Source organism: Dermochelys coriacea, chromosome 2 (assembly GCF_009764565.3).
Source record: "Dermochelys coriacea isolate rDerCor1 chromosome 2, rDerCor1.pri.v4, whole genome shotgun sequence".
In the NCBI taxonomy this organism is placed as follows: Eukaryota; Metazoa; Chordata; order Testudines; family Dermochelyidae; genus Dermochelys; species Dermochelys coriacea.
The window spans coordinates 156659657-156731468 of NC_050069.1; the positions used below are offsets into that span (position 1 = coordinate 156659657).

Here is a 71812-nt window from a genome sequence, read left to right on the forward strand (position 1 = left end):
CGTATCATTTTTGTATTTGAAGTTATGAATATTGGCTATGTACTTGTATCTCAATGTGTTTGATCCTAAGTAGCCTTGTTTGGTCAGCTTCTTGAGAAAGAACTATTCTCAGTAAGCACCCAGTCAAGAAACACTTAACTGACAATGGACTTTGGGAGACGCCAATCCACATCTGTGCTTTCCTGGGAACATTCAAACTAACATGTAAACAATGGCGTCGGCCTGCAAAAAGCTGAATCATTCATGGACATGTGACTTGCCCAGGTGGCTACAAACTCCATCTTGTTGCTGTGACTTTGCACAGAAGACCAAAAGGGTTTCTGCCCACAAGAGAGAGAATATAAAAGGTCCTGGAAGCCTCTCCATTTTGTCTTCAGCTGGCTTAAAAGATGGCCTCTCCACCCCAAAGAGATGCCTGAAAGAAACCTCAACAAAGGACAGTAACTATGGGGGTGTGAGTGATTGCTGGACCCAGACTAGGAAGGAGTCCAGTCTGTGAAAGAAGCTTATGGGAACATCTCTAAAGGTGAGATTTACCTGTATGCAGTTCCTAAATTTATTAGGCTTAGACTTGCGTGTTTTGTTTCATTTTGCTTGCTAACTTTGTTCCATCTGTTATTACTTGGAACCACTTAAATCCTACTTGTTATACTTAATAAAAATCACTTTTGCTTATTGACCCAGAGTAAGTAATTAATGCCTGGGGGAGCAAACAGCTGTGCATATCTCTATCAGTGTTATAGAGGGCAAACAATTTATGAGTTTACCCTGTATAAGCTTTACACAGAGTAAAACGGATTTATTTGGGGTCTGGACCCCACTGGGACCTGGGTATCTGTGGGCTGGAGACAGGAGTACCTGCTAAGTGGTTTTCAGTTAAAGCCTGCAGCTTTTGGGGGATGTGGTTCAGATCTGGGTCTGTGTTTGCAGCAGGCTGGTGTGTCTGGCTCAACAAGGCAGGGTTCTGAACTCCCACGCTGGCAGGGGAAACAGGCTCAGAGGTAGTCTCAGCACATCAGGTGGCAGTTCCACGAGGGTCTCTGTGACCCAACTCGTCACAGTGGTTGTGATCCAGCAGGGGGTTGGGGTGCAGGGTCTGGGAGGGAGTTAGGGTGTGAGAGGGGATTCTGACCTGAGCCAGGGGGTTCAGGCTCCAGCTGGGAGGTGGTTACCGGCACAGTGGGTCTAATGCAGGCTCCCTACCTGCCCTTGCTCCATGCTGCTCCCAGAAGCAGCTGCCATGTCCGGCCCTTAGATGGAGGGGCCAGGGGGCTCTGCGCGGTGCGCACTGCCCACAGGCATCACTCCCACAGGCCACAGTTCCTGGCCATGGAAGCTGCGGAGTCGGCACTGGAGATGGAGGTAGTGCATGGCACTTCCGGAGTCGCAGGAAAATGCTGGTCGCTTCCGGGAGCTGCACAGAGCCGACCAGGCTTTTAACGGCCTTGCAACCCTCTCCCCTGAGTGGGCAAGCCAGCACTCGCAGCTCCAGTGCTGCAGGGGTGCCGAGGCTCAGGGCTTCTGGCCCATGGCGTGGAGACTTGCCGCGGGCCAGATGAAATGAAGCAGCGGACCAGAGGTTCCCCACCCCTGATTTAGATGAATATATAAATGCAAGTGTTTAATCCCAGATTTAAAACATATTCCACTGTCTAAACAATACACATTCCCAAATATTTTAGAAAATACTCAATGTTCCTCATAATTTAGTTACCAGAAACTGGAAATAATGTAAGGATGAGATACTGTATTTCATATCCTCTGTGATTTTGAATTAGACTCTTTACCAACAATTCGAGGAGACTAATGAGAAACGGAGATTGGCACATAGGGCAACAGTCCTATCCTTTCCTCTCCCTATTTTGATGGAGGTGATCAAAACACTGTAGAGCCCTAAACAAGGGCACTACCTCCATGGCATTTCTCTGCTCCTGCCATTACTCTGTTCCATGAAACCGCACCATGTGAGCAACACAGGGTTTGGGTTGCATGGTAACATGGGGCAAGTAGAAGAAGAGCGGGGTGGACCAGCTGCTATCTCCTCCCCCGAAACCACACAGGCCCTTTACAGGTCCCTTGACGCTGCTCACATTCATTTACCTAAGTTCTTCCTCCATAGATAGAACTCGTCCCCACATCCCAAGCTGTCTGATGCTATAAAGGGAATTTGAAATAAGGACATACGCCTTCTTTGCTGGGCTGCTAGTCTTTTTTACCTGGAGACCTGATCTTTCCAACTGAAGGTAGCAGAGAAAATAATTTACATAAAACTGAAAAAATATAGCACCCCTTGATAGAGCTCTCTAAAACCCTACTGAAATGTGGGCAATAAAAACATTAAGGAAAGCGGCCCAGTACAGCTAAGCTGACATCTTACAGACCTTAGCCTGTGAGCTTTGCATTTCCATCCTTCTTACTTAGATATCTAATACATACTTATCCCTTCTAAATACTAATAAAACTTGTACGTAGAGCCCTACCAAATTCACAGCTGTGAAAAATGCGTCACAGACCATGAAATCTGGTCTCCCCCCGTGAAACTGTCTTGTGTGTGGTTTTCCCCCATACTATACAGATTTCACAGGGGAGACCAACATTTCTCACATTGAGGGTCCTGACCCATAAAGGAGTTGCAGAGGGGGTCACAAGGTTATTTTAGAGATGTTACAATATTGCCACCCTTATTCCTGTGCTGCCTTCCGAGCTGGACGGCCGGAAAGCAGCGGCTGTTGGGCAGGGGCCCAGCTCTGAAGGCAGCACCATGTCAGCAGCAGCACAGAAGTAAGGGTGGCAATACCAGACCATGCCACCCTTACTTCTGCCTACTATCTTTAGAGCTGGGCAGCAGAGTGGCGGCTGCTTACTGAGGGCCCACTTCTGCAGGCAGCAGCGCAGACATAAGGGTGGCTATACCATACCATGCCACCCTTACGTCTGCACTGCTGCTGTTCTCCAGCTGCCCAGCTCTGAAGGCAGCACCGCCACCAACAGCAGTGCTTAAGTAAAGGCAGCAGTACCACAACTCCCCCCACCACTCACATTCCTTTTTGGGTCAGGATCCCTAAAGTTACTACCCCTGAAATTTCAGATTTTAATAGCTGAAATCATGAAATTTATTATTTTTAAAATCCTATGATGGTGAAACTGACTAAATGGACCATGAATTTGGTAGGGCCCTAATTATACTCCTACAACTTACATCTATTTAGCATACAAAGATTATATATGACATGTTAATCATAACATCACACTAAATAAATGAATGAATGATAAAATGAACCAATTAACTACACATTCCGAAAGAGGCGAGAACAAACTGACGGTTGGGGACAGATATCTAATGTTGGAGCAAATGAACATGGAATTGGTTCACCAAATGCATTAGTACAAGGATGTTGTATTTCAGGAAAGTAAATACTGGGGAATCAAGAATGCAGTATGTAAAGTGCAGTGGAAATGCTTGATATAACTGACCAAAGACTGACCCTATGCCACAAAATTACAGGAACAGATGTACCAATGGGGGAATATTACGAAAAAAGAACCACAAGATTTTTTGATTACAAGATACCCAGTAGTCAGTTTTCTAACATGCACCCTAACTGCAGGGTGCATAAATATGAATGAGAATAAAAGGAACTATAAACAGCCTATGAAAAATGGGGTATCCCAATATTCTTGGGGGACACTGCAAATAAGGAAAGAGGTAGACTCCTTCACGCACATGCGCAGTGTGTATGTGTAGTCAGTATCATAAGATAAAAGAGGGCTCCCACATTGGGTAAAATGAGTTCCCTAAGGGAAAACTCCAGCAGGAACCATCCCTCTACTGATGACCAACTGGCAAGGCATCTATCAGACCCTCTGAATACCATTAAGGATGTGAGTATGACTATATTTGTAACTTGTGCATAGGTCTTCAGTGGATTTCTAGATGCTTGGGTAATCAGAACTTTAATAAAAGTTGTAAAACAGACTAGACCTTGTACTTGGAAATGTATGTGTGGTCACTACACCCTTGGTCTTCATGTGTTCCTGGAGGCTCTAAATCTAAAGCAGGTAGCAGAGGTGACTTTTGTTCTGTTGAGCTTGAAACCATAGCCACCAGAGCTAAACCCACGGTGGTGTAATACCACATTGTTTTATTTAAAGTGAATTTAGTAAACAGCTACAAGTGCTAACTCCCCAGCATAGGGACTGTAACTGTTTTTGTACAGCACCCAATACAATAGGACTCCAATCCTAATGAATAGAAATGCATCTGTAATTAAGTTGCCAGATGTCTTGTCAGAGAAAAAGGAGATATTTGCCCTCTCTGTGGTAGTATGACTTTCAAATAGTTATCAGCCTCAATACCAAGAGTTTTCAAAGAGAAAAAGGATGGGTGGGTGAGGCTGTGGCCTGCAATGTGCAGGAGGTCAGACTAGATGATCATTATGGTCCCTTCTGACCTTAAAATTAATGAGTCTATGATGCTGCTGTAGCCTACTACCCAAAGACAGCTCTTTTACTCAGGGCTACATGTCCCAGAAGCCAAAAAGCATGCATTTAGGCTCTCTTGCACAAATAGTTTTAAGTGCACCGGGCTAGGGAAGTGAAAAAAGAGCAAGTGAGCTAAAAATCATTCTACCCAATATTGAGGGAAACAGATAAATGAACCGGTCCTCACTCAAGAGTTTACAGTGTGCAAATATGAGCAATTCTAATTGTAGCACAGCTATATATGCATTGAGGGAAGTGGGGGAGAAAGAGAGAATGGGAAAAGGCTGTTCTGTGATCCAAAGCTGGCTGATTACACGATCTTTGCTGTGGAATGCCAGATCAAAGAGGTGGAGCAATCTACCAGCACACATACCACACTACTTTTTCTATGACAAAGTGCATTAGCATATGTTATTTCAAATATTTTCATGTCTCACAAATTGTTCCAAAAACGATTCTCTGATGTAAGATTTTATTTTCTACCTATATTGTACAGTATTCAAAATTCCATTTTGAACTATTGTTATACCACTGTTTACTCAAAACTATTCAGAGAGTTCTTTATAATACTTCATGACAGTGCTGTGTTGGAGGGGGGAGAGGGAAGAGGAATAGAGAATGCATTGCTTCAATTTACATATACAAATTTTATTGCAAGACCTGTAATTTTTAAGTCTACAGGCAAACACACAATGACCTGTGACAGAAAGGCTTTAAAACCAGCACAAACAGAAAAATTTAACAGTTCATTCAACACTAATGAAAGTGGCAAGGGACTCCTCAATAGCCAATCAGGAAGCTTTCCAAATATTCTCTCTCCATGAGCAAACAAAATCCTCCATACTTTTGGTCCAAGATATAAGTTTTAAATTGACAGACATATGGATGCAGATGAGTCTATGAGCGAGTGTACTTGCCCCAGATATGCAACATAAATACAGAAGCAATAAAGAGGAGACTCATAACCAAAACTGGAACAGGACCACTAGAAAGAAATAAAGAAAGAAGGAAAGAAAAAGTCAGTTAAATCTCAACAATACATAAAGACATCTTGTTCTGAAGGTTAGGTAGAACCAGCCAAATAAATTACTCAGTAAATACACAGACTTAATATCAAAGCTCCTTCCTCTCCCACCCTGCACCAAATTAGTGGTAGGGATTATTTTGTCATCTATTGCAAAAGTTTTATACAAACATTACTGGAATGCAGCTTAGTAGTACAAATTAACCCTTTAAGATTAACAGAAAGAAGAACCATTTTCTCAGAATTGGTATCTGCCACATTAAGTTGGAAATCTAAGATTTAATTTTGATACCTCAGGTTTTGAATTGCTAAAAGAATATGGATGCTTCCATTTGTACTTTTTACAGGGAGTATCTAGTCATTCACTGCTAATCACTTGTTGAAATCAGGATCTTAATACTCTGATTGTAAACTTTATCTCCACATTTTTCAATTCAGGTTTCTGCCTCACATTCTGGTGGGTCTGCTACTGAGTTAATGACCTGAGCATACTTGTACACAAATAGAGCATAAGAAACAATAGAGTCCCATAGCAACTAGTCAAACTTAGGTTCAAAATTAGAATATTTTAGCTTGGGAAGTAGTTTACAGCCAACTCTCCAGTTTTTAAGAAGTGAACAGAATTTAAAATGCAGCGAGGCAATAGATACAATCATTTTCAAGTAGGCTTTTATAGTTACACTAGTTTCAGTTTGATTAAATTTACTGCAAGTGACGCTGAAAAAAATCACAAGTGGAAGCTCTGTCCATTATAAATCCTTATCTAAAACTCCCAATCTGAACTTTGTGTTGGAATCTTTCATGCTCACTAATTCTATTTAAGAAATTATAATTAGGGTATTATTGTTTGGAAAACTTAATCAGTTTCAATTTTAGACTATGTTAAACTGGCTGATCTATGCAGTGACTAGTCTGAAGGGGATCCCAAGCAAATTAACATGAGTGTTCCATTACAATAAAAACACCATTTTCTTACTGTGCATCTCATAACTACAGCTGTCAAGTGATTAAAAGAATTAATGCAATGCATGTGATTAATCGCACTGTTAAACAATACCATTTATTTAAATATTTTCAGATGTCTATATTTTCAAATATATTGATTTCAATTACAAGACAATACAAAGTGTACAGTGCTCACTTTATATTTATTTATTATTACAAATATTTGCACTGTAAAAAATGAGAGAATATTTCAATTCACCTAATTCTCAATCTCCACTTACTGACAGTTTGCTTTCCACAACCAAATCTCTGTACAAGTTGTCATGAATAATGTACCCGAGTATTCAGATTCTAATATCTAAACTGTATTGTTAAATCTATTCACCTAAATTTGAGTTATTGTGGATTATGTACTCTATGTATCATATGATATTTAAAAACAAACTTTGTATTTGTGTATAATCTATTCACTATACCCAGATGTACAGACACTCTTTTCCCAACCTATGTATTATATAATTTTTTTAAAATTAGCTTTAATAAAATTTTTACATCTGGCACATAAATACCTTGTAACGCCAGCTACAAAAGTGCCATTCAAATGCCTGTTCTCACTTTCAGGTGACATTGTAAATAAGAAGCAGTCAGCAGTACCTCCCGTAAATGTAAACAAATGTGTTTGTCTTAGCGATTGGCTGAACAAGGATGTCTGAGTGGAGTTGTCGGCTCTAAAGTTTTACATTGTTTTGTTTTTGAGTGCAGTTATGTAACAAACAACAACAATCTACATTTGTAAGTTACACTTTCACGATAGAGATTGCACTACGGTACTTGTATGAGGTGAACTGAAAAATACTACTTCTTTTATCATTTTTACAGTGCAAATATTTGTAATAAAAATATAAAGTGAGCATTGTACACTTTGTATTCTGTGCTGTAATAGAAATCAATATATTTGAAAATGTAGAAAAACCATCCAAAAATATGTATTAAATTTCAATTGGTATTCTATTGTTTAACAGTGGAATTAATCGCAATTAATTTTTTTTTAATCGCAGTTAATTTGAGTTAAATCGCGTGAGTTAACTGTGATTAATTGACAGCCCTACTCATAACACTGTACTTGATCTCTCTTCATTAGAAGTAGCACCAGATTTCCAAAAGTATGATTCATGCTATGGAGTTTTTATGATCAAGCAGCTCTTACTTGAACATAATATAAAAAATGAAACTGAAGCAACTGATCTCCTTCATGCTATGGTCTTCAAGGTTTTTCAACTCCTCATGCAATTTTCTGATTCACAGGCTTCTGAACATCCTCATCTCACAAACTATTTTAAATCATAATTGCATAGCCCAATTTGGCTTTTTGTGCAGAATCTTGAATTTTATCAAACAGGATATAGATACACAGATGTATTTAGCAATCAATCTAAGTGTAAATATGCAATATATTTTAGTTTGCAATTCCACAGTGCAATTCCATAGGCAACTCTTAGCTAATCCATCATTTCCACCATCTTCACAATCTACTTCCAGACCCCAAAAGTATAAATATGAATACATAAAATTAATGAAGCTCTAGGATCTTCCACAATCATAAAAACAAACAAAAACTAAGAGGAACTCCCCACCCACTCCCAAATATATTTGACTTGCCACTTGAATCAATAAATCTCTCACCCTTATTAAAATACAAACCATCTTCAGACCATTCCTATTTCTCATCCTTTCCAAGAATACAACAGGTGATCTATTTAGTGAACAATTATAATTTATCTACCATATTTCAGTTAGGACAACTTGGCTCTTCCACATTTGTGATGACAGACTATTTTCCCTAAAGCTGATCTCTAATTGTCTATGGCCTCAACAGAACTTTTTATTTCATTTTAGACTTGTTCTTATATTCTCAGGATCAATACCACATGAAATACTTGTTTGTTTTTATAAGAGCCCATTTGTTTTGCCTCAATGCAAGTTCACAATCAGGAAGATTTACAAAACTGATCGAAAACAGCTGCTCCTACTGGTAAATGGGCAAGTTTAAAAAAACAAACACTCTCTCAACAACACAATAACCAAAAAGAGTGCAACAAGACAGACCCATGGTCATTTATAAAGGATTTTGTGTAAATATATGTGAAACATGCAATAAATTTGAGTTAAGATTTTCATAATCTTCTGGTGGGAAAGAACTTTGCCATATTGACATCTTGGTGTAAGACTTAGGTTTTTTTATACCGGCATTTTATTTTTTTAATCTTACTTTGGTGCAAGTACATTAGCATATAGTGACAGGCAAAATGGACCTCCTTAAAGCAGACAGTTTTGTTATGGGTTCCCTCTTTATGAATTTGCATGTGACAGATCTTATATAAGCTCTGTCTCTTCATAAACATATGCAAAACCAAAGACTCTCAAGTGCATTAGTCTTCATGGAAGAACTTGGTACCTTACTAATTATCATCACTGTTAAGGAGTACTAAACTTCAGTAAAGAAAAATTGTACTTCAGAAAAGTTAGTAAACATCTGCTACATAAATTACATTATGCCACGATGGTAACACACAGGAACATTAGCTACAAAGAGACCAAAAAGCCTGCTTCTATAGTTTACAGAACTGATTACAAAAAAAACCCCAAAATGAACTACTCAGTACTGACAAACCATTACATTTTCCATTACACTTCCTCCAATCCCATGGAAGGTCCTTGCTGGAACCTAGGAGATCAACCATTCTCCCCACCAACACACATGTGCTTCTCACCCTCATTAAGGTCAACCTTTTTTTCTGACTAGCCAGCTGAATTCCCTTAATAAGAGTAACAACGTTAAATAACCACAGCAGTGACTCCATATCTAGAGTTTCCTGTAGTCAATAACATTTGAAGTCAACTTTGATTTTCTACACAATCTAGTTTTACCAAAACCAAACCATTCTGGTCAAGATTTCTATTACATAATCTTGACATTCTCACAGTGATCAGATTCAGAGTGCCACAGAAGGAGGGCAACAGGTCTCAAGCGAACTATTTTGCTCTGACTATCCTTCTCATTAAAACATTCCCCCCCCCATTCCCTTAATAGCCAAGACATTTTCAACTTTAGCCCATTGCTTCTTGGTAACGCTCACAACCAGAGTGAAAGGGAGAAGCCCCTCAGAAACAGGGCCTGGAAGTTTGTCTGCTGAACTAGTGACTAGCAGAGAATGCTGGGCAAGAGTTGATGAAATTCTGATGTTGCAGGTCATAACTATGAGGCAGAGAAGGGGACAGCACTGACCTGTGTATACTGGAGAAGAGCTTACGTTATTGGGTTGGGACCACTAACACTTAGAAAGGCAAGACATCAAAGTTTCACCGATGAGTTTCTTTGTAGTGGCTGTTTTGACCAGTCTCCCTTAGATGGAAATACTGTCACCACCACATGCTGAAAAATTCCTGGCTCAGACATCAGAGTTCATATATTTACTAAAATTGTCTGTGGAGGTCAGAAACATGCATGGAGAAAAGAAGAATTTTTCCTTCTAGATAAGGGTTTTGGTCATTTTGATGAGATTGGAACAGATAGTCCCTTCTATCAGGGTTGGCAATTTCCTGGGAAAAACTAGTTTAGGACAGAGTGCTGATAAATAAAAGCTTAAACCAGAAAACTGAGGAAAAAATTATTATAATATACTAATGAATATTACTGAAAAATATTTAGCAATTTGATAATAGTTTTGCAATAATGTGGTCTGTTTAATTTAAAAATAAGGAAAACAAAACAAAACAGAGCCTCAATCAAAAGAGGTATGCTATTGTTTGAAACAAAAACTTCTTAATCTGGGAGACCAGCTGTTGGCCAGGAGCCCAGGTTTGAAGGCAGAGCCGCCGCCAGCGACAGCACAGACATACGGGAGGCAATACCATACCATGCTATCCTTCTGCGCTGCTGCTGGCGGCAGCTCTGTCTTCAGAGCTGGGCTTCCAGCCAGCCACTGCTGTTCTCCAGCTGCCCAGCTCCAAAGGTGCTCCAAGCAGGAGCACTGACGTAAGGATAGCAGTACTGCAAACCCTCCCACATAAACTTGTGACCCTCCCACAACTCCTTTTCCAATTACAACACCATGAACTTCATTTCAGCTATTTAAATCTGATATTTCACAAATTTTAAAATCTTATCACCATGAAATTGACCAAAATGGTCAGTGAATTTGGTAGCGCCCTAATTATTGATCATCAAACTTTTAAAAAAAAATGATCAGCTGCCTATGGTCAGGCTACAAAGCACCCAATCAAAAAGCAGGTAGCAGGTGAACTGTTAAGACACTGATAGCATGAGAGTGGAAGTAACAAATTACATGGAAAAAAAAAAACAGGTTTCAGAGTAGCAGCCGTGTTAGTCTGTATCCGCAAAAAGAAAAGGAGTACTTGTGGCACCTCAGAAACTAACAAATTTGAGCATAAGCTTTCGTAGGCTACAGCCCACTTCATAAAAGCTTATGCTCAAATAAATTTGAGAGTCTCTAAGGTGCCACAAGTACTCCTTTTCTTTTTATGGAAAAAAGTTACACTAATGCAAGATGGAAAAAAGATGCAAAGTATAAGAAATGATTTGGAACAAGACGACGACAGTTTGGTTATATATTAATGTGCATCACATTGGCTAAATCTACTTGGACAAGACCTTATCCCAAGTGCTTTGATGAAACGTTGTAGATTTACAAAAGTATTTTCGTAATCACCGTCAGCCTGGAGCCTGGTTAAAAATACCAAGGATCTGTAAAACCCCAAATCTGTGGTGACATACGATGGAACACTCAAACGTGTATGGAAACCTATATTAAAAATCAGATACATTAACTCAGGACTGTGAGCGGTCTTGAAGAACTTGAAGATAGTGGTCAGTATAATTGATAATCAAAGGATTTTCCGGGAAACAAAGAACTTGATCAGTCAATTGAAACCAGCTGTTGTGGCACCTGACACACTTCAAAAGGGACACATCAACAATTGCTGTTGCATGCAAAGTATGGTTGAACCTAATGATAAATGAAGATCTTGCACCATACCAAGCAAAAGTACACAAAAATTTTATGAGGCAAGTATTCGTGTACACATGTTGGCCAACCTCCTTCATCCAAAATATGCAAGAAAGGAATTGTCATCTTAAGAAGAAATTGCAAGGCAGTGATTACTCAGCAAAAAAAAAAAAATCTCAACTTTCTGCCATATATATACACTCACATTTAAAGAAGAAATAGCTCTGTATCCAAAAAAAACCCACACACACACAAAACACAATATTTTCATCTGCTATCAAGGAGAAAGTTTATCCTGTAATATGGTGGGGAAAATCTGAAGAATACTGATATTCTATCTGACTTAATAGACTTGGTGGTGCAATTTCAACATCCACCAAGTATAGAACGAATCTTTTCAAATGCTGGATTCATCCATTCTAATCTGGAGAATAGGCTTGGTCTAGCCAAAACTAAAGTTGGTCTCCGGCTACAGAACGCTGCATGCCCAAGCGGACTTCAACCAGTTGTCTGCAACTATGCATGCTTCTGATTGCTTAATGCTTCAAACCTGAAACTCTGCATTTTCATCTAATCAAATGTTTTTGACTTTTGGTTACATAACAATGAAAACTGAAATGAGCCGACATGTGTAACTTCCTTGAGAAGATACTAAACCAAACTGTGCAATATTCCAATATTCAGTATTATAATTATATATTATGCCTTCTGCAGTTTTATTTTTATCTGAATAATTCTAAATTAATCTGAGTCTATTGCCTCATGTAACACAATTTGAATATGTAATTAAAACAAAAGTGTACTGTGGTGTGCATTAACGAAACAGTTCTTAAAAAGCTTTAACTGGGACTAACTAGTTTCTCCCTGAGTGTTAAAAACCATGATTTTACCTGGTAAAAAACAGCTCTGGTAAATAACATGCTATTCCTGTCTTCTGTTTCCATGTGACAAGGAAACAGGCTGTTTCTCTCTCTTTCTTGACTGTATCTGCCCATCACCCAAGCCTGGATGAGAGTGGGATCTCTCACTTTTTTGGAAGGGAGGACGATATCTCCAGGAGCGTCAGGAACACTTGCAGAAGTGAGAAATCTACAGATCTAAGTGTATAGAAGATGGTTTGTGAATGGGATGGTATTTTAATAGCTCTATCAGAATGGCCATTTTATATTGCTTTTGCTGCTTGCTCAGAAAGCTTTCTTTTACAGCCAGCTGCAGCACCTGCCACTCAGATTACCATCTTAAGGTAGCTAAGAAGGTGTGTGCTGAAGATATGGTGTAATGGGCAAAGGGACTGGTTGAGAGCACCTGGCTTTCTTCATACCTACAACAGGGGACCAAGGAAAGACAGGGTTGAAGCACTAAAACAAACCTGTTACAAAGGTGTGAACCAAGGCTGAAAAGGTTAGCCTTGTAATACCAGTGTGTCTTAAAATGTTCGTCACTTCATTATGTTTAACTCAAGACCTATGGTTAATGAAGTTACCATGACCAATGGACCCGATTAGCAGTGAGTTGCTTCTGACTGTGTGTATAACTACAAACGGTACATATTGATGCGTAACGTTTTTTGGTATTTCTGCAACGGTGCTTTTATTGGCATAAAAAAAAACCAGAAAAACTGTAGATAATGAAGTCTTAGGTCCGAAGCCTACAACCACTTATGCACGTGCTTTATTACTGTGAGTAACCTCTCTTGATTTCTGTGGGACTGTTCATGGTATTCAAGAAAAGCACGTGCACATCTGCAGGTTTGGGACTTCAGAGAAAAGCAATTCAAGTAATCATCTTGACTGTACTGTATTAACTTAAACATCTACCTACAAAATTGATCTTTTATATTTTTATAACCAAGTCTCCTCAAGGCATTCTTTCCGCTTTAATCTAAGCAATTGTGGTTTTCCCATATTTTCATGCATAACGTGCAGGCCAGATCAAATGACTCAGGGAGCCTGGACTACTGTATATAGACTTAAAATAACACTGTCACCCTCTTGCTGCTTTTGGGACTTACACTTTGAGCCCAGGGGAGTCCTCTGTGTAGAATCTCCACATGCCGCCAGTGCCTGCTGAGGTAGTGCGGCCTGCGCTCCTAGTCCCACAGCTGGCGTTTTTCCTTGGAGGGAACGACAAGGGAATCAGGACCTGACCTGCATTAGCGATGAGCTGAGAACCACCAACCTTTCCAAGAAGTCAGTAAGGACCCCCCCTCCACACACACACACACACCCACCCTCTTCATGGTGCTGGTCTCAGGCTTTGGCCCGAAGTGACCGTGCTCAGCGCTGGGTGGGGGCCACAGGGCGATGCCAGGCTCGGCTCAGTGCCGTTAGCCACAGACATAGTGAGAAGTTGGCTGACACCCTCCCCCAGCCGCCCGCTCCCAGCTGGCACCAGGGGCAGCGAGGCCCATCGAGGTTGCCCCAGCTCAAGTGTCACCCCCGGGGCGGGCGGGCGGGCGGACGGGGCAGGAGGCGGCGCTATCGCGCGTTGTTGCGACCGGTGTCTCCATCGGGCCGGGGCCGAGGCCGGGCGGCGGAGCCAGGCTTCACCGAGCCCCGACCCCGGGGTCCGCCCCGCCGGCCCAGCAGGTACCTTTGCCGGACGGTGGATCCCGCAGCTCGGGGCGCCACCGCTTTGCTGGGGGAGCGGCCAGAGGCGCCCACGTTGGTACCGCTGGGGCTCGGGCCGGGCTGCGGAGAGAAACAGAGAGCGCGTGAGACGGGACCAGCGCGAGCCAGGGCGCGGAGGGGGGATCGGGGTCTCGCGCTCTCACCATGGCAGCGACTCTGGGTTCCAGGAAGCGCGCGCGGGCCTCAGAACTCTCCCGTCTCCAAAATTCGCTGCGGCCACTGCCGATATCCCAGGTCTTGCTGCCCCGCCCCTAGGACCGCTCGCCTCCTGGGCCTCCCAGGGCCCCGCGGTTGACTTGGACACGGCCTGACTCCAGCCGCTTCTCAGGAGACAGTTTCCGGAGCAGCGAACCGAACTCAGGGCTCCAGCCGCCAAGGTCCTGGCCCCTTCCTGTGCCCGAACCCCGCCTGAAACGGAGACACCAGAGGACGCGCGGGCTAAGGAACCAGGCAGCACCAGGACACCTACGGGGGGACTAAAGCTGATGTGTCCCTAACTGGCAGCACAGCGAGAGGGCGGAGCTGCGCATGCGCTCTCTGCAGTGACACGTGGCCTAGCCCAGGTCCCAGAGTCACGTCTTCGCTCAAAAGAAGCGGGCTCCGCCTCCTCTCCGGCGGATGCGAGGTGGCGGGCGTAGGCGCCAGCATGGCAGGGGGGCCGGGCTCGGGCTCGGGCTCGGGCCCAGGCCCGTCCGTGCTGTTCCTGCACCCGGACCTGGGCCTGGGCGGCGCCGAGCGGCTGGTGGTGGACGGGGCGCTGGCGCTGCGGGCGCGCGGCTGCCGCGTGCAGATCTGGACGGCGCACTACGACCCCGCGCGCTGCTTCTCGGAGACGCGCGGCCTTGCGGTGCGGAGCGTGGGGGATTGGCTGCCCCGCAGCCTCTTCGGGCGGGGCCACGCGCTCTGCGCCGCGCTGCGCATGGCCTACGTGGCGCTCTACGTGCTGCTGCTGAGCGGCGAGGAGATGGACGTGTTCGTGTGCGACCAGGTGCGGGGGCGGGGCCAGCAGCACGTGCTGGGCCCCGCGCGAGGAGCTGCCGGGGCCGCGCGCCAGTTGCGGGCGTGGTGGGGCGGGGCGGCGCGGTCGCCGCTCGGTTGGCGGCCGGGAACCGAAGGGGGGAGGGGAGGTGGTGGCGGTGGCGCGGGCGCGGGCGCGCTGCTGCCTCCCCTCGCTCGGCCCGGGCCTCAGCCCAGGCGCGGAGCCTGCCCGCACAGCGCCCTGGCCTCTGCCCGTGGGTCGCACGGGTGGGGCTGAAGGTCGCACAGCCCCGTGTTCCGCAGGGAAGGAGAGACTGCAAGGCGCCTGCCCTTGGGGTCCCCTCTCCCGGGAGTGACCAGCCTCGGACGTCCCCCTTGCGGAAGCCCGCGAGCGAGCCTAAGCGCAGAGTCGTTACAATCCGCCCCCCTTTTTCCTCACACGTACAAGTCTAGTTTTGAATCCACAAGTCTAGCTCCGGAATAGATCTTATTGTAGAAGCTGGGATTGCCTAAACAATGCTTTCTCTTATTCTCACCCCCGCCTCTTGGTTTATCTAGGTGTCTGCTTGTATCCCAATTCTCAGACTGGCCAGAACTCCGAAGAAGGTTTTGTTTTACTGTCACTTTCCTGATCAGCTTCTGACCAAGAGAGAATCTTTCCTTAAACGCATCTATAGAGCTCCACTTGACTGGTTGGAAGAGTATACTACTGGCATGGCAGATTGCATTGTTGTCAACAGCAATTTTACAGCAAAGGTCTTCAAGAATACATTTAAATCCTTAAACCAGATTAAACCGGACGTCCTATACCCTTCGTTGAATGTCAGTACCTTTGAAACGATTGTTCCTGCAGATATAGCTAGTATAATTCCCCAGGGGAAAAAATATTTGTTTCTTTCAATCAATAGATTTGAAAGGAAAAAAAACCTAGCATTAGCTCTGGAAGCATTACATGATCTTCGTGGAAGGCTCGATGCTCAAGAGTGGAATGAAGTTCATCTAGTTTTGGCTGGTGGTTATGATGAAAGGGTTTTGGAAAACGTGGAACATTATGAAGAGCTGAAGACTATTGCGAACAAGCTTAATGTTAGCGAGCAGGTCACTTTTGTGAGGTCTTTTTCAGATGAACAAAAAATCTCTCTTTTCAGTAACTCTGTGTGTGTGCTTTATACGCCAAGCAATGAACACTTTGGCATAGTTCCTTTGGAGGCTATGTATATGAGATGTCCAGTTATAGCAGTTAATTCAGGTGGTCCTTTAGAATCTGTTATAAATAATTTTACTGGATTTTTGTGTGATCCTCTTCCAACACAATTTTCTGAGGCCATGGAAAAATTTGTGAGAGACCCTGCCTTAAAGAATACAATAGGAGCAGCTGGAAGAGCAAGAGTTACAGAAAAATTTTCTTCAGACGCTTTTACAGAACAGCTGTACCAATACATATGTAGATTAACACAATAACAGTACTTAACACTCTGTAGTGTAATTTACTGCTTTGTCATGTTTGATTTGTACATGAGACAGTTGATTAAACTAACATCTAGGCTAGTGCAAGGATGCTGAAATATTTAGAAAATTTGAGTTAATCTTTAAACTACACTTTTGATAGTCTGTTTCATGCCGGTTGGCACAAAATAACAAGATTTAGTTGAGGTGGACTTGTTTACCACTGACTACGTTGAATTTTTGCTGCATATCATGTACTGGAAGATACTTTAATAAATTTATTAGACTTCCTAGTTTAAACTGGGAAGAGTTAAAATTATGGCAAGTCTTCAGGTTGTATAAGATTAACTTTTTTATTTAAACTTTCTTCTCTACACTTCCTATGAATTAACTTTACAGTGCAATTCTTCTGTTGTAATAGTATGCACCATAATTTTCCACTTGAATGAATTTCTACTGAAAGGCTCTGCCAATTCTGGTGTGGATGTGGTCATTGAAAATACAGTGAGCTATACATATGCAATAAAGTCCCAAGGTTTTTTGTTGTTGTTGTTTTTTTTTTTTTTTTTTAAATGCCAGCCTGTAGTCTGGTGATCTTGGACAGTCTTAAACTGTCTATTTGTCTGTGAACTCCTGTCCTTAAACTGTATCACCTAATCATCTCTGATCCCAGTAACTAGCTGTTGTTCTTGGAGCAGTAGCAGAGGGCAGAGAGAAAAGGATGAAAACAAGGATGTCAAAATCCCTCAGACAAAAAATGGGGTCAGGATTTAACCCCATTTTCCCCTCAAAAGTCACTGAAATCTTCTTGAATATCAGCTGTTATACTAAATGTCTACATCTACTGAATTAAAGTGCTACATTTCATTTTATCTATTAGAAGCGTGTCTTAATACAGCTTTCCTTTGTGGATTTTCTGATCCCCACATAACCAGATAGATATGTAGAAAAAGCCTTGACGTTTTTTCCATTTCCTTTCAAGATGTATCCCATAGTCTTGGGTTGTGCAAAAATGGTAATTTGAATGAATATTTCCCACAATCAAAATGTCAAATTGAGTTTTTAAAAGAGACGGTAGTATGTCCATCCCTGCATAAAAGTTATGTCTTTTAAAACTAAGATGGTGGATGAAGTCATAGTGAGAAAAGTATACAGTCCTCTGTTTTGGTTTTTAGAAAAATCACACAGAGCAAATAAATGCATGAAGTTAACTAACAGCCTTAGATATAGATTCTGCAAGCTTCTCTGTTCAGGGAGACGTCACTGTGAAACAGGTCTTAGATATGTTTTGATACATTGTACACTATAAGAACCACTATATATCAGAACATCACTTGAAAAGATTCTAAGGGACTGCATTTTGTGGCTTGCTAGAAATTTGCTTCTAAGTTTATATTTTTTGCACTGTATACAAGTTAGTTATATTTTGGTCTGAAATCCTATTGAGGGGGGCAAATATTAACTCATTAATTTGAGGATAAGGAATATCAGATTTTATAAATACCTCAACTCATTTTACTGATCTTTGCAGGCCCAATTCACTTTATTTAACTTCATCTGGTATAGTTTTTCATCTACAACAAGGGTTCTCAAACTGGGGTTCGGAACCCCTCAGGGGGTCACAAGCTGTCAGCCTCCACCCCAAACCCCACTTTGGCTCCAGCATTTATAATAGTGTTTAAATATATAAAAACGGGTTTAATTTATAACAAGAGTTGCACTCAAAGCCTTGCTATGTGAAAGGGGTCACCAGTAGAAAAGTTTGAGAACCACTGATCTACAATATACTATTTGTACGTGATGGAATAAAATTGAACTTAATTTTGTAAATGGATATGTAACTTGCATAATTCTCTGAGGTTTAGGTTCTGTACTTACTCTGTATGGGCTCTCTGTGTACCACACTGTGTGTACGCTTTTGGGATAGTTAACCTTTATTCCAAGGTGTCTCTAGAAGTCATCAGAATTTTAGAATTGAATTGCTGTTTGAATTATGCAGAGATTTTAACCTTTCCATTGTTAAGACTGCAGCCTAAATCCTACTGTAACAAGTTTTTGTTTTACCCTTCCTCACCTTTTAAGTAAATAAAATCCACTGGAGGCTGCATGCTGCAGTAGCTAGGGCACTGGAATGGGAGTCAGACAACTTGGATTCTAGTCCCCACTCTGCCACTGATATGTGAAGTTCTAGTAAGCCCCCACCATGCAGCCAGAAGTCTGCTGTCCCTTAAGCCTCAGCCTTCCTTCTTCACCTCTTTTCCTTTCACTGACTCTTTAAGCTGACAAAGTTAAAACATGTAAAGTTTTTAGAAGGGAAAAATTCATCCCTTTAAAGTAAATGAAAAAGTGAAAAGGACTTGTAAGAGGAAGAAGGGGAAGCTGGTCTCTAATGTTCTGCTAAGCAGGCACCTTTTTCAATGAACTGAGACCTTCGGAGGCAGTTGTTATGGATGGGTGAGAGGTGAAGAGGAGGAGAGATTTTGGGGTGGTTGGTGCCTATTTCTACACAGATCCAAGCCCCCTGCTGCATAATTTAGGTCTAATGAATCTTACAGGGCCTTGACAACAAACAACATTGAGTGTTAAGTATACCAATATCTACTAGATAGCATTCATGGATGGCAGCTTCAACTTTAAAATGATCAGCATTTTATTGAACTCACTAATACAAGTCATGCAAACTCGTCAGTGGTGTGTATATATACTTAGTTGAAATTGCTTGCTGGACTTTGCACCAACCGTGGTGCGATGTTGCATCGGATTGTCACTGACAGTTGCAGTAATGCTGGGGTGATGTATTGCATTGTGTTTAAACTGTTTTCTTTCTGTGACAATTGCAAAGGCACCAGGGAACAGTTAATGTAATGAGAATATAATTACAAAGCCCCCTTGTACCTTAACAAAAAAAGTATGTTTTCAAAAATTTAAGATGGACTCTTGGAAGGAAAAGGGCTTTTTTCCTGAAATTTTGAAGGAAATTCAGTTTACACTTTTCTAGCTCAAACGATTTGAAATAACTTATTATAAACTTCAAAAATATTTTCTTGTGTTCTTATTTCCTAAAAATAAATTGTATTTGAGGAATTAGTAAATATTTCCCCCCATAGGGTGTCAGTTTTCAAGCAAAAATAAATTTTTACAGCTAGTATTTTTCAAAAACCAAGAATGAAGCCACTAATGAAAAAATGTGCAAAGAGCTAGTATTTTTAGCATGAAAGCCAAAAGGAGGAGGGGGAAAAAAAACTTCAATTCAGAACATTCTTGTTGTCAAAGCCTACATCTAAAATTTGTGTGCCTTTTCATGTAAAAAGCATTATATGAGCGATACATTTGTCAGTGGGTGTGAGCAGGTATAACTTCTCATTCCCATTAGTTTGGGCAGGAAAAACTTCGTTGAAGTCCTATTAGAGGAATCACTGTACCTACACACACACTTTCTGAACAGTCTCCATTATCCCACTTCTCCTAAGGAAAGAATGGCTTGGTCTGTATTCTCTCCATACTAACCCAGTCTATGTGATACTTCTCACATCCTTAAGGACTATTGTGGAACTTGACTCAGCAGACCCAGTCTATGGCATACTTATAAAATCAATAATGGTCCATGCTGAGCTTTCAATCAGTATATGGCTACAGCAGCTGGGATGGAGCATAGACCAAGGATGTGACACTTTCCTTTAGGTGGGAAGGCCTACAGCATCTAGAATGGAAAGAGGTCCTGTCCCAATTCAGCTCAGGAAGCTGTTGGAATTGAAGTAGATTAACATAGTGTTTTCATCCAGGGATTGAAAAATTTCCTTGACATCTACTAGCCTATTTGAAAACATCTGTCACTGAGCCCCTGAAATCCCACATCCCTGCAATTAAAAGGAATACCACATCTGTGGACTCTTCATAACTGTAGCATTGTCAATCAACTGTCTATTAATAAACATTTAAAAAGTATATTTCTCTGTCTCCTGATCTTTTATTATATTGTTTCACTCTGCTTTTTATTTCCTATTACTGACAAGTGTATCTTTTTATGCATTCTCCACCCATCGTATCCTTTTGCTCCCCACTATGCTGTCTTCTATTCTCTCCTACGCATTATGTCCCTCCTTTATCCCCAAGCAGTTTTCCGTCTGTTCTATTGTAACAGGGTGCACTCATCTCTCATGACTGCCCCCTTGGCCAAGTGTGTGTGTGCCTGCACTATGTCCCTGCTCTGGGATAGAGCTGTGCCTCAGGGCTCCTCCCAGGTGACAATGTCTTCGCCTTCTCGGGCTTTCTGGCTGCAGCTTTCCAGCTGGGCCTCTGCAGTTCAGTTCCCTCTCTTGGATGCCTCAACGTCCAAGCCACTTCTCCCTCTCCCTCCCCCCCCCCCTCCTTCTTTTATAAGAGCAGCAAACCCATGACCACCATTCACCAGCTTACTTATTTGTCTCAGGAAGAGAAGCCACCAGCTCCAGGTGATCTGGCCCCAGTCAGCTCACTCATCCCCTCCAACTTCCTCTTTGCCATGAGTTTTTCAAGTTTTGATGTTTTGCAAACAAGGAACAATCCAGCAAATACTACCGAGTGCAGGGATTGCTGCTAGGACTACTACTCCTGGAAATAAGTACTTGTGATGGGCAACAAGTGTTTGTAGGATCAGGACCATAAATATACTGTAGGCTGAATGGTCATCCATCCTTGTTAGTCTCTCGAGGCCACGCCTCCTTGCTGTCACATACCTGTAAAGGTGAGTTCAAAGGGGGAATTTTGCTCTGGTCCTTCTCACTACACTTGCACTGAAAAAACAAAATCAGTACCCACAGTAGTTTTATGCAACAATACTTTATACAATGAACAGATTTCATCACATAAATACTTACAGTTTATACGCTTTTTAACATGAAAAACTTTCATGGGTTGTATCCTCCCTCAACAGCTGCCATAGACTTCTCTACCTGAAGTCTGAGGAGCTGTTACTATGCTGCCTACCAATCTTATTAAAAGACCCTAAACCCTTCAGTAGCCTGAAGACAAGTTTATTTGGATCATTGGTCTGATCCAGTATGGCCATTATGATGTTCATCTAGCCCAGTATCCTGTCTTTGACAATGGCCAGTGCCAGATGCTTCAAAGGGAATGAACAGAACAGGGCAATTTCAACTGATCCATCCCTAGTTGTTCAGTCTCAGCATCTGGCAGTCGGAGGTTTAGGAACACCAAGAGCTTGAGGTTGCATCCCTGACTATCTTGGCTATTAGCCATTGATGGACCTGTCCATGAAGTTATCGAATCCTTTTTTTAAACCCAGTTATACATTTGGTCTCCTCAACATTCCATGGCAACAAGTTCCACAGGCTGACTGAGCAACTTGTCCTCAGCATTCTGCCTGAGGGAAAAAAAAATGTTTGTCTTGATTCCCTCTCTCTGCTCCCTCACAAGATCTACCTTCCTTCCTATGTCTTGTTCCTTGCAACAAAGACAATGGCTTACTCCAACCCCCAAGAAAAATCTGAAAGAGAAAGAGCTTCACTTCTCGCCTGCTGCCAGCCCTGTCTTCCTACACAGGGTCAGTTGAAGCGCTGCATCAATTGCTAACTGCCCTGTCTGTCATGATGTGTGCAACCTAGCCATTGTTGGTGCCCAGCCTAGAGATGGCATTGATGCCTAGTCAGAAAGGAGAATGATACACTGGAAGGGCAGTTCTGGGGAGAAAGGAGGATTCTCAGTGAGGTGCAAGCATGAATCCCAGTGCAGTGCCACCTCTCAGCAGATAGAAAACTTTCCTGATGCCCAGCACAGTGCCCCAAACTAAAAAAACTTGGAGATTAGCTAGTCCCTAAGGCCATCTTCACTAGGCTAAAAAGGTGTGTGTTTAATTTGAGTTAACTCACTCAAGAAAATCCTAGTGAAGAGAAGGCAATTTATAGTTTACATATGTTAACAGATGAAGGTAAAGATAGTCTGCCTCACAATCTGTACCTTGATCGGCTAACTCATCTGCAAACTACAAGCTGCATTGTCTTCCCTAGGATTTCACCTTGAGTTAGAGTTAAAAAACACACCTTTTTTTTCCTATCGAAGATGAAGCCTCTGAAATTCACACAGGAATTATGTAGTCTTCCAAGCGTGAATCAGTAATGTGTTTATTATTTTATTATGATTAACCACTTCCATATGAGTCAGAGCTTTTTCATGGACATCATTAATATGGGGAAATTCTCTGCTCACTCTGTTTTTCGACTGACATCACATTCATCAGCCGAACGTATCCTGTTGGCTTTCCTCCTTTTTTATTTCATTTTCTCCCTTTTTTTCATTATATAATGCAGAGGACCCAGTTCAGCATTGCCGTGCATCCCCTTTGTGTGGATGTAAGGGTGTTCCCCTTACTCCCACATGCAGGGAGCCTCTGTACTGCCACCACAGCAGCCCCACACCCACTTACCCTAGGCACAGAGGGGTGGGATGCGGCAGGCCAGAGGAGAAAGGGGCAAATCCAATGATGCAATAATTCATGTCTTTCATTTCTTCTGTAGCAGTAGATGCTGACAGTGCAACATCAATCAAATGCACAGCACAGGTAATATGTAGCAGCTCCGATTTCCGATTGAGTTTAATCTCCTGTGCAAATTTAGCCATGTAGGAAGCAGAATCTGTGTTAGTTGTGGCCACGTTTTTCGATACATCTCACACATCTCAAACATAGTTATTGCTGCGTTGACAAAATGGGTGTGTCAGCCGAGTATATGAATGTCACATTGTAACAAAACAATGTGGGTTTATTCATTTTGAAGTCAAAAAATGAAAACGAAAGGCCAAGAAGCGGACAGTCCAAAGCATCAGGAGACTCATCAAAAATCAGACTAGACACCATCTGGTGGCAATGTGGGAATATCTGCTCTCCCAGGTTTTAGTTCCCAGGTCCTTACAGGGACCCAAGACTACAGTTCAGAAACATGCATCCTTTGTGCTCATATTTTCTCTTTTGTTTAAAGGCTTAAAAAAATTAATAACTTCTTACATATGCCAAATACATTTGTTAGATGACAAAAAGGAGACACAATAAGACCATACACCATGGAGAGGAAGAATGAGTAAAGGCACAGAAAGACAGAGGTTCTCTGTCTGGCAGGAGATAATCCCCAAAGAAGGCATTGATATTAATAAGGGCCAATTTTGCCATGGACAGTGTGATGGGTTGGATCACAGAAACCACCTTGGGACTGCCACCTGATGTGCCAAGACTACTTCTGCTCCTGCTTTCCTGCCTTGTCAGCTTAGGACTTCAGTGCCCTGCCTGCTTTGTGCCAGACCTGCTAGCCCTCTGCAAACTCAGACCCAGGTCTGAACCACGTCCCCCAACAGCTGTAGGCTTAATTGAAAGCAATTTAGGAAGTGTTCCTGTCCTTGATACTCAGATGCCCAACTCCCAATGGGGTCCAAACCCCAAATAAATCCATTTTACCCTGTATAACGCTTATACAGGGTAAACTCATAAATAGTTTGCCCTCTATAACTCTGATAGAAAGATATGCATAGCTGTTTGCCCCCCACTCAGGTATTAATACATACTCTGGGTTAATTAATAAGTAAAAAGTGATTTTATGAAATACAGACAGTAGGATTTCAGTGGTTCTAAGTAGTAACAGACAGAACAAAGTGAATTACCAAGCAAAATAAAACATGCAACTCTAAGTCTAGTACAGTGATAAAAACTGAATACAGATAAAATGTCACCCTTAGATGCTTCAATAAATTTCTTTCACAGACCAGACACCTTTCTAGTCTGGGCACAATCCTTTCCCCTGGTACAACCCTTGTTCCAGCTCAGGTGGTAGCTAGGGGATTTCTCATGATGGCTCTCCCTTTGTTCTGTTCCACCCACTTATATATCTTTTGCATAAGGCGGGAATCCTTTGTCCCTCTGGGTTCTCACCCCTCCTCAGTGGAAAAGCACCAAGTTAAAGATGGATTCCAGTTCAGGTGACATGATCACATGTCACATTACCCACTTGCCAGCACACATGTATACAGGAAGACTTACACGTGAAACAGAGCCATCTACAGACAATTGTCCTGGTTAATGGGAGCTATCAAGATTCCAAAACTCCATTAATGGCCCACACTTTGCATAATTGCAATAGGCCCTTAGAGTTATATTTTATATTTCTAGTTTCAGATACTAGGGTGATACTTTTATACAAATAGGATGACCACACTCAGGAAATTATAAACTTTGTAATGATACCTTACAAGAGACCTTTTGCATGAAGCATATTCCAGTTACATTATATTCATGCTCATTAGCATATTTTTATAAAATCATATAGAGTGCATCAAAGACAGCATTGGCAATTTTTTGAAAAAAAATCAAAGTAAGATCTGACCAAGGGCATAGCTATGGATCCAGGTCCATGTCCCATCTCTGTTCTAGCAGGACCCCGTGCCCCGACCCTATTCCCAGGCTGGAGCACTGGTGGTGCAGGAGGAGTGGAGCAAGCCCTCATGCTCCAACCCCACTCCGCAGTGGGCAGAGCGGGTAGGGGTGCGGGAGCACCCATTTTCCCAGGGCCCTGGGTTGGCCCAGTGGCTAATTTGCTACTGGGAGGAGGGCGAGCAAGCGGGAGGCTGGTGGTGGTAGAGGAGATCTTCAAAAAAGGTAGGCCCGCTGCCTGGGGGAGTTGGGCCCATCATGAGGCGGTGGGACCTGGAAGGGAGCCAGGAGCCGTACACACTGGAGAGTAGCGTCTCCTCCCAGAGCTAGGTGCATGCCCAGGCCCTGGGGAGCCCCTGGCCAGACGTTCCATTCATCACCCCCCACAAGTCTGGCTCCCTGGGATGGGGGAGACAGGCCCCTCATCCCTCCTGCCCATCCAGCCTCCCCATAATTGCCCACCCAAATATCCCATGCTGGCTATGCCACTGGATTTAGCCTTTAATAAAGGATTTAAATTCACTCCCTGCACCCCATATAAGAGCTGACAGGTGAGAAGATGAAAAAAGAACAAAGTGATTGCAAAGGGAAATCCCACAACGCATATACTTGCCTGAATACATCTGAAACCCCAGTTTATTAGAAGAGACCAACAAAGAAAAAGCGTATTAAGCAGAATAAGGGGATAACTATGTCGAGAGGAAGTAGGAGACTGTTTCCTCACTGAGTGAGTATGAGGGGGATGCTGGAAGTGAACAAAGAAAAGGAAGAGAACATGATTTGGTTTTACAGTCTCTCTACTTTCTAATATCATGATCTGCAGTTTTTCTTAATTTACTTCTAGCACTGATGGTAAATAAAAAGAACTATGAAGAAACTATTCAAAATATTTATTTTTATACACCATTTTTCAGACCATGAAAAAAAATTACAATGTGGAATAATCCCACACTCAGGGTTAAACTAGTCTCATAACATTGCTTTCTTTTTTCTTTCATTACTTTTTTGTGCAACTTTTCACAATATAATAATTTTATACATTTTAACATTTACATGGAGGCTATAAAAACCTCATGGTAAGGAGAAGCTATCCTCCCTTGCACAGTCTCTGTTGTCTCCCAGTCTCAGTGATTAATCAGGGCATAAAGGGGGGAGCCCAGGCCCACCCTCTACTCCAGGCTCTAGCCCAGGGACCCTAATAGTATCAGCTATGGTAGCTGACCTTTTAGAAACAGGACACATAAAATTCCCTGGGCTACTTCCCCACAGCAGCCCTCACTTCCTCAAGCTCCACTTCACCCTTACCTCAGGGCCTCCTTCCTTGTGTCTGTTATGGTGTGTACTACTCAGCCTCTCCAACAGCGCAACTTCCTCCCACAGCTCCTGATATGCACCCCCACCTGACTAACTGGGAGGTTTTTAACTAGTTTCAGCCAGCTCCTGATTGGCTTCAGGTGTCCCAATCAACCTAGCTATCTCCACTGTTTTCTGGAAGGATCTTAATTGGCCCCAGGTGTCTTGATTAACCTGGAGCGCCTGCCATTTGGTTACCATGGTAACAGGGATTTGTTTAGCCTGGGGCTAACATACCTGTTTCTCACAACTTTCCTACTGCCATCTGGCCTTGCCCCGTCACAACGTGTTTATGGTTAAAGCAGCACATGTGACCTGAAAAATTAAGAAATCAGAGGTCAGTTTATATTGGTTTATGAAAGTTCAATTCCACACTGCTGTATATTTTAAGTAACACAGATTAAGCAAGTTGATTCAAGGTTTTAACACTACCTGTTATGAGGAAAGGCCATCAAGTTTGCTCCTATGAATCTGAGACTCGCTGATATAAATATTAAAAATAGAAAATTGAAAAACAGAAACGACAACCTTAGACCTGGTCTACACTGCATAGTTAGGTTGATGTAAGGCATCTTACGTCAACCAAATTATGTCAGAGTCTACACTACATCTTTGTCCCGCCAATGTAAGTGCCATACCACACCTTCATAACTCCACCTCCACACCATCATAACTCCAGGGCTTATGTCAGTGTAGTTAGGGCAATGCAGTGTCTGTGTAGACACTGTGTTACTTATATCAACTGTTAGCTCTCTTGTCAATTGTATATCTCTGCTCCCAGAAAGTCAGGCAGCTAGAGGTCAGCTGCTCCTCATACCCCTGGAGAGCTGGGTGGCTGGATCCTACTTGCAGATGGGAGCTCGGGCAAGAAGACTGGGCAACTGGACCCACTCCTGGCTGGGAGCTGGGGCGAGAAGCCAGGACAGCTGTACCCCACTCCCTGGGGGAATAGGGAGCCGAGGAGGGAGCGGGTCCAGGCCACTGGGAGTGTGTGAGGCAGCCAGGTTCCCGGGAGGGAGCTGCCAGTGAAGCTGAGAGACCAGGCTCTCAGCTCCCCACACTCCCCCTCTTAGGTCAGAGATAGTGCTCCTGGTGAGGAAGCGCATCACCAACCCAAGGAGTGTGTACATGCGCTACCGTAGTAATTACTGTGGTGGCTGTAAGTCAACCTACTATAGGTCAACTTAAGTTTTTAGTATAGACATATCCTAAGAATCACACAATTGCCAATTTTTCAAAACTTTACATGAGACATTCAATTAGACACTGGGAAATAAGCATGCATGTATTTATTCAAACAAACAGTAATACAATTAAATGCACATACCATATTTTAACTTAATACAGATTTATTTTTACAAATATATGAACACTTTTCTGTACTGTGCAACAAAAAGTACAATGTATGGACAATTATGAGGCTACCAGGCAATGATAAATGAAGAATTAAGTATAAATCTTGGCATGACATGAGTGCATAAATTCAATTGTAAGAGCCTAATATCCTTTTTTCACTTCTATTCAGTACTTTGGTTTTGGCTTAGGGCCAGATCCTGAAATCAGGTTTATTGCTAAGTAAAGGCAATGTGACTATGACTAGTGGTAAGCACTAAATCCAATCACAGTGTTTGCAGGATCAGATCCTTAATCCTTAGCTACTCTGGGTGAATTTTACAAGAGGACGGAGAAACATATTATGAAGATATATGCAATCTAGTGAGAGTGTCATCTCATACTGGTGCCACAAGTGTGCGGTGCTTGGGTACCGTCACTTTTTTACTCCATCAGCACAAAGCAAAGCCCAAGGGGACTGGAAGAGCCCAGTCAGAGTGAGTCAAACTGTGGAACCTAGCAAGGCATTAGAGTCCCACCAAGGACAGCCAAGTCCAAAGAGTCTAGGAAAGACTAAGAATGCATCTGAGCCCCACTGAGGGGAAGCCAATCCCAGCAAAGCCCTTCCGAGCATGCATTATCATATCTTGAACCTCAGCACAATCTAATTTGCATGATATTTCATTTTCTTGTCTCCAGTGGGCAGAGCTTAGTTTGGGGGTGAACTTGGAAGAATACCACTACTTTTGTCTCCCCAGTTCAACCCCTGTCAAAAGTGATCTAGCCAATGATGGTTTTATCTTTTCTGCTGCCCTAGGTCAAGGATCCATGTGTTCCAGGGCAAGCTGGACCTACATTTTGGAATCCAGAGAGGCAGGGTGGAGGGCATTTTGAGATTGTGGGTTATGTATGTTTGCTGGATGTTTCAGAACATAACATAACATAATAATGGCCAGCCACACAAGGTCAGACTAATGGTCCAACCAGCCCAGTAGCCTGTCTTCTGTCAGTGGCAAATGCCACAGGCTTCAAAGGAAATGAACAGAACAGGGCAATTATCAAGTGATCTATCCCATCATCCACTCCTGGCAAACAGAGTCAAGGGACACACAGAGCATGGGATTGCATCCCTGAACATCTTGGCTAATAGCTATTGATTGATCTATCCTCCATGAACTCATCTAGTTCTTTTTTGGCCTCACAACATCCCCTGGGGCAATAAGTTCCACAGGTTGACTGTGTGTTGTGTGAAGAAATACTTCCTTTTGTTTGCTTTAAACCTGTTGTCTATTAATTTCATTGGGTGACCCCCTGGTTCTTGTATTATGTTAAGAAGTAAATAACATTTCCTTATTTACTTTCTCCATATCAGTCAAGATTTTATAGACTTCTATTACATCCCCCCTTAGTCATCTCTTTTGCAAGCTGAGAAGTCCGAGTCTTCTTAATCTATTCCCATAAAGAAGTTTTGTCATACCTTTAAAATGTTTCTGCTAAAATGACCAACAGTGAAACAGTTAATGTTGGGATTTAAATGGTCATTTTTAGATTTCAGAGTTCATAGAATCATAGAATCATAGAATATCAGGGATGGAAGGGACCTCAGGAGGTCATCTAATATCCAACCTAAACCTCCCCCACTGCAACTTGAGACCATTACTCCTTATTCTGTCATCTACTACCACTGAGAACACTCTAGATCCATCCTCTTTGGAACCCTCTTTCAGGTATTTGAAAGCAGCTATCAAATCCCCCCTCATTCTTCTCTTCCACAGACTAAAAATCCCAGTTCCCTCAGCCTCTCCTCATAAGTCATGTGTTCCAGTCCCCTAATCATTTTTGTTGCCCTCCGCTGGACTCTTTCCAATTTTTCCACATCCTTCTTGTAGTGTGGGGCCCAAAACTGGACACAGTACTCCAGTTGAGGCCTCACCAATGTCGAATAGAGGGGAACAATCACGTCCCTTGATCTGCTGGCAATGCCCCTACTTATACATCCCAAAATGCCATTGGCCTTCTTGGCAACAACGGCACACTGTTCACTCATATCCAGCTTCTTGTCCACTGTAGCCCCGAGGTCCTTTTCTGCAGAACTGCTGCCTAACCATTCGGTCCCTAGTCCCGAGTTAGCAATACATTGAAATAAAAGGGAGATTTCACGCTTCTGAGCTGTTGTTTCAGGCTGTCTTCAGACGCAGGGAGACAAGACTGCATCAGTTTATACTTGATTCATATTTTCAAGCTTAACTTCACAAACATTAACACAAGAAAGATTTTTTTATAATTATTAGGTAATGAAAGCTGCAATTCTGGAGCCTACTTCTGACTCAAGGGATGAATTCCAGGGAAAATTCCATGGCTATGAAACACACAGGGCCCTGCCCCAGATTTTAAAAAAATGTCTTCCCCTCCCCAAAACCCACACACTTCTGCCTTTTCCACCTAAGGGTACAAAGTTAAAAACAGGACATTATGACAGGTCCCCCCTCCCCAGTGCCACTTGGAACTGGAGTACCACTGACCCCGCCTGACCCACCAGCCTGGATTCCCTTTGCACTGTACTGCTGAGGCAAATGAGCCAAGCCCTCCCTCAGGCTTCAGACTGCACTTTACCAGCACACACACAGGTAGGGACACATCCAGCTGTAGCTATACACACAGATGCTGAGATCAGCTGTGCATGGGAAGGCTCAGCTAAGGAATTGCCCAGCACTCAAGTGCATCCCCCTCTGGAGTGTAAACCCAAAATTGTACCATCTTGCGTGACACAGAGAACTGTACAGCGTAAACTCATGAAATTCACCCCTCCCTCCATGTGGAGGAAGATATGCACAGCTTTTTGCCCCCAGTTATGAATTCCACAAACTGGTTTTAGAGAAAACAAAAACAAGTTTATTAGCTACAAAAGATAGATTATAAGGAATAGCAAACAGATCAAAGCAGATTACCTAACAAACAAAACAAAAATGCAATCTAATCTTAAAATACTAAAGAAACTGGATACAAGTGGTAATTTCTCATCCTAAATGTTGTTTTAGGGAGATTGCAGAGATTCTTGAAGGACAGCTGCACTTGCCTGCAGTTTAAACCTTCAGATATTTCATTCACAGGCATACAACAGAACCACTAACCCAGGAACCTATCCTTGCAACAAAGCCCGTTGCCAACTCTGTCCACATATCTATTCAGGGGATACCATCATAGGGCCTAATCACATCAGCCACACTATCAGAGGTTCGTTCACCTGCGCATCTACCAATGTGATATATGCCATCATGTGCCAGCAATGCCCCTCTGCCATGTACATTAGTCAAACTGGACGGTCTCTAAATAAAAGAATAAATGGACACAAATCAGACGTCAAGAATTATAACATTCAAAAACCAGTTGGAGAACACTTCAATCCCTCTGGTCACACGATTACAGACCTGAGAGTGGCTATCCTTCAATAAAAAACTTCAAAACCAGAAGTCAAAACCAGACTCCAACGAGAGACTGCTGAATTGGAATTAATTTGCAAACTGGATACAATTAACTTAGGCTTGAATAGAGACTGGGAATGGATGAGTCATTACACAAAGTAAAACTATTTCCCCATGTTATTTCTCCCCCCACCCCACCCTCCACTGTTCCTCAGATGTTCTTGTTAACTGCTGGAAATGGCCCACCTTGCTTGTCACCATGAAAGGTTTTCCTCCTTCCCCCCCCCCCCCCCCCCACTGGTGATGGCTCATCTTAAGTGATCACTCTCCTTACAGTGTGTATGATAAAACTCATTGTTTCATATTCTCTGTGTGTGTATATAAATCTCCCCACTGTATTTTCCACCGAATGCATCCGATGAAGTGAGCTGTAGCTCATGAAAGCTTATGCTCAAATAAATTTGTTAAGTCTCTAAGGTGCCACAAGTACTCCTTTTCATCATAGAGAGAGTTGCTTTTCAGTAGTGAGTGAAGGTTATAAAGTGTTTTATGAGATAAAAGGAGGTAGAGAAAGAAAAATTCAATGCACAAAAAGCAGTCAGTGTGGCATTGTGTATGGGCACCCAGTGAGGGTGGTTTTTGGGTATCCCCACCCCAGTGCACACTGTGAGGGAAAATTGTTACATTTATATCAACATGTCAGTTTTCTTGTTCTGTCTCTCTCCCTTCAGGTCCCTCTATCTTTCGAGTTTACATTCCTCTTCACTTCATACAAATAATCCCCCGTCTCCTCTGTAGCAACAAAGGAGGCTACAAAATGGCCAGTGAGATTTTTCCTCTCCTCAGTGTATTCATCCTAGAATGAGCTGTTTGAATATAATCTGAGACAGGAGCAAGAAGATAGTCTCAGGCAACAATAATACTTCATTTTATGGTGTTAGGCGCACTAGAAAGACAAGCAGTAGTTGTCATTTAAAAGTCAACATTTACCTACAGCTACAACACAGTAGTATCTGTGATATCTCATGTATTTCCCATGCTAAATATAGGGAAAATTCTATGGAATTCTGATGCCAATGTGTGGTAAATGTGTGTGAATGCTGACTTTTTAGTGGCAACCACTCTAGATAGATAAGTAGATGATCAATGGACAGCCAGAAGGCAGGTAGACAGATGTATGTTCTCCTCTTAGGACTTCATTCAGATCTTTTTTCTCTCTTGCCTCCAGGATATCCTTCAATTTTCTCTCTCCTCCTAGAATCCTCCTCAATCTCTTTCTTTCTTTCCTCAGGAATCATAGAATCATAGAATCATAGAATATCAGGGTTGGAAGGGACCCCAGAAGGTCATCTAGTCCAACCCCCTGCTCAAAGCAGGACCAAGTCCCAGTTAAATCATCCTAGCCAGGGCTTTGTCAAGCCTGACCTTAAAAACCTCTAAGGAAGGAGATTCTACCACCTCCCTAGGTAACGCATTCCAGTGTTTCACCACCCTCTTAGTGAAAAAGTTTTTCCTAATATCCAATCTAAACCTCCCCCATTGCAACTTGAGACCATTACTCCTCGTTCTGTCATCTGCTACCATTGAGAATAGTCTAGAGCCATCCTCTTTGAAACCCCCTTTCAGGTAGTTGAAAGCAGCTATCAAATCCCCCCTCATTCTTCTCTTCTGCAGACTAAACAATCCCAGCTCCCTCAGCCTCTCCTCATAAGTCATGTGCTCTAGACCCCTAATCATTTTTGTTGCCCTTCGCTGTACTCTTTCCAATTTATCCACATCCTTCTTGTAGTGTGGGGCCCAAAACTGGACACAGTACTCCAGATGAGGCCTCACCAGTGTCGAATAGAGGGGAACGATCACGTCCCTCGATCTGCTCGCTATGCCCCTACTTATACATCCCAAAATGCCATTGGCCTTCTTGGCAACAAGGGCACACTGCTGACTCATATCCAGCTTCTCGTCCACTGTCACCCCTAGGTCCTTTTCCGCAGAACTGCTGCCGAGCCATTCGGTCCCTAGTCTGTAGCGGTGCATTGGATTCTTCCATCCTAAGTGCAGGACCCTGCACTTATCCTTATTGAACCTCATTAGATTTCTTTTGGCCCAATCTTCCAATTTGTCTAGGTCCTTCTGTATCCTATCCCTCCCCTCCAGCGTATCTACCACTCCTCCCAGTTTAGTATCATCCGCAAATTTGCTGAGAGTGCAATCCACACCATCCTCCAGATCATTTATGAAGATATTGAACAAAACGGGCCCCAGGACCGACCCCTGGGGCACTCCACTTGACACCGGCTGCCAACTAGACATGGAGCCATTGATCACTACCCGTTGACACTTTCCCCACACAAAAGGAAAGGATGTTTACCACAGTCATAGAAAGTAGATTAGAACCGATAAGGACAGTTTCTGTTACAAATCTTTAAGAGCATTAAACTGGTGAATTATGTCATTAGACTTCCCACACTGGATTTTAAGACAGCTGCTTCCTCCAGATGACGGTGCCTTGAAGGCTCTGAGTTTACCAAAGAGGTAGATAGTTAATAATTAATGCACAAAACACCTATAAGCAAAGTATATCAGTCCACCACCCAAAGCTTATCACTGCCCTGCAGTAATACAAATTCCACATCACAGGGACAGGCTCTGCCTGGCCCCTGTGTGGGTGTACACACGTAAGTGACAAGAGCCTCTGCCCCTCAGAACCCCTAAGCAGGGAGTCAGCCACAACTGAAGTCTTTACATTCCCCTAAGTACACGACTGTTCCTGCCTATCACCCCTAGTTGCACTAACTGCCTCTGTAGAGACAGGGAAAAGTGTGGGAGAGAGGAGGGCCCATGGCCAGGAAATGCTCTGTTAGGTGAAACACAATCTGGCAAATGGAGGCCAAACTCACCCTTACAAGCACTTTTGTATGTGGACACACAGGGCAGATTAATCTTTTGTGGGCCTAGCACCAAACATATTTGTGGGCCCCAATGGAGGCAATGGTGCAAGGCACGGGGAGGTAGGTCCCCAGAGCAAGGGGCCAGCCAGAGGCAATGGGACATGGCATGGCAGGGGTGGCCTCACTCTGCCCAGCCCAGCGCGAGGCCACTATTTACAAACCATCAGTTGTCGGACACACAATGGCCCACCTGGCCCTGTGCTGCCAGAATGCCCCTTCCCCTGGGGGGCGGGCCCATGCCGTGTCACACAGCCCCCCCTCGCCAAGCACCCCCCGACTACCTGTGGCCAGAGCTCCCCTGGACCCACTATGCCCAGAGCTCCCCCACCCCACCCCACAAATGCACAGTGCCCTGCACAACACTACTCCTGCCCAGCGCCCCCTGCCTACAGCCCCACCACAACCCCCCACAGAATCCCCACTCCCTAGTACCCCAACACACGTTTTCCGCGCCCCCTCACAGCCCATCCCCCCCCACACCCCAGAGACCCACTCCCCCACACCCTGCCTCCCAGCCGCACTCACCCGCTCTGCTGGGAGGCTGAGACGGCAGCATAGCCAGGGCTGGTCCTGGGGTGGGGAATCGCTCCGGCCCCTCGGGAGTGACGCAATCAACCAGGCCCTGGCTGGGCTCCCTCAAGACGCACTTGCCTGGAGGAGCCCAGCCAAGCCTCCCACATGGTTCCCCCCACCCCCACCTGGCTGAGCCTGGTCAGGTTTCTGCACCAGTCCCAGGTGACTCAGCTCCGGGTGCCCCACAGGTGGTGGGAAGCAGAGACTGCCTGGAGCCGGAGGTGCATTGGGGTCTGGCCAGGAGGCAGAGAGGAGCAGGGGGATGGGGCCAGGGAGCGGAGAGAAGCCCTCGGCCAGGTGGCAGGCAGGCCAAGAGGAGCAAGTGGTGGGTGGGGGAAGCCAGTGGGATCTTGGGGTGCAGTGCAAGTGGAACAGACTGGGGCCCCTTATGAGCATGGGCCCGGCTCCAGGGCACCACTGGTGCCATTGTAAACCCGGCACTGTGGACATGAAGTGTGATACGAACATGGCAGGTTCTTGCAGTGCCAAAATTTCGTAGTGTAGACAAAAGTTCAGGCCCTTGTTCCCATACACTGAGGGTCAACAATAAGCAAATATCAGACCCTACCATCCTGGCCTTCCTGCCTACCAATGGCCTTGCTGATGTTTTAACAGATGGCTGGATTCCCATTGTAAGGTTTTATTTGGAATAGCCATACTAACCAGTTTTCAGAGTTACCATTTAAATTGCATCCCATAGGCTTTGAAATTCACATGTCCCTGGAATGAATAGGGTAGGGGAGAGATGAGTTCACACCTTTAGAAGAGTCACTGTTCAGCTGGTGACAATTTCACAGGCCAGGTCCAGATTTATATTTTCAATTTACATTAAGAGGAGGGGCTAGAAACTTAATTTTTAAAAAAAGAAGTCTTAGACTAGATAGAATCTGAAAATGCCATTTGAGGAAATTAATCTACTCTAGTCTGTGCTAACAAATGTATTTTTAGCCCCCAACAATATCAAGTTTATTCATTTCAGTCCAGGAGGAGGTGGACCATAGAAAAGAACAGGAATGTTTATGAGGAACAGTGAGAGGATATTTGTTTAAATGTGAAATTTATTTATTTCTTTTCAAACAAAATGCTCACACAGTATTATGAAGAACATAACAGTCATACTGGGTCAGACCACTGGTCCATCTAGCCCAGTAGCCTGTCTTCCGATAGTGTCCGGTGCCAGATGCTTCATAGGGAATGAATAAAACAGCGCAATTATTGAGTTATCCATCCCCTGTCATCCAATCCCAGCTTCTAGCAGAGAGAGGCTTAGGGATAATCAGAGCATGGGGTTGCATCCCTGACCATCTTGGCTAATAGCTATTGATGGACCTATCCTCCAGAACTTATCTAATTATTTCTGGAACCAGTTATAATTTGGCCTTCACATCTCCTGGCAACAAGTTACACAGGTTTACTGTGTGTTGTGTGAAGAAGTTAGGGTTGCCAACTTTCTAATTGCAGAAAAACTAAAATACCCTTGTCCTGCCCCCTGCCCTGCCTCTTCCCTTAGGCCCCACCCCTTCTCTGAGGCCTCACCCCCACTCACTCCAGCCCTCTCCCTCTGCCGCTCACTCTCCCCCACTTTCATTGGGCTGGGGCAGGGGATTGGGGTGTGGGAGAGGGTGAGGGCTCCAGCTGGGGTGCAAGCTCTGGAGTGGGGCTTGGGTGCAGGAGGGGGCTCTGGGCTGGGGCCAAAGGGTTTGGAGTGTGAGAGTGGGCTCAGGGCTGGGGCAGGAGGTTGGGGTGTGGAAGGGGGTGCAGGCTCCAGCTGGGGGTGTGGGCTCTGGGGTGGAGCCAGGGATGAGGGGTTTGGGGTACAGGAGGGGGCTGGGGGCAGGGGGTTAAGGTGGGGGTGCAGGGTCTGGGAGGGAGTTAGGGTTCGGGAGGGGGTTCCAACCTGGGGCAGCGGTTTCAGAGGGTGGGGTCTGGCTGGGCAGCACTTACCTCAGGTGGCTCCCAGGTGGCAGCACAGCGAGGCAAGGATCCCTGCCCGCCCTGGCTACACACTGCTCCCGGAAGGGGCCAGCATGTCCGGCCCCTAGGTGGAGTTGTGGTCACTGGCCAGGCAGCGCTGCACAGTGCGCGCTGCCTGCACCTGCAGGCACTCCCCCCGCAGCTCCCATTGGAGCTGCAGAGCCAGTGCTGGGGGTGGGGGCAGCACACAGAGCTTCCCTGATTGCCCCTGCACCTAGGGGCCACGGGGACATGCCAGCCACTTCTGGGGAGCTGCGCAGAATCTGCCTTAGCCGTACTGTGCCTCCAACCCGACTTTTAATGGCCCGGTCAGCAGTGCTGACTAAAACCTCCAGGGTCCCTTTTTGAAAACAGGACGCCTGGCAACCCGAGAAGAAGTACTTCCTCATGTTTGTTTTAAACCTGCTGCCTATTAATTTCATTGCTTGACACTTGGTTCTTGTGATGTGAAAGGGTAAAAAATATTTCCCGATTCACTGTCTCCACGCCATTCGTGATTGTATGGACCTCGATCATATCCCCCCCTTAGTCATCTCCTGTCCAAGATGAACAGCCCCAGGTTTTTTAATCTCTCCTCATAGAGAAGTAGCTCCAGGCCTCGAATCATTTTTGTTGCCTTTCTTTGTACTTTTTTCAATTCTAATATACCTTTTTTGAGAGGGGGCAACCAGAATTGCACTCAATATTCAAGGTGTGGGCGTACCATGGATTTATATCATGGCGTTATGCTATTTTCTGTCTGCGTATCTACCCCTTTCCTGATGGCTCCTAACATTATTAGCTTTTTTGACTGCTGCTGCGCATTGAGCAGATGTTTTCAGAGAACTATCCATGATGACTCCAAGATCTCTTTCTTAGTTGCAAAAAGCTAATTTAAACCCTATCATTTTGTTTGTATGGATGAGATTTCAGTTAGGACAAAAGAAGATTATTATTATTATTGCCTTTTCTGTTTTTGTAGCTTCTCTGATCTCCCTTAGCAATTCACAATCATTGTTACCCTCCTGGTCAGGTGGCCGGTAGTATATTCCTGCTGTTATACTCTTATTATTCAAGCATGGAATTTCGATCCATAGAGATTGTGGTACAGGTTGTTTCATTTAAGATTTTTTCTATCTTTGATTCTGTGCTTTCTTTCACATATAGTGCTACTCCCTCACCAGCACAATTTACTCTGTCATTCCTATATATTTTGTACCCTGTATTACTGTGTTCTATTGATTATCATCAGTCCACCAAGTTTCTGTGAGGTCTATTATGTCAATATCCTCATTTAATACCAGGCATTCAAGTTCACAAGTCTTTAGACTTTTAGCATTTGTATACAAGTATTCATAAAATTTGTCAATATTTAGTTGACTGCCTTCAAGTGATGTAAGTGAATGGGATTCTTCCCATTTGACTGTTTCTCTTCAGTTCCTATCTGTACTTTATCAACTTCTATCCTCTCCTCTTTACTAGGATATAGAGTATCTCCTCTAATAATGGACTATAAGGTGGATAGAAAGCTGGCTAGATCATCGGGCTCAACGGGTAGTGATCAATGGCTCCATATCTAATTGGCAGCCAGTATCAAGCGGAGTGCCCCAAGGGTCAGTCCTGGGTCCGGTTTTGTTAAATATCTTCATTAATGATCTGGAGGATGGTGTGGATTGCAAGTTTGCAGATGACACTAAACTGGGAGGAGTGGTAAATACGCTGGAGGGTAGCGATAGGATACAGAGGGACCTAGACAAATTAGAGGATTGGGCCAAAAGAAATCTGATGAGGTTCAACAAGGACAAGTGCAGAGTCCTGCACTTAGGACGGAAGACTTCCATGCACTGCTACAGACTAGGGACCGAGTGGCTAGGCAGCAGTTCTGCAGAAAAGGACCTAGGGCTTACAGTGGACAAGAAGCTGGATGAGTGAACAGTGTGCCCTTGTTCCCAAGAAGGCTAACGGCATTTTGGGCTGTATAAGTAGGAGCATTGCCAGCAGATCAAGGGATGTGATCATTCCCCTCTATTCGGCGTTGGTGAGGCCTCATCTGGAGTACTGTGTGCAGTTTCCAGCCCCACACTACAAAGAAGGATGTGGAAAAATTGGAAAGAGTCCAGCAGAGGGCAACAAAAATGATTAGGGGGCTGGAGCACATGATTTATGAGGAGAGGCTGAGGGAACTGGGATTATTTAGTCTGCAGAAGAGAAAAATGAAGGGGGAATTTGATAGCTGCTTTCAACTACCTGAAAGGGCGTTCCAAAGAGGATGGATCTAGACTGTTCTTAGTGGTAGCAGATGACAGAACAAGGAGTAATGGTCTCAAGTGCAGTGGGGGACGTTCAGGTTGGATGTTAGGAAAATCTTTTTCACTAGGAGGGTGGTGAAGCACTGGAATATGTTACCTAGAGAAGTGGTGGAATCTCCTTCCTTAGAGGTTTTTAAGGTCAGGCTTGACAAAGCCCTGGCTGGGATGATTTAGTTGGGGATTGGTCCTGCTTTGAGCAGGGGGTTGGACTAGATGACCTCTTAATATTCTATGATTCTATGATAAACGACTGAGGTTATGGGGCAAGTGATGCTACTTTTCCACAATTTCAGTCCATGCACGTCGGCGGAAGCACTCTATATAGAAATCCAGTCTGTTGTTTAGACCTTCAGGAGGAGTCCACCCAGTCCACCTTCTTTTTGTAGTATTGGCATTCTTACAACTACAATATCCACCTGCTGAAGTGAAGTAACAGATTGACAGAGCCAGAAGAGTACCCAGAAGTCACCTACCACAGGACAGGCCCAACAAAGAAAAGAACAGAATGCCACTAGCCATCACCTTCAGCCCCCAACTAAAACCTCTCCAACGCATCATCAAGGATCTACAACCTATCCTGAAGGACGACCCATCACTCTCACAGATCTTGGGAGACAGGCTAGTCCTTGCTTACAGACAGCCTCCCAACCTGAAGCAAATATTCACCAGCAACCACACACCACACAACAGAACCACTAACCCAGGAACCTATCTTGCAACAAAGCCCGTTGCCAACTGTGTCCACATATCCAGAGGACACCATCATAGGGCCTAATCACATCAGCCACACTAACAGAGGCTCATTCACCTGCACATCTACCAATGTGATATATACCATCATGTGCCAGCAATGCCCCTCTGCCATGTATATTGGTCAAACTGGACGGTCTCTACATAAAAGAATAAATGGACACAAATCAGAATTATGACATTCAAAAACCAGTCGGAGAACACTTTAATCTCTCTGTCACTCAATTACAGACCTAAGAGTAGCTATTCTTCAGCAAAAAAACTTCAAAAACAGACTCCAACGAGAGACTGCTGAATTGGAATTAATTTGCAAACTGGTTACAATTAATTTAGGCTTGAATAGAGACTGGGAGTGTATGCATCATTAGACAAAGTAAAACTATTTCCCCATGTTATTTCCCCCCTCCCCACCCCCCACTGTTCCTCAGATGTTCTTGTCAACTGCTGGAAATGGCCCACCTTGATTATCTACAAAACTACAAAAGGTTTTCTTCCTCTCCCCCCCTCCCTTTGCTGGTAATAGCTCATCTTAAGTGATCACTCTCCTTACAATAAAAAGAAAAGGAGTACTTGTGGCATCTTAGAGACTAACAAATTTATTTGAGCGTAAGCTTTCGTGAGCTACAGCTCACTTCATCGTATGCATCTGTAGCTCACGAAAGCTTATGCTCAAATAAATTTGTTAGTCTCTAAGGTGCCACAAGTACTCCTTTTCTTTTAGCGAATACAGAGTAACACAGCTGCTACTCTGAAACCTCTCCTTACAATGTGTATGATAACACCCATTGTTTCATGTTCTCTGTGTATATAAATCATCTCCCCAGTGTATTTTCCACTGAATGCATCCGATGAGGTGAGCTGTAGCTCACGAAAGCTTATGCTCTAATAAATTTGTTAGTCTCGAAGGTGCCACAAGTACTCCTTTTCTTTTTATAAAGTATCTGCTTTCATTCATGTGTAATGTTGGTTTTAGTGGTGACGTGATAAGAACAGAAATGAAAATCACAAAGCACTATTTGTATCACACCAGTCCAGAAGGCACAATTTTAACCTTTTCCCTCAGGCACAGTGCCATATTCATATTTTTAACAACTATTATTAGTATTTTATCATTTTGGATTACTTTTCTAGTATGTTTTGATAACAAGCTTCCTACCTTCTTCCAATACATCTGCATCTTTAAAAGTATACAGTTTTGTAACTAACAAAATATGTGCCAGCTATGTTTGTGAAAAAGAATGAAAATGTATTTTTGGACTTCTCAAAACAGCTTTCTATTACCATTTCAAATGGAGTGCTCTACAAATGTCTAGGAATATATACCTCAGCTGCATATGGCTTATATCTTTCTTATCTTGGTAAAGTGAAAAATTTAATTATTTGAAAAAATGCAAATTACTGCCAACTCTGTTAACTATGAGAGAGTTGTATTATCTTCTAACATAAATTGTCACCAAACTGAAGAAAAGAGACTTTGGAAGCTGATCTGATTACTGTCAGTGTGAGTGCTCAAACTCAACTGTTGGCGAATGTCCAGTACCGATCATTGAATAATCATCACCTCATCATTCAGCCTTCTCAACTGACATGCAAAACAACATCCAAATATTCATTGCACATCTGTGCCGGACAGATTACGCATTAGCAATTCAAATCAATTCAACGTACAGGCAGTTTCTGCAAAGGCGTCTGTTTGGGTGAGATGCCTTGTTGTCTAGTATGGATAATAAGGCAACTCTGTCTAATCTTGGAGAACAATCAACCCATCTTGAGAAGGTGACTGACTACGTATGCTCTTGCCCTGACAGCACTAGAACAATGGCCCCATAATGCACTTGACTCAGCTGGTAATAAAATCTACTTTTGATTAGCAGCCATGGCTTGTGTCAATCACTGTATGATGCACCATTGTCCTCTGCTCCTGAACACAGTTTATTTACAGAGAAACAAAGGCTTTTTGGATATGGCTGCTGCCCAGAGATTGCAAAATAGATTGAGCTGTCAGCCCCACACACTAGATGAAGATTAATGAGTTGTGCAGACAATAAATATGAAGCAATGACCATAAATATGCTAATAGGTATTATCCATATACACTATAATTGCTACAAAAATTAAAAGGTAGTGTGAAGGAAATAGGTCACAAGGTGACAGATAGATAATCTTGGATGCTGGCGATCTTTGGTGCAGTTAGATTCTCTACAGGTTTATTTTCTCCAATTAAACCCCTCAAAAGACTAATTGTTTAAAAGCTGTTTGAATAATCTCTTTTTAAATAGAGGTTTATGGGGAAAATGTTTATGAAAAAGTGACTTCAATGAAAGTGTTATTAGAATGAAAAAGGTGACTATCAAAAGCAGGGTATGCAGAGATTAATATTCACGATCAGCTGCCAAGCTTCATTATGAGAAAAATATACCTAAGTAGCACATCAATCAGGACTTCAAGGAAAACATACTAAAAGGACAACAATATATTTCCATACACATACAAGTGAATCAGATCATTCCTTGGGGAAATATACCAGAACCACATGTACATCTGTTTCCTTTGCTATTATGTTTAAAGAAACCAAAGATGGAAAGGATGCCTCTGGGTAAAATTTTCCAAGTGGTTTCAGCCAAGCCTCTGATTTTGCAGTCTCCATAAAAGAGAATGCACTTTTGACGGCACATATGTTTAGACAGTCACGAACTCAGTTTTCCATGTGACAAAGTCAAATAGTTAAATGTCCAGATACTTAGTTTGCAGGTATAAAAGTTCCAGTGCCTGGCACTGCACAGGGAAAAATTTGAGTTCATACATTGAGAGGCTATTGTTGAAAAATTGATCCATAATATTTAAAGATCCCAACCCCCTTTGTTTCAATCTGAGAATCTAAAAGCTTTTTTAGTACATTTGCTTTGGAAATATAGGGTCTCCACAATGTAATTGATCAAATAGGTTTTTAAGTTAAACTCTTTGACTAACACATTTTCACAGGTGCTGTTGCACAGATTGAGAAGTAGGACATGACAAGGTGAGTGATCATTGTGTAGAGAAACAGAAGATGTATTGAGAACAGGGGTTAATTTGAAAAAAAAAAAAAGTGAAGCTGAACTCTTCAAAGCCCTGCCCACAAACAAAGCTCCATCCATATGAGATGCCAAAATGAGATGCCATTCACAGGAAATTTTACAGATGTTTAAATACAGGATTGGCTCCCCCTCAGTGAGGCTCAGATGTCTCTGGGCTCTTTCGGGCTTCTTACGTTGGTTCAGCTCATATGTTCCCCACTCCTGTGCTCTTCTTCCTTTTGGCTTGTTGGATCCAATGGTCAGACTGGGAAAAAAATAAGTAGAAATATTCTCCCAAGAACCAGCAACTTGCAGGGACCCAAAAACAAAACGGTTGCACAAAACCAAACAGTTCCCCTGCCCCAACCAGGCTGTAGTCCCCAGAGGCCTTTCCCCTTTTTCTCTCTTTCCTGGAAGGAGGACAGTCCCCCTTCACTTCAGTCCCCTGCTGGATCATGTTGTTAGGTAGGAAAGGTTCAATTTATTAAGTGTACATAGTCGCCATTTTGGACTGGTAAAAGGACAACCTGTCCTCCATCTTGCCATCCCTTCTCCTTCAACTTTTGGCAAACATTTTGAGTTTGGCACCAAAACAAGGAAAAGGCGGGAAAGATAGTGTCTTGTGGCAGTAGAATCTGCCTAGCAAAAGAGAACGCATACAAGGGAGGGTCACCCTCTGAGGGGCATTCTGTGTCTCTGGGTGCTGTGAAAGCAGGTCATCCCAGTGAGGCATAGAAGTCCTCCCACAGAACACCAGCCTTGCTATTAGCTAGAGCCCTGAGGGATTAGGACTTGAGGTGAACTAGTAACATCTACCAAGGTTCCCTTAACTTACCTCCACTCACCTGTTCCATCATCACAAGAGATAGCATTCACATTCAGCACGCAGGATGATAACTCAAGAAGACAGAAGAAATCATACTGAAGATCTACTTAACGGTCACCAAAGTTCCTGAGGTCTGATTCCTGTTATGTGTTCCTGTTCCTGGCACCTGTCCCTGAGATCCTGGTTCCCATCTGTGTTCCTGTTCCTGTTCTCCTGTCAAGTGTCTGCAAGATTATAGTATAGACCTTCTTGTTTAGACTTGTGTACCCCATTGTGTATAGGGTTTGGGGCTCTAGGGTTCACCCCCACTTACATCATTTGTGTTAACAACCGAGCTGTTACTGTGTTATCTTAGTTTGCAGAGAGTGCTAGCCTGTTATTGTTACTCTTAATACATATCACCTGACTATTTGCAACCTCAGTCTGCCTTTGTCTTAGCTATGCAATTACCAATGATAGATGCGGAGGGGGTAGAACACTGCAGATAGCCCATCTTCTGTAAAGTAAAACCTAGTTCCAACTGTCTCAGGCTAACAATGTGACAAGCAGGTAGCCTTTAACCCTTTCCTGGCTGTTTCACCCAGTCACAACCAAAAGCTTACTTTAAAATAATATAATCATATAATCATAGAACTGGAAGGGACCTCAAGAGGTCATCTAGTCCAGTCCCCTACAATCAAGGCAGGACTAAGTATTATCTAGACCAGGGGTGGGCAAACTTTTTGGCCCAAGGGCCAAATCAGGGTTGCAAAACTTTATGGAGGGCCGGGTAGGGAAGGCTGTGCCTCCTTAAGCAGCCTGGACCCCGCCCCCATCCGCCCCCTCCCACTTCCCGCCCCCTGACTGTCCCCTCAGAATGCCCATCCAACGCCCCCCCCACTCCTTGTCTCCTGAACGCCCCCTCCTGGGACCCCTGCCCCTAACTGCCCCCCGGGACCCCACCTTCTATCCAACCCCACCTGCTCCCTGTCCCAACCACCCTGACCCCTATCCACACACCCTCCAACTGCCCCCCAGGACCTCCCGCATCCAACCCCCCTGCTCCCTGTCCCCTGACCACCACCCCCTGAACCTCCGCCCCATCCAACCACCCCCTGCTCCCTGTCCCCTGATTGCCCTCCGGGACTCCCTGCCCCTTATCCAACCCCTTCCCGACCCCTTACCATGCCACTCAAAGCAGTAGGAGCTCACAGCCACGCCGCCACCCTGCCCAGCAGGAGCATCGGGCCAGAGCGCTGGTGGCGCGGCGAGGTGAGGCTGCAGGGCAGGGGGAACAGGGGAGGGGCTGGGCGGTAGCCTCCCCGGGTGGGAGCTCAGGGGCCGGGCAGAATGGTCCCATGGGTCGGATGTGGCTCGCGGGCCGTAGTTTGCCCACCTCTGATCTAGACCATCCCTGACAGGAGTTTGTCCAACATGCAATTTATTCCAGTGCTTAACCACTCTGACAGTTAGGAAGTTTTTCCTAATGTCCATCCTAAACTGCCCTTGCTGCAATTTAAGCCCATTGCTTCTTCTCCTATCCTCAGAGGTTAAGAAGAACAATTTTTCTCCCTCCTCCTTGTAACAACCTTTTATGTACTTGAAAACTGTTATCATGTCCCCTCTCAGTCTTCTCTTCTCCAGACTAAACAAACCCAATTTTTTCAATCTTCCCTCATAGATCATGTTTTCTAGACCTTTAATAATTTTTGTTGCTCTTCTCTGGACTTCCTCCAGTTTGTCCACAACTTTCCTGAAATATGGCGCCCAGAACTGGACACAATACTCCATTTGAGGCCTAATCAGTGTGGAGTAGAACAGAAGAATTAGTTCTTGTGTCTTGCTTACAATACTCATAGAATATCAGGGTTGGAAGGGACCCCAGAAGGTCATCTAGTCCAACCCCCTGCTCAAAGCAGGACCAAGTCCCAGTTAAATCATCCTAGCCAGGGCTTTGTCAAGCCTGACCTTAAAAACCTCTAAGGAAGGAGATTCTACCACCTCCCTAGGTAACGCATTCCAGTGTTTCACCACCCTCTTAGTGAAAAAGTTTTTCCTAATATCCAATCTAAACCTCCCCCATTGCAACTTGAGACCATTACTCCTCGTTCTGTCATCTGCTACCATTGAGAATAGTCTAGAGCCATCCTCTTTGAAACCCCCTTTCAGGTAGTTGAAAGCAGCTATCAAATCCCCCCTCATTCTTCTCTTCTGCAGACTAAACAATCCCAGCTCCCTCAGCCTCTCCTCATAAGTCATGTGCTCTAGACCCCTAATCATTTTGTTGCCCTTCGCTGTACTCTTTCCAATTTATCCACATCCTTCTTGTAGTGTGGGGCCCAAAACTGGACACAGTACTCCAGATGAGGCCTCACCAGTGTCGAATAGAGGGGAACGATCACGTCCCTCGATCTGCTCGCTATGCCCTACTTATACATCCCAAAATGCCATTGGCCTTCTTGGCAACAAGGGCACACTGCTGACTCATATCCAGCTTCTCGTCCACTGTCACCCCTAGGTCCTTTTCCGCAGAACTGCTGCCGAGCCATTCGGTCCCTAGTCTGTAGCGGTGCATTGGATTCTTCCATCCTAAGTGCAGGACCCTGCACTTATCCTTATTGAACCTCATTAGATTTCTTTTGGCCCAATCTTCCAATTTGTCTAGGTCCTTCTATATCCTATCCCTCCCCTCCAGCGTATCTACCACTCCTCCCAGTTTAGTATCATCCGCAAATTTGCTGAGAGTGCAATCCACACCATCCTCCAGATCATTTATGAAGATATTGAACAAAACGGGCCCCAGGACCGACCGCTGGGGCACTCCACTTGACACCGGCTGCCAACTAGACATGGAGCCATTGATCACTACCCGTTGAGCCCGACAATCTAGCCAGCTTTCTACCCACCTTATAGTGTATTCATCCAGCCCATACTTCCTTAACTTGCTGACAAGAATGCTGTGGGAGACCGTGTCAAAAGCTTTGCTAAAGTCAAGAAACAATACATCCACTGCTTTCCCTTCATCCACAGAACCAGTAATCTCATCATAAAAGGCGATTAGATTAGTCAGGCATGACCTTCCCTTGGTGAATCCATGCTGACTGTTCCTGATCACTTTCCTCTCCTCTAAGTGCTTCAGGATTGATTCTTTGAGGACCTGCTCCATGATTTTTCCAGGGACTGAGGTGAGGCTGACCGGCCTGTAGTTCCCAGGATCCTCCTTCTTCCCTTTTTTAAAGATGGGCACTACATTAGCCTTTTTCCAGTCATCCGGGACTTCCCCCGTTCGCCACGAGTTTTCAAAGATAATGGCCAAGGGCTCTGCAATCACAGCCGCCAATTCCCTCAGCACTCTCGGATGCAATTCGTCCGGCCCCATGGACTTGTGCACGTCCAGCTTTTCTAAATAGTCCCTAACCACCTCTATCTCTACAGAGGGCTGGCCATCTCTTCCCCATTTTGTGATGCCCAGCACAGCAGTCTGGGAGCTGACCTTGTTAGTGAAAACAGAGGCAAAAAAAGCATTGGGTACATTAGCTTTTTCCACATCCTCTGTCACTAGCTTGCCTCCCTCATTCAGTAAGGGGCCCACACTTTCCTTGGCTTTCTTCTTGTTGCCAACATACCTGAAGAAACCCTCTTGCTAATACATCCCAGAATGATGTTTGCTTTTTTTGTAACAGCATTACACTGTTGACTCATATTTAGCTTGTGATCCACTATGACTATGATGATGATAATAATAATAATAAAAATAAAATAAACTGAAAGCTGAGATTCTGAAGCACAAGAAGGGCACCTCAAGAAAATAGTCCTTGTTCTCCAAGCTGGCCCAATTTGAGCCCTGGCTGAGAGGCATGCAGGGAAAATAAACATTTTGAATCTAGCTTTGATATTCAGGATCTGACAGAATATCATTCAGCTCAGAGTAACTCATCAAAACTCTGATAGGAGAAGGAAAACCAAAAGACTAATTAAACTTACCCCATGTGTAGTCAGAAGCCAAGATCCCAGAAGGACTCCAGAAGGACTTGATTTTTATCTGTATAACAAGAGTATCCACATGATAAATATTACAAGTAATCAAGGATTTCTGAAGGGATGTAAACATTTGTGATTCACAGCTTTAGCCAACTCTAACTATTGAGGGTTAGTAAGCAGTTTTCCATGAGGGCAGGTTATCCTATAACTGGCTAATGTAGGGTTTCTAGCACCTTCCTCTGAAGCAGATGGTCTTGGCTACCACCTGTGACAGTACACTGGACTAGATGGACCAATGGTCTGATCCAGTATGGCATTTCCTGTGTTCCTAAACTGCTTTGACTTCAGTGGAGCTTACGTCTATTTACACCAATTGGCCCTTAGGGTATGTGTATGCCTACACTGCAATCACAGGGTGTGATTTCAGCTTTAACCTAGCAGAACAGTGAAACTGCATCAATGTATGCTTCCGTGTACAAACCTGCTGGGAACTCTGGGTAACTCCAGCCCCAGAACTGGATAAACAGACTCACACACACATTAACAGAAAGAAAAAGAGGACTTGTGGTACCTTAGAGACTGACAAATTTATTTGAGCATAAGCTTTCGTGAGCTACAGCTCACTTCATCGGATGCACAAATCCTTATGCTCAAATAAATTTGTTAGTCTCTAAGGTGCCTCAAGTACTCCTTTTCTTTTTGTGAATACAGACTAACATGGCTGCTACTCTGAAACCACACATTAACAGAGCAAGTCTGAGAGGACCGGGTCAATCAGAACTTTCAATCTGCCTCCCCTTATATGCCCCTGGGCTCCATAGGCTGGGCAAAGCAGCACTTCCAGGCTGCCACCCTTATATGCCCCTGTACTCAGTGGACTGGGTCAAGCAGCACTTTCAAGCTGCCACCCTTATATGCCCCTGGACTCAGCAGCCTGGGTCGAGCAGCACTTCCAAGCTGCCACCCTCATATGTCACAGGTTCAGCATGTCCCTATCCCCACTTTCATGTCACAATTGTTCTGGTAGTAACCCACTTGATGAGCAAACCCTACAGTATTTTTGGGCATGACAGGGATCTTTAGCTTAGGTAAAAGAAGTGTTGCTGCAGAGTAAATGGGGAAGCTAAAAAGCCAAAAGAGTAAAGTTCAGAGAGAGAGAGAGAAGCAACCAGCTTAACCATAAAAGTTATTTATTGAATAACAGTGATAACACAAGGAGAGCCTAAACCAACATAACAGTTACATTATTAAAGGTTAATACCTGAGGTAGAAAGGAAAACAGAGAGAGAGAAGCATCTCACTGCTCCATGAAGCTTGAACTGGTTGGGGTTTCCAGGTGATGGTGGTAGTTCAGGGTCCTGAGTGCTGGAGACAGGCAAAGCCCCCCAGCACGATCAGTCAGGAGAAGATGGAGTCCCAGTGGAACCGATGCAGAATTTTAGTCCATGCATCAGAACACCTACTGGAGTGTGAGCAGGGGTTTTTGTAGGGAAAATACAATGGTTTAAGGGAGAACACTAGGTTTGTTTATGGGTAAACTGATGACTCAAGGGTTTTCTTTAGGCTAGACAATAGGAACTGATCACTCTTGGCTATGGATGATGTTCCTTCCAGGAAGCTCACAATGCAGTTAGGCTGCTTCAGTATTTTGGATATCAATCAAGGATTCATTACTAGAATTGGTCTGATAACTGCTGAGCTGGGTGTGTACAGGCGTAGATTCATTACCATCTGGAACAGAGATCCCCCATGATGCAGTGCTTCCCTGCTTTTCTGATCCTAGAGTTCAGTGCGGTTCTTGCCTTGGAATCTCCGTTCTCCATTCTGTATGCTAATGGAGATGCCTCCCTGTCCCATCTTTGATGCAGATGAAGCTAGGGGAGTTGCCTTTAATCTTGTCACCTTGTCAGGAGGGATCTAAGTGTGTCTCCCACTGCCCTTCATTTCTCTCTGCAAGTCTTTTCTCTGATTGGTTTCAGTTCAAGCAGAGGCTGGGAGCGGGGTGGTGTCTTTCATGAGTCAGACAGGCGGGGAACTAGGGCACAGTATCCAAAGAACACAGAGCTGACTGGTATCATGCTTTAATTGATATCAGAGCTGTAGTCTCAACATTAGTTTCAGCCTGAGAGTAACTTGAGCTTCCCTGTACTAGGTTGAGAATGAAGGAACATAAATATAGAATTTTGCATTGAAATTGATGGCCTGTTACTTTAAGGAATTGTTGATTTGTTTGGTGTGTTTTAATCAACCTGATAATTAGGTTAATTAGACATTCTGATATTAACTCACTTCCTTTTCATTCGATTTGTTTATGCAACCCTTCTGCCAGGTATTGCTGGCAGCAATAAGGACCAAGTTCCATATCTAGGGTTTCCTCTTAACATTACAAAACCAAAGCAGTATAAGCCCGTCAAAAACCTGGGAAAACTAAATACATCTCCTGGGTACCCTTAGTAGGCTATGCTTTGCCTCTCACAAGCACTGAATCTGTAGCTGAGAGGTGTAATTCCCAGGTCAGGTAGCGTACTTGCTGATTGAGATAATATGCTAAAAATAGCAGTGTAGGCCTGCTGGCACAGACAGTGCCTCAGGCTAGCCACCAGAGTACAATCCAAGATCCTAGGTATGTACTCAGATGGCTAGTTTCTCCTGCTACCTGTTCTGCCATGGCCATGCTAGACCAGAAGGGGGTGAGAACTAAGCACAGAAACAAGGTTGCAGACACTGACAAGGGTACGGAAGTAGTCCTTATTGGACCTTTGTTACTCTGGGAGGGATTTATCCATTTCAGGCTGTGTGTGACTTAGTCAGAGGGCTGAGTTACTGAAGATCCACCTGATGAGGGCAACAGCCGACAGGGGGCACCATGAGCAGGCAGAGAGTTCAGGTTCACACCTAGATGACAGAACACACTCACAAGAGGTGAAGGGGCCCCATCACAGGGAGATTCAGAGGTACCTTGTGCTGGCCCAGACACCAGACCACCCATGTGCCTACCACACATAGACAAGCACATGGGGCCCCTGTCCGAGAAACAGTCTGTATGCCTTTCATTTTTGATAAACTGTAACCTACGAAGTATAAAAAATAAAAACAATGCAAAAACTAACTTTATCAATGTCTTCGCCCTACCTCCTTCCCTTTCCACAACTGTCCCCATTCTACTATGACCCTTACACAGAGAGGGAGACCAATGGACTTGCAACCCCTGTTGATTAAAGATGGAGGTGCCTAAAAGTCCCTTGAATCAAGCCTCACCAACGCTCAAGTGGCTTGTGAAGATAAGTTATGAGGGAAAGTTGTGCGAACTGAAGAAACAAATACACTGTTGACACAATTGGAGTTTAAAACACCAGACCATTTCCTGAAAGTAGGTCAATGGGGATAGTTACTGCTGAATGTGATCACAAGGCCAGACCATTGACCCAACTTTTATTTGAGATTCTTGACCACAACCAGCAGTCTTCTCGTGATTCCAACGGAAGGAGGGATACGGAGAAAGTCACAGATGAGTCGTGCATGAAAACGTTTTAGGGGTTGAAGTAAATGTGTTGGAAGGGATGGCAACAGGGACTAGCCATCAGAGCTTAAGTAGCTGGAGCATTTGGCTTCCAGTTGAAAGGTGGATAAAAACCATCCCAAGGTAATTTTTTTTTAAAACAGTGAGCTGAAGAGGCCTCTTGACAGGAAAAATAATGGTTTAAAAGCATGTTAGAAAAACGAAAGTGCTGCCTTCCATGTATTTCTTATTTAAATTTCTGAGCAGCTGAGAGACGGTTCTTCTTGGAGAAGCTGGACACACACAGCCCTAAAAGAACAAACAAATTAGGCCAGATCTGCTTCTGCCCAGACTCAGGGGTTTTCTAGTCAGGGTCTAGAGTCTCAAACAAAAATTGGGTCGATGGTCTGACTTCATGTTCCTCTGGTGCTTTCAAAGCAATACAACTAAACTGAGAAAGGCACCCTTATTCCCGAGCGTCCACCTGGGGAGTTCTACTGGTATAATTCTGCTGGTAAACTTTCCTGTGTAGACCAATCCTTAGTTAGGTTGAAAGTTCTTCAAGGCAGAGAATGTCTTTTACTCTGTTTGTACAACACCTAGCACAAGTAGTCCTGATCCTCGGAGGGGCCTCTGAACATTACTGCAATACAAATAATAAACAGCAACATAGAGACAGACAAAATCAGCATACAAGAAGTTTGGATTTATCTGATCTCTTTCCAAAGCCGACCCAAAGGGAGGGAGAAGCTGAGTGAATGGTCCATCCATCCCTCATCCTAATTCCTAAGAGTACTTTATGCATTTGCATATGTCCCTATACATATAATGTAGCCCCAGAATAGAGTCATGCAGTTATACTCTCCCCTCCTCACATATGTAATTATATATTATATCATATTATATCATGGTGTGAATCAAAATAATTAAGGAAAATCTTATCTCAGAAAGAAAATGAGTACTTGTGGCACCTTAGAGACTAACAAATTTATTTGAGCATAAGCTTTCATGAGCTACAGCTCACTTCATCAGATGCATTCAGTGGGGCATTGCTGGCACAGAATGGCATATATCACATTGGTAGATGTGCAGGTGAACGAGCATCTGATAGTGTGGCTGATGTGATTAGGCCCTATGATGGTGTCCCCTAAATAGATATGTGGACACAGTTGGCAATGGGCTTTGTTGCAAGGATAGGTTCCTGGGTTAGTGGTTCTGTTGTGTGGTTGTTGGTGAGTATTTGCTTCAGGTTGGGGGGCTGTCTGTAAGCAAGGACTGGCCTGTCTCCCAAGATCTGTGAGAGTGATGGGTCATCCTTCAGAATAGGTTGTAGATTCTTGATGATGCGTTGGAGAGGTTTTAGTTGAGGGCTGAAGGTGATGGCTAGTGGCGTTCTGTTATTTTATCACTACTGCTAAAGTGAAGAAACAGATTGACAGAGCTAGAAGGGTACCCAGAAGTCACCTACTACAGGACAGGCCCAACAAAGAAAATAACAGAACACCTAATCACATCAGCCCCACTATCAGAGGCTCCTTCACCTGCACATTTACCAATGTGATATATGCCATCATGTGCCAGCAATGCCCCTCTGCCATGTACGTTGATCAAACTGGACAGTCTCTACGTAAAAGAATAAATGGACACAAATCAGACGTCAAGAATTATAACATTCAAAAACCAGTTGGAGAACTCTTCAGTCTCTCTTGTCACTCAATTACAGACCTAAAAGTTGCAATTCTTCAACAAAAAAACTTCAAAAACAGACTCCAATGAGAGACTGCTGAATTGGAATTAATTTGCGAACTGGATACAATTAACTTAGACTTGAATAGAGACTGGGAGTGGATGGGTCATTACACAAAGTGAAACTCTTTCCCCATGTTTATTCCCCCTCCCCCCACTCCCCACTGTTCCTCAGAGGTTCTTGTCAACTGCTGGAAATGGCCCACCTTGATCATCACTACAAAAAGTTTTCTCCTCCCCCCCCATTCTCCTGCTGGTAATAGCTCATCTTAAGTGATCACTCTCCTTACAGTGTGTATGGTAACACCCATTGTTTCATGTTCTCTGTGTACATAAATCTCCCCACTGTATTTTCCACTGAATGCATCCGATGAAGTGAGCTGTAACTCACGAAAGCTTATCCTCAAATAAATGTGTTATTCTCTAAGGTGCCACAAGTACTCCTTTTCTTTTTGCGAATACAGACTAACACGGCTGCTACTCTGAAACTTGTCACAGAAGTGATTCACAGAGCTGTGATCAATTTTGTTTTTCAGTAACTGGAAACTGAAGCACCTAAGTTTCAGTTTCATTTCTTTCGCTGCACTGAATCTCTCCCCCCTCCCCAAAGCAGTATTTATAGGACACAGGCTCTGCCCAGGAGCTCATTTCAGTCCAGAAAAGCAGAAGGAAGGATGGCAGACCAAAACGTGCACAAGGCTGGTTTTACCCCAGGTGGGATAAAAGGAGGATCAACTGGCTCTGAGATGATGTCCAAAGAGGCAAGGAGCCATGGAGGAGGTGTGCTTTCTGGAGGACCTACTTCTACCCTACAAGAAATGGGTATGAGTTGGAATTTCTTCTTTTGCATAGAAAAGAAATTAAAGGCTACTGCACCTTAGAGAGGAAGGGTAAAAGGAACCTAGTATTGGTTACACAATTCTGCTCTAAAAAATAAGCTCTGTTAAGTATTCTCTTCTCACTTACAATTTTAATTGAAGTAAAAATGATTGATCAATTTAACTAGGGCTCTTCCAAATTCACGGTCCATTTTGTTGAATTTCATGGTCATAGGATTTCATTATATCAGCTATTTAAATCTGAAATTTCATGGTGTTGTAACTGTAGGGGTCCTGACCCAAAAGAGAGTGGTGGGGGGGTCGCAAGGTTATTGTAGTGGGTTGCAGTACTGCCACCCTTACTTCTGCGATGCTTCTGGTGGTGACGCTGCCTTCAGAGCTGGGTGGCCAGAAAGCGGCGGCTGCTAGCCAGGAGCCCAGCTCTGAAGGCAGCGACACGGCCAGCAGCAGAGCAGAAATAAGGATGGCATGAGATGGTATTGCCACTCTTACATCTGCACTGCTGCCTTCAGAGCTGGGCCCTTGGCTAGGAGCCACCACTCTCTGGCCACCTAGCTCTGAAGGTAGCAGCGCAGAAGTAAGGATGGCATGCTATGATATTACCACCCTTACTTCTGCACTGCTGCTGGCAGTGGCACTGCCTTCAGAGCGGAGATTCATTCAGAGGCATAGACAGGAACTAAAACTTTAGCAGAGAGTATAGGGTTACTGTTGCAATGATTATATCAAATGTGTGTTTATGGGAAACACGTTTCTGGAGAAGAGAAGGATGCATGCCTGATGCCAAAGGAAATCGTACCTGTGCCTTTTGGAGACATTCCGGAATAGCCCTTATCCTTGTGAAAATATTAGCCCTATAATGCCACCAAGGTAGGTGACGGCTTTGGCTCTCTGCAGTGTAAGAGCTTGCCATGCATGCTGTGCCTGCCTGGGTGAGAATGAGAGGTTCTAGTCTCGCTTGCACAGGTATTCATTGGAAACCTTGCTCATTAACATTGTGTTTTAGCCTTCCCCCCCCCGGGATAAACATACCCCTGTCACCTTTACCCCACCACGGACATTTGCAGGGGAGTGTTTCTGTCTGAAGCAGCATCTGAACAGTGTCCAGTGTCACTCTATTCTAGTCAGTATAGGCTTTTATACCGCACTCATGACCGTGGTATCTGAGGACCTTCCAGCTGTGCATTAAGCTCCCTGACTACACATGTTGTTTGTTCTCTCATCCTCTCTCTCAGGGAGAAAAGTGCAATATGGTGCTCTATATTTATATTTGAGAATGCAAAGTCAAAGAAAAGCACCTTACACTGTGAGTGGAAGGTGGTGAGGCTTGTGATGGTCCTTAGTTCTTTATTGTAGAAAGCTCTTTTGAGCCAAATGAGCAGTGTTGTTAACCACTTCCTCACCCCAGAGCTTTAGTTGATTTTTTACATCGGAAGACTCTTACTTAGAGATGCATTATATGGCCCCTGCAGGAAATTGTGATGGAAATTTAGAACTGGTTTCTAAATAGGACTGTGTCCTTCCACCCTGGAAACAGTAGCAGTCAAAAGGTTGCACATTGCTAGTATTCTTGCATATTGGTGGAATGGGATGAGTGACTAGCCATTTCTTTGCATTTATTTTTGATATCACTATTTGAAACATTTGGTGGAATTTAAGTGTTTTATAGCTTTAAAATGCCATACTGTCCCATGAGGCCCCTTCCAGCCTGGAGATCGTTATCAAAACACTCTTTATAACTATTGTAGGTGCCAAAAGCTCAACACATTCATCAGGTTTCACCTCTACTGGGATCTCCAGTGGAACTAAGGCATCTGGAATGATGTCCCAGGAAGCTAAGTCTCACGGAGGACAAACACCAAAGGGTGGGACAACATCCACCGTCCAGTCTGTCTGTAAGTTAAAGTCCTCTTATTGTTTATAATTCAGTGAAAGATTCATTCATTCATTCATTCATTCGGAAATGTCAGCATCTAGTTCAAAAATGTCATTATATGAACAGGGTGTGGCTAAGCAAAGCCACGGCATTGAACAATGTTTCTCCCGCTTGTTACTTGATATTCAGTCAGGAACAGAAATTGGAAAGCTGCTGGAAAACTGTAATGCTGAGAGTGACAACAGATAGTGCATTACAAAGTGTGATATTTGCTATGGCAGGAAAAAAAAAGGCCAACAGTTTTGGGTTGCATATGCATTAGCATCAGAGAGAATAATTCCTCTATAGGGCCATGCTCACACTAGAGAATCTGTAAAATGTCCCACTCTTGCTAATACTGTTTCCACTGCACTGGTTTCTCTAGAAGTCCTAGTAGAGTTGGGCTGCCAGCTACTGCTGGCATTTTTACCACCATGAGATATAACTCTGCTCTCAGCGGGTATAATCTACATTGTTAAAAATAGTGGCGGCAACCAGCAAATCATCTACGCTAGAACTCCCAGCATTGCTGAAACCAGTGCAGATGAGCAAGTTATAACGATAGGAAATGTTCAGAAAAATTCCCTGATGCAGAAAGTGGCTGTAGAAGATGGGTTAGCTATACCTGGAACCCTGCATTCAGTTCTGGCATCTCAGTACCAGAAATATATTGACTAACTGGAAGTATAGACAAAGGAAAAGTATTACGACATTGGAAGGAGACTGTAAACTCTTTAGGGCATGGAATATATCTACCTCTGTATTTGTACAGTGCCTGGCACAAAAGGGCTTCAATTCTACATGCAGCCTTCATTCAGGTTCTACAAGAAAGAAAAAGAGAAAGAAAGACTCTCTACAAGTACTGAAAGAATATGAACATACTTAGACACATTTAAAATTACACTGGGCAACGTACATAATACATCCACCATAAAGAATTATCCTGCAATTTTTATTATTATTGATAGTATACATTATGTGGATTTCCGTAGCACCTAAAGGTCCCAAATCAAGAGTGGGGCTCTATTGTGCTACAAAGTAGATTATAGGATGTTGTGAACAGAAGGAAGGGGGACAGGATGAGTAGATAGGAGCATGGAAAAAAGGCAGGCATGTCAGGCTTTGGATTCTAGGTAGACAGGCCTGGTGGTTGGAGCAGTGTTCGAGGCCACATGTAGAGTTGAAGGCAGCACTGAAACCAGGGTCCAAGGGCAGGCCGAGGATCAGAACAGGGGTCAGAGTCCATAGCAAGCCAAATCAGGGTCAGATGGAAGCCAGCTGAAGGTCAAAGCCAGGTTGGAATCAGTCCAAAGGTCTGGGGAGCAGCAGGTGGATGCAGGGCTGGAATACAGTCAGAATAGGCCATGGACAAGGCTGAAGAGGGCTGGAACAAGGCTCAGGTAATGCTGAGGCAGGGATAGGGAGAGGCTGGGAGTGTGTAACACTGTGAGGCAGCAGGAGGTTCCTAACCAAGTCCTGCTGCTGCACAGCCTAACCTGTGGCTCTGGCAATGAGAGTGAATTCCTGTATCTGGGGGGGTCATCTGACCTGGGCCCAGCCCAGAGATAAGCTGCTGCAGCATGCCCAAAGGATGAGATACTGCAGGGGGTGAGTCATCATAGCTGAGTGAGCAGCCCTGGAATAGTTGCGAGTTTGCCTCCCAAGAACGGGAAGGACAATACTGATGAGGGAAGAGGAGGAAGGAAGGTATAGAGGGGAGGATGGAAGGCTCGGAGTGAACTGGCAGCAGTGGGAGAGGCCTAGAGAAGTAGCTAATCAGCAAGGAGTAAAACTTGTCCAGAAACATTCCTGAGAAGATAAAGTCCAATGACATCACTGTCCAAAAGTTCCAAAGGAGCTGTTGCTGCTACTGTTACAGCCTCCACTGCCCACAGGCTGACTTTGCCTGGAGGTTTTCTCTCCCACACCCCACATGGCTGGAGCTCGGAGGCTGCACAAGTCCTCGTTTCCTAGCTGGCGGTCCCTGGAAGATCTCCAGAAGGGGAATCTCCCTGCTGGTTCAGGGGGAAGGGGAATCTGCACATAGCCACAGAAAGTGGGTAACACAGCAGTGCAACCTACTTCTCACTACACTGCCAAGTTGCCTCAGCCTAGACCTGGCTGGAGGAACTAGTCCTATGAGTGAGGATGTAGTTCATTCTCTATAGCCCATTCATTACTTGGCTTTCCTGATGAGATTGCCAACAAGGGCAGGTGCTAATAATGGCGGTGGGTTTTGTGCTATACTAGAAACTCCATTGAGACCTCCAACTCATTTTACATAAGTCACTGAGTAATTTTCACAGGGTTATGCCTGGTCAGGTTTTGAACAGCTGATCAGGTGTCAAAGGTAGCTATATTCCATAAATTCCCTTTAACTTAAATAAACATAATTTAAGGTCATTAATGTTAATATAGAAGTCTCTGTTTTTCTTTTAGCAATGGGTGGTAAAGGAAAATAAAATGAAGAAAGAAGCATTGCCCAGCCTGCCAGTCCTGCAGACACCACATTCCTGGATGACATAACTGGCGACCTTTTCCCTTTCCCCCCGCACTTACTGATATAAAGTGTCAGAGCTTTAACATGCAGAATAAAACCTTTGCTGAAGTACCGGACTTGTGCAGGAAATTTGATTTTTCCAGTTGAGGATTAATTTTTCACTAAGGTAATATCTCTTTTGCTGGTACGGAATGCATCCCCCAAAGGCTTTTTTTCCCCTAATGAAGCTTCTGTGAGTCTGGCCAGTAGTTTTATGACTTTCTGAAATACTCTCAGAAACGTAGGCACACATACAGAGCCAGATGCATGGCCCCTGTCCCTGGCAGCCAGGCCAGGTGTGGCAGGACCAGTCACTTCTCACGCCGGCCACTCTGGGTCACTGCTCTGTGCAGCATGGTGGCTGCTTGTGAGACCCTGGCTGGGGAGGTGGTGGTGGCAGTGGTGGCCTGCCCCAGCCCCCACCAGCCCAGGCCCGGCTGCTGGGGACAGGGGCCGAGTGATCCAGAGTCCCCTTTATCCCCAGCATTTTTCCAGATCACTCAGTTCCTGTCCCCAGCAGCTGGGACCGGGTGGGCGGTGGCCTGCCACTGCTGTCACCTCCCCCGCTGGGCTCTCTCAGGCAGCGTCAGCCATTCCCAGCCTGGGCCCAGCTGTCAGGGAGAGCAGCTGAACATGCCAGGGGCAGACACAGCGGGAGAAGGACAGAGCCATCCCTTCTCCCCCCCACTACACGCAGTTAACTCTAGTGGGGTGGGGAGAGCACCGCAGCCCCGGGCTGGGTGTAGGATGGGGGTTGTCCCTGGACGGAGGAGATATGTGGGGCAGTCGCGTGTCCTCCCCTTTAGATTGTGCCTACCTACCACGAGTCTATGACATTGCAGTAAATTTACAGTCAGGACTACAAGTGTAGAACATAGGAACAGCTAATTCAAGGAGGATCATGGGTTTCTTATAGCCACTTTACTACACTGAGTTCAAGTATTAGGGCTGCCTTCCTTCAATTACCACACAAGAAAATATTATAGTGTCATGATGTCATCAGGAGATATACCAGGTGCCCGACACTGTCCGGATGTAATACTGCATCAGCACAGGATACCACACGCCAATGTAACGTCTATCTGTAATTCCCGTTGTGACGCAATATTAAATCATAATGTAACTAACGCCCTAGCTGAAAGAATTCAGATCTATTTAAGTGTCGACATGAAATGGCATGAAAATCAGGCCCTGTTGCAAGCAATTCAATATCTAACTTAAGTGTATCTATATTTTCATCTGTCTATAATTTATTTCTAATGTGCATAGTATCTAGGCACTCCACTCAAAATTTAGCAAACAGCAGTTTTTCCACTAAAAGATCAAAACTACTCCTACACGTTTTTGTAGGACATCTAAGAACAGCCCAGAACACATTTTCTCTTGTGTAGGGGAAAGCCTTACGCCAATCAATTCACTCCCCTAACCTTTAACCCATCATTCACACTGGCTCACTGCCCTGCTCATTCCTGCCCTCCTCATACATACCTTCTCACTGCCCGCCCCCAAATTTCTGCCCACCTCATACATATACTCCTCTATTCCTACTCCCCTGCCCCCACATAACATATTCCCACAATCTTGTCCTCCACATACATATACTTCCCTACTCCTGCTTTCCTCCCATGGTCTTGGTTGGTCACCCTTCCCTCCATAAACCTTGCAGAGCTCCTTTTCCTGATCCTTCTCACATCCAGTGGAGTGAGGTGGGGCGGGGGGGGGAGTGAAGGGGGGGAGAGAGAGAGAGAGACTTCTATCAGAAAGAATTGTGTGGTGTGTGAAATCTTTACTTCATGTCCACCCTGAATCCTAAAGGGAGGGGATTTACCAGGAATTCTCACTAGGGTACCATCATTCCCTCTCCCCACCCCAAGCTTAGGGGATGAGATCCTCACTCCTGCTTCCCTCCTCCTATAGTCTAGAAGGAGTTAGGTCTCTGGTGCTACAGGCACTAACTTAGCACAGGTGACCTCTGTCTCAGGGCACCAGCATTCCCTCCCCAGCAGCTTCTTGCCAGTGTGGGAAGTGCTGAGTCACATAACTAGTTTCGGGGAGGGAGCCCTGTGCACATGTGTCACAGTGCCTCCATGGGTCACAACTGAGAATACCAAATTCAGGACAAGCTGCTGAGAGAGAGGGCAGACACACCTCAAGACTGGTGGTTATTCTTCCATGAGATGTACCAAACCACCAACAAAAGTAAACTTCTGTCTTACCTCACTGGCTAACAAGAAGTCAGAAAAGCAGTCTTCTTAGGCATTCCAGTCCTAGATTCAACACCCAGACACTAGACTTAGTGATGCGTAGTTATTTAAAACCAATTTCATCAAACAAAAGGTTCTTCTGATCCCAAATGACTAGCCACATACCCAGGTCAATATACAACTCAGATCTTACCCAATAAGCACGCTGTTGCAATCCTTTAGTATCTAAAGAAAGAAAAAAGAAAAGAAAAGAAAAAAAGGTGAGAATTAAAATTGGTTAAAGGAATCAAATACATAAAATAATTGCAAAGTTCTTGGATCAGGCTTGTAGTAGTGATGGAATAAACTGCTGGCTTGTTAAGTCTCTGGTTGCTTCCAAATCACTGGAAGGTCCTCAGTCCCTTGGTTAGAATGCTCCCATTAGTACAAGTTCAAAATAGTCCAGAGATTTGAGCAAGAAAGAGGCAAAATGGATGTTTCCAGGGCCTTTTATAGCTTCTGCCATGTGAAGGGAAACCCATTGTTCTCACTGTGGAAAATTACAGGAAACAAGATGGTGTTTGGAGTCACATGGGCAAGTCATATGTCCATGCATGCTTCGCTTAGTCATAATAGAGGCCAACATAGGAAAGTCCATTAAGTGTAGATAGGTGTCTTCCATGGTCCATTGTGAGTTAAGTATACCTGGATGAGCCATTGAACTTGAATAGTCCCTTCAAGATGTGCAGGCTAAATACCTTGTGGGTGTTACCACTGGACCAAACATTTGAAACAGGTACATAGTTAATATTCAGAACTTCAAATACAAAAATGATACATGCATACAAATAACATAGCCACATTCAACAAATCATAATCTTTCCATAGACACCTTACTTGACCTACTTTGTTCAAGATTTATTGCAATTATATAACAGTGGTAGCAGCAATGATCTACATGGTCATATTTTAATTAGATAATGTCACAATCTGCATGCATCACATGCCCCTAGGACTAGTTCTGCTCCCTCCTTATTCTTAGGCTGCTTCCTGAGCTGACGTTGAGAAATTCTTCTTGGCCCCAGTTCCAGCTACTCTAGAATAAAATACTTAGTCAGTTGCCTTGGCAAAAAGAGGGAAGCCTGGATAAGGAGGAGTTGAATGAGTGGCAGAAGGGGAGCTGCACTTACTGTGCTGCAAACGGATTAAAAATAAGCCTCCATTTCAGGAAAGCAGCTGTGTTAAGAAAATCACTGAGGCTCATGCTTAACTTTAAATCACATGACTTCAATGGAACTTAAGTATCTGCTTAAAAGTGAAGTATGGGTATATCTACAGAACAAAGAAAAACCCCTGGCTGGCCTGTGGCAGCTGGCTCAGGCTGCAGGTCCGTATCATTGCTGTGTAGACTTCCTGCCTCAGCAGGAGCCCAAGCTCCAAGACCCTCCCACCTCGCAGGGTCCTAGAGCCCAGGCTCCATCCTGAGCCCAGAAGTCCTACACAGCACTGAAACAGACCTGAAGCCAAGCCCAAGCCCAAGCCCGCTAGCATGGGCCGGCCTGAGGTTGCCAAGCCTCCAGGATTGTCCTGGAGTCTTCTGGAATTAAAGCTTAATCTTTAATTAAAGTTTGTGTCATGTGATGAAACTCCCAGGAATACATCCAACCAAAACTGGCCCCCCTAAGCCAGCCGGAGGTTTTTCTTTGCTGTGTAGACATACCCTATGTGTTTAAGTGCTTCCCTGAATAAGGACACACCATCGCATGGGGACACCATTATGTTGTCACAAGTTCCCTGAATTCTGTGAAATCATGTTACTGCCTAACATCAAAATGGTAATTATAAATAATAATAATATCTTACCTTTATATATTCATCTGAAAGGATCCCAAAGTGCTTTACAAATTGTATGGAACCACATCTCCATCCTCAAAAATGCAGGCACTTTTGAGGAAAAATAGATCAATTTTTAAACCCTAAATTTATTAACTTCCCCACACCCCTAGCCTCAACACTCCTCCATGCTTTTCACATTGAATTCCCCCCTCATTTGGATATTTTAATTACTGTGTGTTTTATTGCATGTTGATTTTGTTATTGTTACACAGCATCCTCAAGCATCTTGTTATAACTGTCATAACTATTTCATTTTAGTATTAATGGTGCACTGTAATATTATACAGCAGAAGACTAACATACCCTATTGAAGCTGAAGGAGGAACTTAAGTAGGCTTGTATATTGGGATTTCCGGTGCCCCAGAAACATTTGTGGGTCCACCAAGACCAGAAGGTTGTGAGCCTGAGCAATAAATCACAGGCAGACTCCCTCATTTGGGGGGGGGGGTTCAGATATAATTTCTTCCATTTGCTCCCCACACCCTACCAATATGACTTCACCCTCCTCTAAGGTGAATCTCAGCCAGCTACCTACATGGGAGCTTTTATCCTGCACAGAAGCCTCGATCACCATTAGATGCTGGGTAAGTTGTTCAACCAAACTGAAAACATGAAGTTGGGTGTTATCAGCAGGACTTTGTGTTCTTGGCATTTTTCCCAGTTCTTCAGTTGTGGTTGGTGAATTCTGACCCTGCCTGAGGTGGAGGCAGGTGATTTCCCACCCCAAAAGGGGCTTCTCCCTCCTGCCGCAACCTCCCAATACTTCCCCTAGCACAGCATCCCCCACTCTGATCTCTGCCCTCTCTCCTAACCTGGCTTCACCAGTCCAGCCCTCCCCCATCCCTCTTACTAAAGCAACACAACCCTCCTTTCTCTCATTGTAGAACAATGCCATCCTCATCCCCTGCTTCCACCTACCTACTTTACTCAGCTGTGTGGGTTGCTGCCTGGGTAGGATGCTGCTTTATCCCTGCCTCACATTAACTACTCAAGGAGGGTTTGCGGGTCTTGGTGAAGGCCACCTTGCTTGGGCTGGGCTTGAAGTAGGGTGGCTGTCTTCTAATGGCGTCTATCTAAATCATTCCAGGTTATGGAATTTACACATTGGACATTTACACACTGCTTTGCACCATTTGTAGATGTTTACACCTGTGGAAGGGAGTACAAAGTGGACACACAGAACTGCCATTTTCATATGGTAGCATTTTACATCTACTCAGCACAGATGTAAATGACTTCACCAGGTGCAAAACAGTGGAGAATCAGGCCCACTGTTTGCCAATTTTTACAGATCACCATTGCTTCAGAGCTCTGGAAATGGAAGTTTAGGGCTTTATTAATTAAATTTTGAGGTGGTTGTAGCCATTTCTGAGTTTTATGTGGGTGTCCAAAATTGGGGTTTCGGGTCTCTTTTTATATATTGTAATGAGTAATCTCTTTGTACTGTTTCCTAGTGCGCTTTAACATACTATCGTTTCAAACAGCACAGCTTTAAAGTGTACTAAGGAACCTTTAATGCACATCAGCAGGGTTTACAGAGACAAATTAATGTGTAACACATTAGGGCGCTTCAGCAATCACACCCCCTAGTGCACAATCCTGTTCTGTGTAGACAAGCCCTTAGATACAAATCACCATTTCCGATGTTTTTCCAATGTTTTGTAGATACACACTGATTTTTTTTGTATGGGGTGTTTCATTGGTGTTTGTCGGTTAAAACCTAAAAATCATATGCCCAATAGAAGCTCCTTCTTTTGGATTTTACCCCTTTTGCTATCCTTTCATCTTTTTAAAAACCCAGAAAATTAACCAATTAACTAACTAAAACCAATCAATCAAACGATGAGCTGCAGCCAGTGAACATTGGGCACAGCTTGGAGATGGGGATGAGCCACTCACTGCATGGAAGTAGGTGCCTCTATGGCAGCTTTATGTCACCCAATGATTCTCCTATAAAGGGGATATATTGAAGTGACCTAGTAAGCTGCTAGGGAGCAGCCAAAGATCTAGCCCATACTGTTATACAGGTAAGTACTCAAACATCAGGAAATGTTAAGGTTCAAGGTCCAATAAGTCAATAGAGATCTAATAAAATTAATTTACTAGTCCAATATAAGTGTACAAGAATGACAAAAGCATTACAAGATGCTACATTTTTGTAACCAAAGGTGTTAGACAAAGAATTGCATTTTTTATTCTATTACCTGAGATATAATATGTGATTTGTATACATGAGACAGAAGAATCACATTCAGCTTTAACTGTGGCATTTCCTGACCTTTGAGCGCTTACCTCTGTAAGTTTAGTGTTACATGAATATAGGTTTTAAAAAAATTATAAGTGAGAGTTTAAAAAAAAAAAAGTGGTATTTATGCAAAAAATCTTCAGCCCACATTATTTAATTTTCCAGAACTTCTGTTATTCTTGTTTCAGAGTAGCAGCCGTGTTAGTTTGTATCTGCACAAAGAACAGGAGTACTTGTGGCACCTTAGAGACTAACACATTTATTTGAGCATAAGCTTTCCCCTCTGCCATGTACATTGGCCAAACCAGACAGTCTCTACGCAAAAGAATAAATGGACACAAATTAGACATCAGGAATCATAACATTCAAAAACCAGTAGGAGAACACTTCAACCTCTCTGGCCACTCTGTAACAGATTTAAAGGTGGCAATTTTACAACAGAAAAGCTTCAAAAACAGACTAACGAGAAACTGCTGAGCTTGAATTAATATGCAAACTAGATACAATTAACTTGGGTTTGAATAGAGATTGGGAGTGGCTGGGTCATTACACATATTGAATCTATTTCCCCATGTTAAGTATCCTCACATCTTCTTGTCAACTATCTATCTAAATAGGCCATCTTGATTATCACTACAAAAGTTTTTTTCCTCCTGCTGATAATAGCTCATCTTAATTAATTAGCCTCTTACTTCACCTTTTCACATTCTCTGTATACATCTTCTTACTATATGTTCCATTCTGTGCATCCGATGAAATGGGCTGTAGCCCACGAAAGCTTATGCTCAAATAAATGTTAGTCTCTAAGGCACCACAAATACTCCTGTTCTTTTTGTTATTCTTGTATCCCTAGTTTTGGATATTTGTGAATAGACCACTGGATTGGAACTCAGGACACCTGGGTTCAATTCCCAGTGCTGCCACTGCCCTGCTGGGTGACCTTGGGCAAATCATTTTGTGTCTGTGCCTCAGTTTCCCCGTTTGTAAAATGAAGAGATTGCTACAGACCTCTTTGTAAAGTGCTTGAGACCTATTGATGAAAAGCACTATACACAAGTGGGATAAGATATATGCAGAACAGCTTTGTCTCAGATGGAAATGTCTTCAGCTGCACTTGATTGCCCCTTGCTGAATCATCCTGAGTGGACATAGTGGATCAGAGTAGAATAAGATGCTTCCCTCTGAAAGCCTTATTTATTCCCCACTTAAAGAAATTGGACATGTTTATTTAAAATAACATAAATTTCATTGTTACCAAATACTAAGTACAGAAGATAGCATAACAAATACAGCAACCAAAACACTTCGCGTCTCTCATTCAAGCCTTCAAAACAAAACAAAAAAAAATGAAAAAGAAAGAGAAGGTGAAAGTGCTGTGTGATTACCAGAGCAATGCACTAAAGCAGTATGCTACAGGAAGCGCAGATCTTTCTGTAAGAAAAATCAATTTCTCCCATGGGATGGGGTCGATATTTATCTGACAGGACAGCACACAGGCAATTTAATAGCATTTTATCCAAATGAATCCAGTCTTTTCCCCACTGCCCTCACAATTCAGGAGCTGGATTTTTTTTTATTAAAATGGATATTTTTTTCCATACAGTTGGCAAATATTTATAATTCTGAAGACACTAGTGTTTTGTCTGAAAACCGTTCAGCACTCTTACTCATTACTGCAGTGGCAGTGCTCACCCAACCTTTTTGTTCTAATTAGTTAACTCACAGATGCTGTATATAAAAATCACTTTCAGTTACTCTGAAAATACTTTCTTTACCCAGATACATTTTGAACCAGCGTTCACCTCTCGAGGAAATAAAGCAAAACAGAACAAAACCAACAGGCAGAACCAGGCAGTTCAAAGTAGCGAGAGCTGGAAGTGTCCACATTGTAATGACACGTTATGCCAGAAGAAGCCCATTTCTCAAGAAATGAATTATTCACAAAGACTGGTTGTCCAGTTTATCTGTTTTAATAACACTTTATTATTAAAGCTGAGCTGATCTTATTAGTGAATTTTGGGGTGAAATAAATAGTAATGAACAAGAAAACCTAATAAGCATAATTTCAAGTATGGATCTTCATAGCTGTAGGAGGTTAATATTGTGCCCCAAAGGCAATTGTAATCCAGCTGCAGTTCTCACTCATTTAGAAGATTAGGGGCTGATAAGCGAGGATCAAGCCTTATTAGAACTGGCTGAGGCAAAAGGAAACTCTAATTGGATAATTTAATCCACAAGGAGACAATAAATGCCAGCATTGTGGTTCAAATGTTATTCTTTTATTGATTGGTTAATCTCCTGCTGCATGAAATTTCCACAAATTCTGATTGCAGGAAAAGGACTAAAATCTAAATTTGAAGTCACTAGTTTACTGCTGCCATTTTTCATAAGATCCATTCTCCTTCTGTTTTTGCTGAGACACCTTATCTTAACCCAGGAACTGTGTCATGTCATAGAAAGGAAGCTTGCCCCTCCCCTGAGAGCTCAGGTACAGCTCTGGAAAGAGAAAACCTTAATTCTCATCTTGAATAGTTCTAAGTACACTAAAGAGATGTCAAAAAAAAATCACAGTTTAAATTGAGCCAAAAGATATGCCTAGGGCTGGTGGCTAAAAATGGGAGTTTCGGCTCCCCACTTCTGGGACAGCTGTATGTTACCATGGGTGTTGATGTCATGTGGTAAATTGCCATTGCATCATCTTGTGTGATGAGACAGGGCACAGGGAAGAGAATGGGAATGAAGGAATAAATGTTTCTGAAAGGAATCCATGTTCCCAAGCAGGCTCATAGCCAGCCACACAAAAGTGGGGGTGGGTCTCTCTCTCTCTCTCTCTCTCACACACACACACACACAGCTGTTTAGGATAACATCCCCTTATCTCCCAGCCACCATCTCACAAACAGACCCCCACTCTGGAGTGCCAGAAGGGGAGAGGGAACGGGCTGGAATGTTCCGCTTTTCCGGGATTCTGACTCAGGGGGACGGAGCCTGTAGCCCAGCGTTTCTTTTCCCTGGAAGGGAGACAGAAGGGGAACTAGCAAGAGATCGTCCTATAAAAGAGAAGAGGCAGAGAGGATACTTCCAGCTTGGCTAATTCTTCTTCAGTTAAGTGCCAGCGCTGGAAGGAAGGCTTAGAGCACCATAAAGTCTGAAGCCAGGCACCTGCTCCCTATTGTGATCCCACTTTGATTTTCCTACATAAGGAGTCCCCAGTTCTCTGGCTAGTGAAGAGATGGAAACAAGAGGAACTTGAGGAGCTTCACCAAGCCTCAGAGACAGAGGAGAGGAAAGCTCTCACTCTCTATTTAGCAGATGTGCTGCACCCTTTCTTCCCCTCACTTTAACCCTGGCCTAGGGCTAGAACTTGGACTAGTTGGTATGTTAGCTCCCAGACCCTTTTTTTTCTTTTTAAATAATTTAAAAGTCAAACAATTTAAATATTAAAATGTAGTTCAAGGTCATGCAAGCAGCATTAATTCAAAACAAACATGGAATGTTATGCTCTGTTGAACAGCATTCACTCCTACGCTGTGGCTTTATTCTGCTTTCAGGTTTTAATGTCTGCAAGCCCTGTGGCTTTTTGTGCCTCCATCATGTCCCTGCCAATATAGCTGGCCAATGGATCTACTCCTGCCCCATCTGCAATACATTTCTCTGGGATAAGGTGCAAGGATTTCCTGTGGAGCAGTGATCCTGTCAGCAACCAGGACTTGAGCAGTCAGACCTATTGGTTGGAGCAGTGGCAGTCAGGGATAGTGGTCAAAGCCAGAGCCAGGAAGTAGGAGTGAGAGTCAGGAACCGAGCAGAACGGAATAGGGCTGGAGCAAGCCTTGGAACAAGGAGGAGCTGTCACAGCTGCAGGCATAAGTGTGGACCTGCTGTTGCTGGGCATAAGAGCATGCCTGCAGGTTCCCCTCAGCCGGTTCTGGGTATCTCACCTGTGTTCATAAGTCTGCTTTGCAACTGAGCTAGTGAGGCCCAGGCTCAGCTGGCTGTTGCTCCTGATAGACTCCTCCGCACAGCCTCCTAACTTCCCACCTTTCCGCCAGAATGACACCAGTTCTGCTGTGTACAGCCCTTCCACACCCATGGTGTGGGTTGGAAGATTCACCTTTCATTGCAATTGGACTGATGTTTATACTGTGATGTGGTCACCTGTCCCCTTAGAACAGAGTAATATTCTCATAGTGCCCAAGAGCCTTGGGCCCCCTTGTGCTAAGTGCTGTACAAAGCCATAACAAAAAGATGGTCCTGTTCTAAAGAGCTTACAATCTAATTGACTGAAGCTAGCAAGCTCCTTTCCCATAGTAATAGCTGACTGGCCTGCTTCGTATTACGGAGTGAAAGGGTCTGCCCCTCATTATAGCCTTCTGGGCTGTCCAGTCTGCCTTAGTACATTTATTTTAATAAACCTTTTTTAACTAGAGCAAAACAGTGCAAAATGCTCCAGGCTGCCCACCTACACATAAATCACCATTCTTTATGGATTAAAGCTTTCAAGGGAAAAAAACTAAATAAAGCTTTTTATAAAATTGCAATTATGTAGTAATTTAAATGGTTTAATTGTATTTACTTATTTAAGTATTAATTGTGAGTGTTTAAGTTTAATAAAGTAAAATATTTCACTAACATTCTGAAAAAAGTGAACATTCAATTTAGGCTTGGCAGAATGCAATTTTAAATTTTTTTAAAAATAATTTTGACAGAGTATCACTATTTAAGCATTTTTTCAATTTTTACCTATTTAAATTTTCACAGTTGCAGGAAATTATGGGGTATCAGGCAACAATTAGTTAATGACAGATTTTGAGATTCAATAAGTTAAAGTTTTATAGTTAAAGCATATTATTTTGACACGAGGTTGACAAATATGCTGAAATCAAATTCTAAGAAGTTATCAAGCAGTACTTTTCTTACTGTGCCTACATTTCAATTATTGTCCATGGAAATATTTTTCATTAGTTTCTGTGTATACAGGGAAATTGAGGTTTACTAATATTTACAAACAAAAATCTAATCCTTCCAAGCTTAATTAAAATATAATCTCTTAGTTTAGTGTTCATGTAACTGTAGTGTTTTAATTAAAAAAAAATCTTGGTTTTATTTATTGTGTTGGTTAAGTAAAAATCAAAAGTGTTTGAATGTCAAAAAAAAAGTTGTCATAAATCTACATGGAAAAATATTACCACCAAGGTAAGAATTGCTCCCCACAAAATTAATTCTTAAAATTCAAAAATTTTGCCTTTCAGTCTTTTGCAATTGGAATTTTCACTCAGCGAGATTTTAGAGACTAGTTTTAACCTAGTTCTGCGATTTATGTTTATATATAAACACAGCTCTGATTTTAATTGCTATCAACTTCTGATACTCGGTAGGGGGTCTTAAATATTTTGTGTCCCAACAGACCATTTACTTTGCCAAGAATGGACACAGTTTCAAGATTTATACTTCTTCAAAGGAAGAAGTACACAATAAAACATTATGTTCCGTGGCTGTGAATGGTAATGTCACCACAGAATGTTGGGATATTTCATATCAGTCAGTGCTGTACTGCTTTAGTCTTATTATAGGAATAGGTTTTTAATGGAAGTAAAATATTAAATCTATTCGACATTGTCTCAAAGCTCTGATATTAGTGACTATAAGTCCTAGATACCAGTCTCAGCACTATCCTAATAATTACACATTCATTTTTTTCCACTGTAATTAATTATTTAAACTGTAACTATTCTTGTGGAGGGAGCCACTCTGTTATGGGACAGGAATGACTCCTTGCTTTCATATTTAAAGTCGTGTTTTGGTGTGTGGGTTTGTTGTTTTTTTTATTTGTTTTTTTAAACCAAAAGTTTATTAGAATGCAATATGAAATAGGAGTTATTTCCAGGAGGGTAAAATGCAGCATATAGAAAGCCATAAGAAAATGTTAAATGTTAAACAATATATATAATCTATAATTCAATAGATGAGTGAAGTTGCCTTTTGAACTAAATATTTGGCAGAGCTTTCAGATAACAATCATGGGTCAAAATGCCCTCTTGTGAAAAAACCCCCAGAGGAATCGAAAATATCCTCAAAGTCATCAGCCAAACTCATGTTGAGTAATACATTACTCCACAAGTACTCCCACAGAGTTCTGCCAATAGCGGCCCCAGCTCTTTTAGAGTCTGTTAAAAGAAACTGTTACCACAACATGCAGTTTATAATCTAACCTGGTGTGTGTCAATTTCATGACAAACACTGTAAATAAGATCTCCCCACTTAGAAGATAGGTTTCTTAGGGAAAAAAAATCATCAAAGATGTCTCAAAACAATTTAAAAATGTGTTTGATCATGTCTGCTTTTAAACATGTTTATTTCATAAGTATTTGACAATTTGTGTTCAGGCAATTTAATAGTACACAAACCATCTATCATCCCTTTTTCCACTAGGTGCAAGGGAAGGGAAGGGAGAGTTTCTGGGTACCAGTCTCCCCTCCTTCCTCACTGCAAGCGGAGTAGGGGAGAAGAGCAATAATAGGAAACATGTTCTACAGAACAATACTTCATTGTCTTGGAAATGGACTAAATGTGATTCAAAATAGTCTCTAATTTCCATGGGCTAGATTGTGCTGTTTGCATAGAACTCTAAGCAGAGGACAGATTGTTGGGAAATTTTAAACTGAACACTCTGTAATCTATTACAGAATTACCTGCTACGCTATACTTCCAACTCAGTTGCCATTTGCCTTCACTAGTGGATTGAAGTATTCCCTAGGATTTCCACAAAATATCTTAAACATATCTAGAAACCAGAGATTTGGTCAATGAAACAGCTTGTACAAAATTATCTTCTTACACACTACTCAGTGGAGGTGATCAATGACTTTTGACTGAGGCAAAACTCCAAATGACTTCCTTAGGAGCTTTTTCTGAGTAAAGAGTGCAGAGTCAAGCTCTAGAAAAGTAAATATTGAACATGAAAACAGATACAATACAAGAAAATAAGGAAGCAATAGTATGGGAAGGAACAAATGCGGAAGCTGTAAATAATCAGCTTCGAAATCAAACAGGCAAGATTGAATACAAAAATAAGGCAAAAAGAATAAAGCAAGATGTTGTAGACTTGAGACCACAAGGAGAAAGCGGGAGGAATGGAGACATGGCTAAGATTCTGATTCAGAAAATATATAACCATTTGCTTAACAATAAGCACATGCATAAGTTTACTCTGACAGCACTTAAGCAAGTGTTTAAATTCTTTGCCTCAGCCTGGTGGTTGATAGAGGCTTCTGGGTAGGAAGACCCAGCTCTTGTAAAAATATCACACAGGAACTTTAACAGAGTTGTATCTTTCAGAGCATAAATATAGATTGGGAATATCAAGAATTAAACAAATGTATCACAACAGAAGTATTGTTTTTCTATTGACTCAGTTATATCAAATCACACAGTAACTGTGTGCCAGTCTAATGGGGAGCTTTTACAAGGGAAGAATATGGAATAATCACTTTATATTAATCAGGTTTCAGAGTAGCAGCCGTGTTAGT

General features: G+C 43.4%; 3 protein-coding genes across 4 annotated transcripts; 2 read left to right on the forward strand and 1 right to left on the reverse strand.

The window, feature by feature from the left end:
• Positions 1 to 5109: 5109 nt before the first annotated feature.
• Positions 5110 to 14395, reverse strand: SEC61B (SEC61 translocon subunit beta). The gene is made up of 4 exons (XM_038390986.2): positions 14252 to 14395; positions 14071 to 14168; positions 13490 to 13591; positions 5110 to 5467 (listed from the first exon to the last, which is right to left on the reverse strand). The coding sequence occupies exons 1-4, from the start codon at positions 14252 to 14254 to the stop codon at positions 5380 to 5382; spliced, it is 291 nt and encodes a 96-aa protein (XP_038246914.1). The 5' UTR covers positions 14255 to 14395; the 3' UTR covers positions 5110 to 5379.
• Positions 14396 to 14754: 359 nt separating this feature from the next.
• On the forward strand, positions 14755 to 19432 carry ALG2 (ALG2 alpha-1,3/1,6-mannosyltransferase). 2 transcript variants are annotated; one of them, XM_038390985.2, is made up of 2 exons: positions 14755 to 15096; positions 15645 to 19432. In XM_038390985.2, exons 1-2 carry the CDS (start codon positions 14755 to 14757, stop codon positions 16545 to 16547), a joined length of 1245 nt encoding a protein of 414 aa, XP_038246913.1. In that variant the 3' UTR covers positions 16548 to 19432. The 2 variants fall into 2 exon arrangements, with proteins under 2 accessions (XP_038246913.1, XP_043364475.1); XM_043508540.1 differs by having other exon boundaries at positions 15671 to 19432.
• A 33828-nt stretch (positions 19433 to 53260) lies between these two features.
• On the forward strand, positions 53261 to 58034 carry LOC119851342 (interferon alpha-inducible protein 27, mitochondrial-like). The gene is made up of 3 exons (XM_038391038.2): positions 53261 to 53491; positions 55257 to 55403; positions 57863 to 58034. The coding sequence occupies exons 1-3, from the start codon at positions 53344 to 53346 to the stop codon at positions 57883 to 57885; spliced, it is 318 nt and encodes a 105-aa protein (XP_038246966.1). The 5' UTR covers positions 53261 to 53343; the 3' UTR covers positions 57886 to 58034.
• Positions 58035 to 71812: the final 13778 nt, after the last annotated feature.

What these genes read in the sequence shown, in the direction of transcription:
- LOC119851342 (XM_038391038.2), top strand. Translation starts at nt 53,344, where the DNA reads ATGGCAGACCAAAACGTGCACAAGGCTGGTTTTACCCCAGGTGGGATA. An exon ending in TTCTACCCTACAAGAAATGG is followed by an intron (nt 53,492 to 55,256) that starts GTATGAGTTGGA and finishes TAACTATTGTAG; the next exon opens with GTGCCAAAAGCTCAACACAT. An exon ending in ATCCACCGTCCAGTCTGTCT is followed by an intron (nt 55,404 to 57,862) that starts GTAAGTTAAAGT and finishes TTTTTCTTTTAG; the next exon opens with CAATGGGTGGTAAAGGAAAA.
- SEC61B (XM_038390986.2), bottom strand. An exon ending in GGATCCACCGTCCGGCAAAG is followed by an intron (nt 13,592 to 14,070) that starts GTACCTGCTGGG and finishes GTTCCCTCCAAG; the next exon opens with GAAAAACGCCAGCTGTGGGA. An exon ending in GACTCCCCTGGGCTCAAAGT is followed by an intron (nt 5,468 to 13,489) that starts GTAAGTCCCAAA and finishes ATTTCTTTCTAG; the next exon opens with TGGTCCTGTTCCAGTTTTGG.
- ALG2 (XM_038390985.2), top strand. Translation starts at nt 14,755, where the DNA reads ATGGCAGGGGGGCCGGGCTCGGGCTCGGGCTCGGGCCCAGGCCCGTCC. An exon ending in ACGTGTTCGTGTGCGACCAG is followed by an intron (nt 15,097 to 15,644) that starts GTGCGGGGGCGG and finishes TGGTTTATCTAG; the next exon opens with GTGTCTGCTTGTATCCCAAT.